This window comes from Lupinus angustifolius, chromosome LG08, assembly GCF_001865875.1.
Source record: "Lupinus angustifolius cultivar Tanjil chromosome LG08, LupAngTanjil_v1.0, whole genome shotgun sequence".
In the NCBI taxonomy this organism is placed as follows: Eukaryota; Viridiplantae; Streptophyta; class Magnoliopsida; order Fabales; family Fabaceae; genus Lupinus; species Lupinus angustifolius.
Window position 1 is genome coordinate 21,613,336 of NC_032016.1, and position 71,589 is coordinate 21,684,924.

The 71,589-nt window shown below is 33.4% G+C and overlaps 9 protein-coding genes across 14 annotated transcripts; 7 read left to right on the forward strand and 2 right to left on the reverse strand.

Moving 5' to 3' along the window:
* LOC109355154 (aspartate aminotransferase, mitochondrial-like) lies at positions 1,222-11,273 on the forward strand (the record flags this gene model as incomplete). Its single annotated transcript, XM_019598127.1, is given in 12 exon segments — positions 1,222-1,323; positions 1,764-1,849; positions 8,422-8,500; positions 8,502-8,629; positions 8,892-8,997; positions 9,251-9,355; positions 9,448-9,550; positions 9,553-9,619; positions 10,094-10,253; positions 10,651-10,746; positions 10,984-11,064; positions 11,181-11,273. Coding segments are annotated over 12 exon segments (1,128 nt in total), but the record flags the coding sequence as incomplete, so codon positions are not given.
* LOC109355153 (trihelix transcription factor ASIL2-like) lies at positions 19,147-22,265 on the forward strand. 2 transcript variants are annotated; one of them, XM_019598125.1, is made up of 2 exons: positions 19,147-20,215; positions 21,980-22,265. In XM_019598125.1, the coding sequence occupies exons 1-2, from the start codon at positions 19,297-19,299 to the stop codon at positions 22,081-22,083; spliced, it is 1,023 nt and encodes a 340-aa protein (XP_019453670.1). In that variant the 5' UTR covers positions 19,147-19,296; the 3' UTR covers positions 22,084-22,265. The 2 variants fall into 2 exon arrangements, with proteins under 2 accessions (XP_019453670.1, XP_019453671.1); XM_019598126.1 differs by having other exon boundaries at positions 19,151-20,215; positions 21,966-22,264.
* LOC109355151 (pentatricopeptide repeat-containing protein At5g04780-like) lies at positions 24,133-28,337 on the forward strand. Its single transcript, XM_019598123.1, has 3 exons — positions 24,133-27,630; positions 27,717-27,912; positions 27,987-28,337. The coding sequence occupies exon 1, from the start codon at positions 24,229-24,231 to the stop codon at positions 26,986-26,988; it is 2,760 nt and encodes a 919-aa protein (XP_019453668.1). The 5' UTR covers positions 24,133-24,228; the 3' UTR covers positions 26,989-27,630; positions 27,717-27,912; positions 27,987-28,337.
* On the forward strand, positions 30,188-31,808 carry LOC109353762 (senescence-specific cysteine protease SAG39-like). The gene is made up of 2 exons (XM_019596129.1): positions 30,188-30,962; positions 31,035-31,808. Exons 1-2 carry the CDS (start codon positions 30,524-30,526, stop codon positions 31,625-31,627), a joined length of 1,032 nt encoding a protein of 343 aa, XP_019451674.1. The 5' UTR covers positions 30,188-30,523; the 3' UTR covers positions 31,628-31,808.
* On the reverse strand, positions 32,697-36,857 carry LOC109355155 (ketol-acid reductoisomerase, chloroplastic). The gene is made up of 10 exons (XM_019598128.1): positions 36,497-36,857; positions 36,285-36,377; positions 35,749-35,814; positions 35,447-35,587; positions 34,779-35,006; positions 34,548-34,665; positions 34,328-34,467; positions 34,044-34,211; positions 33,811-33,966; positions 32,697-33,287 (listed from the first exon to the last, which is right to left on the reverse strand). The coding sequence occupies exons 1-10, from the start codon at positions 36,770-36,772 to the stop codon at positions 32,919-32,921; spliced, it is 1,755 nt and encodes a 584-aa protein (XP_019453673.1). The 5' UTR covers positions 36,773-36,857; the 3' UTR covers positions 32,697-32,918.
* LOC109355160 (transcription factor bHLH30-like) lies at positions 47,645-49,628 on the forward strand. Its single transcript, XM_019598137.1, has 2 exons — positions 47,645-48,126; positions 48,988-49,628. Exons 1-2 carry the CDS (start codon positions 47,815-47,817, stop codon positions 49,456-49,458), a joined length of 783 nt encoding a protein of 260 aa, XP_019453682.1. The 5' UTR covers positions 47,645-47,814; the 3' UTR covers positions 49,459-49,628.
* LOC109355158 lies at positions 50,989-55,050 on the forward strand. The gene is made up of 8 exons (XM_019598134.1): positions 50,989-51,309; positions 51,867-51,979; positions 52,097-52,146; positions 52,370-52,603; positions 52,764-52,916; positions 53,782-53,877; positions 53,964-53,984; positions 54,720-55,050. The coding sequence occupies exons 1-8, from the start codon at positions 51,023-51,025 to the stop codon at positions 54,885-54,887; spliced, it is 1,122 nt and encodes a 373-aa protein (XP_019453679.1). The 5' UTR covers positions 50,989-51,022; the 3' UTR covers positions 54,888-55,050.
* On the forward strand, positions 56,239-58,941 carry LOC109355159. The gene is made up of 4 exons (XM_019598136.1): positions 56,239-56,445; positions 57,011-57,202; positions 57,870-58,401; positions 58,772-58,941. The coding sequence occupies exons 2-4, from the start codon at positions 57,107-57,109 to the stop codon at positions 58,939-58,941; spliced, it is 798 nt and encodes a 265-aa protein (XP_019453681.1). The 5' UTR covers positions 56,239-56,445; positions 57,011-57,106.
* On the reverse strand, positions 62,098-69,172 carry LOC109355156 (transcription factor GTE4-like). 5 transcript variants are annotated; one of them, XM_019598129.1, is made up of 6 exons: positions 68,918-69,171; positions 65,634-68,682; positions 65,499-65,544; positions 65,293-65,406; positions 65,096-65,171; positions 62,634-63,246 (listed from the first exon to the last, which is right to left on the reverse strand). In XM_019598129.1, exons 2-5 carry the CDS (start codon positions 68,601-68,603, stop codon positions 65,113-65,115), a joined length of 3,189 nt encoding a protein of 1,062 aa, XP_019453674.1. In that variant the 5' UTR covers positions 68,604-68,682; positions 68,918-69,171; the 3' UTR covers positions 62,634-63,246; positions 65,096-65,112. The 5 variants fall into 5 exon arrangements, with proteins under 5 accessions (XP_019453676.1, XP_019453674.1, XP_019453677.1 ...); XM_019598132.1 differs by having other exon boundaries at positions 65,634-67,477; positions 67,646-69,170; XM_019598133.1 differs by having other exon boundaries at positions 65,634-67,275; positions 67,654-69,169.

Genomic DNA, 71,589 nt, shown 5'->3' on the forward strand with positions numbered 1-71,589 from the left:
CTCACCACAAAAATAAACGACATAGAGAAAATCATGAATACACTAATATTTTTTGACATTATGGCTATTTACTTATTAATTATCAAATAAAAACTAATATAGATGAATTATATATGATATACTGATACTTTAAAATTTTAAATATTTAGTACACTATTCTTATATAAATTTTATACTTATCCACAAAACAACATTTTCCATATATAAGTAAAGAATAATTATACTTATATTCTCTGAACTTCAGTGAAATTATATAAATAACCTTTCTTTTTTAAATCTATACAAACCATTCTAATTATATATATATATATATATATCTATATATATATATTACACTAATTATCCTTTTAAGAGAGAAAAATGTGATTTCTTAAACAAAAAAACAGTGATGAATGTAATTAAGTTAAACAAAATATGATATATTATGAAGACAAGTCAAAATAGTATAAAAGTCAATATTTATTCATTGTTTTTGGTTCGTTACAAAATGAATAAATAATTATAAAGAGATGTTTAAATCATTGTTATATTATATTGTACTAGCCAAAATAATGAATAGATATGAAATCTTATATTATTTGGATTTGTCTTTACAACATATCATATTTTGTTTAACTTAATTATACTATCAACATTTTTTGTTTAAGAAATTATATTTATCTCTCATACATGGTTAATCAGTGTAATGTATGTATATAATTATGGGTAATTTGTGTAAGTTAAAAAATGGACAAATGATTTATATAATTTTACTAAAATATATGAGTTGTCAGTATAATTTACCCATAAATAAATTATTAGAATAGACAACCATGACAAAAACATGTGAATACATCATTTAGGGATGGCAATAAGTACTCGGGCTCGTGGGTGCCCGCAAAAAATTCTCACAACGGGTCGGGTTTGAGTCCGTATTTTTGGATCCATCAAGATTTTAAGACCCTTGTTGGATGGGTCTGAGCTAGGACAATGAGGTGTCCAGACATACAGTACCTGAACTCACTATTCTTTCCTAAATATATATATATATATACCTATATAGTTGATCCGTAATATTATATTGTTAATTCATAAATGTGATTGTTGTGATGTTATATTGTTAAGTAATAATGTGATATTATGTTATTAGTTGATATGCATAATGCAATAGTTTATTGATTGAACAAATTTTTCTATATCAATTTTAAATCATAATGTTGAAATAGTTAATTTAAAATGTGATCGTGGTTCATAAACATTGATCAGGCACGGAAGGATCCCATTCTCGGAGTTACCGAAGCTTTCCTTGCCGATCAGAGTCCAAGCAAAGTGAATGTCGGAGTGGTGAGTTGTCACTCGATCTTATTTTACCATTTTATTCTAAAAATGAGGTTAAATTAGTCTATAGAAAATGATAGTTAAGTGTTCCGACCACATGTATATGAGTACTATTTTATTCCCTCTCTGGAAGGAATTTTGTTTATTTTCCAATTTTGGGGTCCTGATTTTCGAATTTTATTAGCTAAGGAAAGCGACTTTGAATAAATCTCCAATTTTATTAGCTAAGGAAAGCGACTTTGAATAAATCTCGAATTTTATTAGCTAAGGAAAGCGACTTTGAATAAATCTCCAATTTTATTAGCTAAGGAAAGCGACTTTGAATAAATCTCGAATTATACACTTATTAATTCTTGTTATACGGCATTGGAACGATAATTTTGTGATTTTTCACGGTGCATGATTGTGTAAATTCATTTTCCTTACTTTATTTTATTTTCGAAAAGGGTGCATATCGTGATGATAATGGAAAGCCTGTAGTTCTGGATTGTGTTAGAGAAGCAGAGAAGAGGATTGCAGGAAGCCAATTCATGTAAGTGAAATATACATTTTATTATAATAATGGTTGGCCCGTGAGGGTATATGATAAATGTGTAGACTCATAACTGATGGAGTCTAAATATTTTGTTTAAGAATATAACTTATATCTCTACATAACAAATATTGCGCTATGTTGCAGCCCAGTATATTGGCACCGTGATTCTGTGTCATAATGTGATTTGGTGTTATACTACAACAAATTACACCACTATTATGGTATAATATGATTGTCATGATCACTGCAATTATAATATTGTGGATACATTATGTAATACAGTCTACAGTGTTAATCATTACCTATGTCTAACATATTTAAAAAAGTCAAGGCCTATGTTACCTATTTGATTAATAAGTCTATTCTTCTATAAGGATTTAAATAGTTGAATATGCCTGATTTTAAATAGATGGATTTAATAATAACAATTAAATTATATTTTTATATTGAAATTTAATATATAATATTTATAGAAGTTAAAGTTGTATCATATAATAAAGTTAAATATATAAGTGAGTTTATCATGTCTTGTAGGGGATTTAAACATATTTTTAAAAGCCTTATGCTGACTTATTATATGCCCCCCGTAACCTAGTGTATTTCCATGCCCATATATTAAGGGTGAGTGAGGTTCGATTCTACTTGGTCTCCCGATTTCGTCTAATTATGATTGAATTCGAATATGGTCAGATATCATTGAGTATAGGGCTGAGTTCAATTTTAAAAATTATATCCGATCAATATCTATGACCGAGTGAGAGACAAACATAACTTGACCCGTCTCATGGTCACTTATTATTTACATTTGCTCATATATGTTCAATTGTATACAAAATAATGATATCTCTTTGGTCAAAGTAGAGAATCCATTTTGTTGTAACAATATATCTATTAATATAATTTCATATTTTTAATCATGATTTTTCAATTATTTTTGTTAGTTGTTTTAAGACACTTTTGTATAAATGATGTATTGTCATAATGTGTATATTATTGATTTTCTAATTTTTTCATTATATATATTGTATATGTAAACTATTAACAAAATATTAAACATATCATTTTATATGTCAAGTTACATACTTATATAACAATAATAATAAGTAATATGAAGACGTATATATTATATTTAATTGGTTCTAAGGTTGAATTCGAATTCAATAACTAATGTAGTCGACATTTGGGATAAGGTAGCTTTTTTTATCTAAAATTGAGTTTGGATTCAAAAAATATTCTAATTAACATTTAAAATAGAATAAGGGACAAACTTTACCCGAGTTATGCTCCCTACTATAGACAACCTTATCTTCCTTTGTAGTTGTCTCCAATCCATCTCATTTAAGGTTGAAACAAATTGGAACAATCATAATATAGTTTGACTAAAACAATAAATATCTCATTTAATTGTCATACTAAATGTTTAAATATTTAGAAAAATATTATTGGGTCGATATAAAAATATATAAAACCTTTGATAAAAAGGACTTAAGTGATACCTAACTTTTATTGCCTCTGTTATCAAAAATAATTTTGAGGATGAAATCTACTATCTACATAAGAATGCAATAGACTGGTGCTATTACCATAAAAGATATCTTAAAATTTTGACACTTGACATTTTTAAGGTTAAAATTGTCATTCAAACATAATACTTTTTTGCATTCATTTCAAATTTTGAAACTTGGAGTAGTTTCCTTCCCATTATTATTTTATATGATTTTTTCAGACTCCATTCTCTCTCCAATTTCAATCAGCATTCCTTCTCCTTATTCCTCATTCATTTTTTCATGTCCTTTCTCCCTCTTCATTTTCATTCTCAACCTTCTTTCGCATCTGTTTTTTTTTCCAGACTTCTTTCTTCATCCTTCGTTCTTCACCTTTCCTTCTTCATCCTTCGTTCTTCACCTTTCCTTCTTCATCATAAGCACAGTTTCTTCAATCGCATGTATTATCTCTCTCACTCAACATTCTTTATCATCACATTTTGAGTATGTATGTTATTTTTGTGTTATTGAGAATATTTTTAGTAGATAAAAATTATTTGTTGTTTTTGTAGTAACTTTTACTAAAAAGATAACATTTTTATCTGAAAAGTTAATATTTAGTTTCATTTGATTCTGTTGCAGCAATATCCCAAGGCATGCAACATTTTCTTACTAAATATTTTTTAATAGTTTAATTGCTCTCCTTTAATTACTATGTCCTATTCAACAAACACAATATGACACCTAGATGGAAAACTTGACTCTACTTTGTGGAGAAAGTGTTTTGTAGATAATATCTTGTATAAAATTAGCCCCATTGGAGTCAATTATATTCATCAGGAAAGCCAACTTTATTTTATTCATGATTCAAACATTGTGTGAATCCTCACTTTTGAAGATTTACTAGAAAGGTAAATTTGTTTTGAAGCAACTTTTGAAATTTTTATTTGAATGATTGTTATGGAACAATGGATTGCAATGTCTAACAACTGAAATTATTACCTTGTGCATTTTTATCAATCAAGCTTACTTTGTGTATTTTTATTTGAAAATATGCATGCTTAATATCTAACTTATTTGGTAAAAATGAATCATTTTCAGCATTTTTTATCAATCAAGCTTACTTTGTGCATTTTTAGTTAGACATTACATTTTAATTATCTAAGTACTGAACTTTATTTACTGAATTTCTATGAGTCCTTTTTCGTGCGCATATGCCCCAAGTTTCTATCTTTTCATCTAACTTTCACTCAACATGTTACTTTTTTCCTTATTCTTCTTTAACAGTAAGGTTTAGAAGTAAAAGAAGAGTGACAAAGTGTTATACATAGAAGCTCAAGAGACATAGGAGAAAAATCACCTACCAATGGACCAACTTCAATGGGTGCATCAAAGAGCAAGACACTTTATATTTTTGAAATTGAAGAAGTAGTAGTCCATCCTCCAGTCGCCACACGCCAAAACTATCATCATTGGTACTATCACCGAGCCGTCATAACACTCAGGTTAGTCATTTTGATATAACTATCTTATCATTTTAGAAAAATGATATATCACTTTTAAAATCAACCCATATCATCACTGACACTTTTTCACTAGAAGGTGTGAAAAGAAGATATATGTATATAAATATTTCAGCAATTTAACTTGCTTCAACTTTGCATGCATCTCTATAATTCATTATGGTGGCAACTGTTGTTATTGTTTCGTTTTTCCCTTTATATGTCCCATAATTTGTTTTTTTATTACTCATTTTGTTATAACTATCTTATCATTTTAGATAAAAATGATTTATCTCTTATAAAATCAACTCATAACTTTAAAAGATGACATAATGAGCAGCAATCTAAAATAAAACATAATCATTCAAGAGATATGCTAAAAAAATTCTTATAAATTCATATGCTACTTATAAACGTAATCCCAAAAAAATATAGTGCATAAATAAGTCATTATATTTATATAGAGAATATAGTTGTGATATATTATCCTATACAATTTGAATTTTATTTGTTACGAGTTATTTTAGAGAAATTTTTTGTTGTTTATTAAATGCAAATGGTCAATTAATAATAAATCAAACAATTCATGGAAAGATAGTAATTGCAAATAGTAGATTTATGTTGATGTTTAGTTTAACATCCATGTGAGATTCTTGTGATTAATGAGTGATATATTATCGATAAAGTTGAGTTGTAGTTGTCAATGTATTAGGAGATGTAGGACTTGGATGTTTTTATATCACAAAATAAATTATTTTTTGTTATTGACTTTGGACACAATGGTGAAAATAAGATACGAAATAATGCAAGAATGATTAATAAAGTAAAAGAATCTTTACTTACTAACTAATTTAGAGTGAGTTAGAATAATAAGTTTTAACTGTGTGATATTAAAATTGATGTTAAACCTCACAAAAAATCAATGTAATGTTAATGATCTCAAGTATGTGTTCAAGTTATAAGTGCTTATGTTTTAAACAAAACATGTCTGATAGGGATTTTAATGGATATTCTTGGGCATAACGTATGTCAATGTTTTATATACTAAAGTTGTTATGAGTGTATTTTTATTTATTTTGGAAATAAAAATGTAAAAAAAGTACGCGCATTGAATAAAATAGATATATCAATCACAAGTGCTTCAATTGATTTATTTTTAATTATTATTTTGAAAATAAAACTTAAAAAATTATGCATTTTGTACAAGACATCACTACAATGATGAAAAATTTGTGCAATCTACAACCATACTTGCATCAACAATTGACATTGTTGACAAATCAGTAAATATGTTCCGAGTAAAATTTGATGTGACAAATCATATATATTCTTCGGATGTCTTATTCTATAACTTATTTTATATTGTGTTTCAAAAAAATTTCATAATAATTATTTAATATAACACATTTTCATTTGTTAACAATTCTACTTGAACAATAAAATACATAAAAATCATATTTTATGAGATAACTCATTAACATTTCTATTAACAAATTATTCTGACACTTTTTAATTAAATTTATACAAAATACATTACCACCCGTACGAATGCACGGGTATCCTACTAGTAATTAAATGAAAATAGAATACTTGCATTGTTAGTTGAGGAAGAAAAACTAATGTAATTTGCAAACCTCTTGGTTAGATCCTGCCCCATCATGCCTTTTCTCATGGGTCGGACTACACTCCATTAATGAGGAGGGGAATGTAATTTTTCCTTTAGTTTTAAGGGTAAATTTGTCTTATTATAATAAACATAAGGATATAAATGTAATTGTAAATGACATTTTCTTTGTTTTTTGGCATCACTTCCCTCTCAAATACTGGAGATGAGTCTCATTCTTTTCTCATGTGCTTCCACTAATATTAGTGCGCTTTGGTCTTCTCTTGTTCCTTATTGGTTGAAGTGAATTTTATCAGAGCAAGAGCAAAAATCAGGTAAGAGTGTATATTTATGTATTGTTAGTGTAAATATTTATATAAAATTATTATATAATCTATCATTTATTTAGATTTTTTTGAAAAGTCAATGATAATTAATTATGAATGACGGATGATGTAGTGACAGTATAACTGTATATTTTTTTCTCATAATGTAATTGTAATGAGAATAAAGTATCTTCTCATACCAGGAGATAAGTTATATCCTCTCGTCAATAAAAGTATGACATGTCTACTATTTTTTTTTTAGTTTTTAAAAATATTTTGTAGAAAAACAATTAGATATGATATATGTCATAATTTTAGTTGTTAGAGGAAATAACTTATCTCTTCATAGTATGAGATACTTTATTCTCAATCGTAATATTATTTGTTATACTAAAAATATAAATGCCCATAGTTTTTAAAATTTTGGCATATAATGTTGGGTTTAATGTGAATTTTAAATGCATCATTTTTTATAAAAAAAATAGGAGTGAAGAAGAAATTTGGGAAACTATTATTAAAATAAATGGAGATGAAATGTCCGTAATTCTATTTCCATTGAATTAGAAAATGACACTTAATTAAAAATAAAAGTTATAAAAACATAAACTAATATTTTTATATTATATATTCAACTTTGATGGATTAGAGGCATAAAAATATGATTTTTTTGGATATGGGATACCAGATCTTTATGTCATTAGAATGATTAAATGAAATCTTGATAATTTCATTTTAAATTTTGGGTTATTCTCTAAGTGTAATATTCTTATAATTATTCTTAAGATTAATTATTAAAAGAAATATGTTTACACGCATCAGAGGTACTACCTCTCTAGCTTCTTAATGGCTATTTTTAAAGGTTATATCTCATCAATTAAGAAATATAATTAATTTATTTATTATATTAAATTTATATCTTGATTTTATATTTATTATATTAAATTTCTGCTGCTCTGCAGTGATTAACCCTAGACTAAATTTTTTCTATTTTTCTGTCCCAAGTTTTGCCTAATAATAAACATTTTATTTAATTTTTCATTAATTGTTATATTAAACATTTAAGTATATAGAAAAGTATTATTTGGTTGGTATAAAGATATATAAAACCTTTGATAAAAAGGACTTAAATGATACCCCACTTTTGCTGAATTAGCTTTTATTGCCTTTGTTATCAAAAATAATTTTGAGGTTGAAATAATTAAATGAAGATTGAATTATCAAGGTTTGTTAGAAACTTAGAATAAAATGTTCCATCAGATTTTAGGCGGATGGGGATCCTCTGTCCCAAAAAATTCCTGTTCTCATGTACCAAGCTAATGAAATTTTATAGAATAGCGTACAAATATTAATTTATGTTATTTAAATTTTATTTTTAATCAAATAAAATTCTCTGATTGGATGGGGACACCAAATGGGACAGGTGATCCCTATCCATTTTAGACCTACCTTATGTTGTATCTTGCATGTTATTACGTGACACTTAGATCCTAACTTGCACAAGCTTCCGAGAAACCAGATAATAATATTCTTCAGAAATATGTTTTAATATACTTTTACAATTTACACTATACAATTCCAACTTTAGCTATCATTTTCTTATACTAATTAATTAATCTTGTTCCATTACTGTGCACTAATGCAACTTTTTTACCAGGGAGTATCTTCCTATGGGTGGAAGCATAAAGATGGTAGAAGAGTCACTGAAGCTGGCATATGGAGAGAACTCTGAATTCAATCAAAGATAAAAAAATAGCTGCAGTGCAGGCTTTGTCTGGGACTGGTGCATGTCGACTTTTTGCTGCATTTCAACAGCGTTTTCATCCTAACACCCAAATCTATATACCAGTACCTACCTGGGCCAAGTGAGTATTTAATACAAATCTTCCTTTACATATTTAATGCGGGTGAGTCTCGGCACGATGGTAAGGTCCAAGCTTCTGACCTTATTGTCATAGCTTCAAATCCTAAAAACAGTCTCTCCACTTGTAGGTAAAGGCGGCATATATTTAGCCTTTCTATACCCGGCTATTACATTTGTGTGCCATGAGATTATGATATTTACTTTTAAAATTTCTATTTGCTTCATCTTGGTGTAATATTTATTTCTTATGTGTGGTTTTATAGCCACCATAGCATTTGGAGAGATGCTGGAGTTCCTCTAAAGACATTCCGTTACTATTATCCAGAGTCTAGAGGAATGGATTTTGCAGGACTGATGGAGGACATAAAGGTATGTTTCTCTCATTCCTAACACTTTTCCGAATTGCTTTTGGGTCTGTTTGTGAGTTTGGTTTTGGAGGGGAAGGGAAGGCTTGAGAGTCACCTCACAAGTGTATTTCACGACTCTCAAACTTTTCTCTTCCCTTCGTTTCCCTCTAAGAAACAACTCGTAAATGGACATTAACAGGTCATTTTTTTATCTTTATGTTCGCAATTTTTTGGGGTACTCCTCTTACCTCTTTAAATTGGTATTTCATATTCAGAATGCTCCAGATGGCTCATTCTTTCTGCTCCATGCTTGTGCTCACAATCCTACTGGAGTAGATCCTACTGAAGAACAATGGAGAGAGATCTCTTCCTTGATCAAGGTAATCAATTTATGATAATGGTATATAAAATCGGGGTTTCGATATTCTTGTTTCGGTTCTTGACTCTGGTTCATTGTTGTGATTATTTCCAGTCAAAAGTCCACTTTCCTTTCTTTCACATGGCATATCAAGGTTTCGCCAGCGGCAATCTAGAGCAAGATGCAAAGGCCATAAGCATCTTTCTTGAGGATGGCCATTAATAGGACTTGCTCAGTCATATGCAAAGAATATGGGACTGTATGGCCAAAGAGTAGGATGCCTCAGGTAACTTTATACTCTTAATAACCTTGTCCAGTGGCATTTTCTTTTGGTTTGAGGAAGTGAGAATGTAAGATATATTGGACCTTGATGTTTTTCTTGATACAATGATGTAGAAAACCTGCATTTCAGTTAAAGTATGATACTGATTATATCATGTTAAAATTATCTGTAACTTTGTACTTCATTATCTGAATTTCAACATTCTGAAAGTGAATGTTATGATTATCTATATCTGCAATTCATTGGCTTCAATTTATCTCTACATGGAGCAATGAAATTACAAAAGAGAATCAAATTAATGGAAATAATTAAAACACAAGGAGAACTGAAAGAAGTTTGTGGATATTTGATATTTATTCTAAAAGCCTGTGTATAAAAAATAGGAAAATTTCAAGTTTCAAATCTGCTTTACAGAACTTCTGATCTAGAAATTACATTCTACAAAGAAAAACACTCATACTTTTAAGTTCAATGCAGTGTGCTTTGTGAAGATGCGAAACAAGCCGTGGCTGTAAAAAGCCAGTTGCAGCTAATTTCCAGACCCATGTACAGTAACCCACCTCTTCATGGGGCGCTTATTGTTTCAACCGTCCTTGGTGATCCCGAGTTGAAGAAGTTATGGCTTGAAGAAGTTAAGGTAAAGTGCCACTATTTCTTACGAGTCCCTTCCCCGACTTGCTCTCCACTTCTCTCTCAGCCTTTTCTTTTCCCCTTAAGAACTTCATTGTAAAAACACCATGTGTAATGCTGCAATTGCTTTGATGGAGAAGTAGGATATGTCAAGTATATGTTACTTATTCCAATGTTGATGACTGAGAATATCCTTTTGTTCATGACTCATGAGACAATAGGGCTCTAATTGGAATAAAATGTTTCAAACCACACAATTTCAGCATGCAGTCACATGTCATCAACACAACTGTCACCTGCCTTCAAGAATTCTCACCTTCTAATTACAGTCTTAAATACAAATTTCAAGTTGGTTTAAAATTATAACAATATGAAGATGAACTTACATGATAGTATCTTTAAAGGGTATGGCCGACCGCATCATTGGAATGCGTACCACATTGCGAGAGAACCTAGAAAAGCGAGGGTCACCTTTGCCATGGCAGCACATCACCGATCAGGTACAGTTGAACTTTTCTGAATGCCAAATGTTTCTTAGTGAATTCTATGTTGCACATCTTTTTTCAGGGTATGGTATGCAGCGTAAGTTGTCCAACACTTCTTCGGCCATTGATCATTTTAAACATTTAATGAATGCTTGACAACTTACTATGCCTACCAGGCTACCATAGAAATTCCCCTGTTTCAACTACTCTGTTTTTCTTGGTTGATTTCTCTCATTAGTATTTATTTTGCAGATTGGCATGTTCTGCTATAGTGGAATGACACCGGAACAGGTTGATCGTTTGACAAGCGAGTATCATATTTACTCGTATAAGGTAATAAATGTAATCTTCAGTTTTCATTACGGCCATTTTCTGTAGCGTGTTCTTGAGAGATGGGATTTGGGATTAAGGGAGTTTATTGTTTACTTGCATATATGTGATTATTGCAGTATGGCAGGTATTAATTCAGGCAATGTTGAATACATAGCTGATGCTATCCATGAGGTTACAAAGTCAGCCTAGATTACTCAGTTAGATAAGATTCTCCAAATAAGTTGGTATTAGATGGATTCATTGAATAGGAGTACCACTTGTTCTCATAATATTTTTATCTCTTAATTAATAAAGTTTTCACTCCTTATAAAAAAAATGTTTTTGCTAGATAGTGATACTGTTGAGAGTTTGATCTTGCATATTGAAGAACACTATGATACTATATCTCCAAAAATTATGTACTCCTTCATTTATAAGCAATGTGCTTTGCATCACTTCATTTTAAAAAATAATAATTTTAGTACACTGAAATTAGAAGGTCTCGGCCCTGCATATTTTAAATTTTGTGAGAAAACCAAAATAAATAAATAAAAAGATTAAATGGTTGGTTGCTTCACTCCATCCAACTTTTAAAGTTAAAATATTATTAAGAGTCTCACCTCGGATATTATACCAAACTTATTATAATATTAAGTTACAAGACTCTCCAAACTAAAAGACTTGTATCTTGGGGTGAACTCTTTTTTTATGTTTTATGTACCAACATATACCCTCTCCATTTTTATATGATCATGGTGAATTTGGTAAGTTTATTTTCATATCTCTGTTTATGTACATGTTATTGGAATAACAACTTCGTCCAAGGAGCCATATTGATATATGGTGTGGATGGATTTTCTCTACATAATCCTCTAGTCTATTCTAGTACTTTGTGCTACGAAATTTTAAACAGGGAAATTACTTTCACAAACGTGTCTGATATTAATTAAGCAATCAAAACTGAATGGGATTTTAAATTGACTAAAGTCACTACATAAGAGGTAATCTACACTTAATGTCAACCAATCAAATCATTTTGTGTATGACATTTTAGGTAGTTATTATAAGTCATAATTTTTAAAGATGGGACAATACCTAATTAATTAAGAATACTTTTTATACATTGTCATTATATTATTTATGAGAAAAAATGTATGCATTGACTATATATGAGTTCTATTACTGCATTATCACTGTTTATATTTAATTATTGTTGACTATTCAAAAGAAGTAATCCAAATAATTATATAGTAATTTTTAAGATAAATCTTATAGATAATACACTCATTATTTATTATTCACAAATGACTTTTATTTAAATGTATCAATGCATTTATATTATCAATCCACAGCCATTTTTCTCTCAAAGTACTCAACGTCCCTACCAATTAGTCTAAAGTCATAACTCTTATCACACAATCATGAGCAAAAGAATTTATATTTTTCTTGATCAACCTTTTGGATTGAATCCTTTCTTCTAGTCAAAATCATGTGACTCATTTCAGAGAACAGTGCCATACACGTGTTGGCAAGCTCGTGTATGGTGGAAACCATATATATAAATAGTTAGAAACCAATAAATGACATTTCATCTTTATTGATTTATTATACGACCCTACTAAAAGCTATAAAAATTTTTTGGTGAAAGAGCTATATTTGTTGTCAAACTAGAAACTGAAAGATGAAATAAAGGATAAAAGTAAGTAAAACTGAATAGTTTGTAGTAACGCATATAGGGGTAGAAGCATCAATCTTGTGCTTGCACCAAAAAATTTATAATATAGTAATCTTATGGTTGATACCACCACCTTGAATGATAGTAACCCAATTATGGAGGAGACCAAGGTCCATGCAGAAGCCCAAATCGTTTAGTGACTATGTGGAAGAATTCTAATTTTAATTATTGCTTGCAGTGTTTTTATTTCCCTTGGACTAAATGTGTTAAGCCCATTTTTTACTACTTTGTTTAAACCTAAAAATAGTTGTTGAAGCTATATAAGAACTGTAGCTGCTAATGAAAAGGGCATGAAAAATATTATTCAGTAGAATTTATCTTCTTAGAATCTAATATTTCTGTTATTATCATTATCAACACAAGTTATTCCCTATCAATTGGTGCTTTCATTCTTGATCTATGCCTCCCAAAGCCACCACCAAGGACATTGATGAAAACCTCATGCAACTTTTTGCAGAAAAACTTCAAGAAAACAAAGAGCAACAGGATGCAAGGCATGAAGCTATTGTTGATGCTCTTCGTGCCATTACGGAAAAATTGGCAGGTATGAATGTTCCCCCTTCTTTACCCCCTCAGCCTCCAGATCTACCTCATATGACTTCTTCTTCTCACATCACCAACTCTAACCCTAACCCCCCTTTCCACAATTCTCCCATCCCACATAATTATCCCTCACATACCCCTCCCCGCATACCTTCCTCATACCCACCCTTTTCCCAAACACCAGTACCTCCATTTTTTAACCCCCATCAACCATTCCCACGCCCCCATGCCCCTATTGCCTACCCAACCTACACCACCTAGACCCCCTAAACTTCAACTCATGCCATTTGATGGAGCCGAATCACTCGATTGGTTGTTCCAAGCAGAGCAATTTTTCCTACTCTACCAAGTACCTCCAGACCAGAGGCTACATATTGTTTCCTTTTACATGAAAGGTGAGGCACTAAGCTGGTTTAAATGGGCTTTCTACAACTCCACCATCACTGATTGGGAGAGCTTCACACAGACCTTGGAAATCCGTTTTGGCCCATCAACATACCAAAATCATCAAGCGGAGTTGTTCAAACTCTGCCAAACAGGAACAGTCGCTGAGTACCAGAAACAATTTGAAAAAATTTGCATTCGATTCTGAGGTTTATCCCCAGAAGTTATTCTTAATTGTTTTTTGTCAGGGTTGTTACCAGAAGTCAGGCGTGAATTAGCTATTTTACGTCCAACATTGATTGCAGAGGCATTGGGTTTAGCAAAACTGGTTGAAGCTAAGATCGAAGATTCTAAACCTTCCTACCCACGACCTATTCGGTTTAATAACAATTCCCCACCAGCCCAGCGCATTAACTCAAGTCTCACCAACAGTTCTAACAACACATTCTCCACTATGCCGATCAAGCGGCTCACCAATGCACAAATGCAGGATCGGAGAGCCCAAGGGCTATGCTATAATTGTGACGAAAAATACTTGGCTGAACATAAATGCCAAGGACGACAGTTTTTGGTGCTACAAGTGGAGGACGGTTCAACCACAATGGAAGATTTGTTAATCTCTCTAGAACCAGTTGACGAGGAATCTATTCCTCATACTGATGAGCTTATCCATTTTCAGTTATCGGAACAGGCTCTTGAAGGGCAACCATCCCCAAAAACCCTTCGATTCACAGGGTCTATTGTTGGGCATGTTGTTACTGTGTTGGTTGACACGGGAAGTTCCCATAATGTCATGCAACCAAAGATTGCACAGTACTTACAGCTCAACATCTCACCCACACCTCAATTTCCAGTAATGGTTGGTAACAGTGCTCATATCTACTATGCTGGTTTGTGCCCTGAAACTCCTATTCTATTGCAAAACAGACTTTTTCATATACCATTTTACTTATTACCAATTAAAGGTGTCGATGTAGTATTGGGGATTGAATGGTTAAGGACATTAGGGCCAGTCATATCTGATTTTGCTATTCCTTCCATGATTTTGCTACTCTTACCTTAAAAGGGGATTCTACTTCTACTATCCAACCGTCTACTTTCCATCAATTATCTAGACTCCTACACATGGATGCAATCGCACCTTTTCACACCATTGAGTTTTCAACCCTAGACCAAAACACTACAGCCCCCTCAACCCCAACTACACCACACCACCCAAAAATCCAAAAACTCATAACTCAGTTTGACAAAATTTTCCAACCACCGGATGAACTGCCCCCACAGCGAGCTCATGACCACAACATTCCTCTTATTCCCAACTCAACACCAATATCCGATAAACCTTACAAATATCCCCACTCCCAGAAGGAGATAATGTCTAGCATGCTCAAGGAGATGCTGCAAGAGGGCATTGTTACTCCCAGCATAAGCCCTTTTTCCTCCCCAGTACTTTTAGTATAAAAAAAGATGGCAGTTGGCGTTTTTGTGTTGATTATCGTGCTCTGAATGCAATCACAGTGCGTGACCGCTTCCCTATCCCAACAATTGATGAGTTGTTGGATGAATTAGGAGGCGCAACGATCTATTCTAAGATCGACCTCAGATCCGGATATCATCAGATCAGGGTTCATCCGGAAGATACTTTTAAAATAGCCTTCCGAACATTTGATGGGCATTATGAGTTTTTAGTTATGCCGTTTGGGCTAACTAACGCCCCATCAACATTTCAGGCAGCAATGAACGATCTGCTACGGCCTTACTTACGTCGTTTTGTGCTTGTATTTTTTGACGACATTTTGATTTATAGTTCTGGGTTGGATGATCATTTATTACATCTACAAATTGTTTTAGACCTATTGAGTTCTAATCAGTTTTATACTAAGTTATCTAAGTGCAATTTTGGCGTGGCAACTGTTTCTTACTTAGGCCACATTATATCACAAAATGGTGTCCAACCAGATCCAGAAAAAATAGTGGCAGTGGTAAATTGGCCACCATCTCGATCTCTCACGGCACTCAAAGGTTTTTTGGGTCTCACCGGTTTCTACAGAAAATTTGTAAAGTCCTACGCCACACTCGCCGCTCCTCTCACCGATTTACTAAAACAGCAGAGTTTTACATGGAATACTGATGCCGATACGACTTTTACAAATTTAAAGCATACAATGACTACCACCCCAGTCTTGCGTCTTCCAGATTTCTCCATCGTCTTTGACATAGATACTGACGCATCAGCCACTCTCTCAAGGTGGTCATCCACTAGCCTTCTTCAGTAAGAAGATGTCTTCTCGAATGCAGCATGCTTCAGCATATGTCCGAGAAATGTTTGTTGTTACCGAGTCTGTTAAAAAGTGGCGTCAGTATCTTATTGGCAGAAGATTTAACATTTATACAGACCAACAAAGTTTGAAATATTTAATGACCCAAAGTTTTCATACCACAGAACAACAGAAATGGGCTACAAAACTAATTGGTTTTGAATATGATATCAAATACAGAACGGGTACCTCAAACAGGGTGGTCGATGCTCTCTCTCGGTGTGAACACACTGAACCTCTATTCGCTGCTATCTCCACTCCATGTCCCAAGATTCTGGACAGCCTCCGACAATATTACACTCGGCCAGAAGGGGTGGAACTCATGCACAAACATGAAACAGATCAACAATGGCATTCTAAATTTTGGTTTTCATATGGTTTGCTCTTTTTCAACAATAAGATTTTTATACCTGACATTGATGACTTGCGATACAAATTGATGCAGGAATTTCATGAAACACCTATGGCCGGTCATTCAGGGTGGAAACCGACACTTTGCTGACTTACAGCCTCCTTCTACTAGGTCGGGGTTGCAAAAGATGTCAAGTCCTACATCCGTTATTGTCCCACCTGTCAATACAACAAATACATGCCAAAAAAGTATCAAGGCTTACTACAACCATTAAAAAATTCCAGACAAAGTATGGGAGGATTTATCAATGGACTTTATCACACACTTACCTCTGTCTCATGGACATACTGTAATCTGGGTGATTGTGGACAGGTTGACGAAGTATGCTCATTACATTGCCTTACCAACACGGTTCACTGCTACGAACTTGGCTCACCGCTTCCTCGGTGACATCTGCAAGTTGCATGGCATTCCAAAAACCATTGTCTCAGACAGAGACCCGGTCTTCCTTAGCACTTTTTGGAAAGAAATTTTTAAACTTTTGGGCACAAAATTATGTTACAGCACTGCTTACCATCCACAGTCACATGGTCAAACAGAGGCGGTGAACCGCACACTCCAAACATATTTGCACTGCTTCACGGGTAACCACCCAAAAAAATGGTTTCAACACCTCCCTATGGCCGAATATTAGTACAACACAAGCTCTCATTCAGCCATTTCCATGTCCCCTTTTGAGGCGTTGTATGGTCGAACTCCTCCATTCATCCTTGATTTTGCCACTGGTTCACCAACTACTCCAAACATGGGTGTGTTCCTGCGGGATAGAGCATCATTATTAAGCACATTGAAACAGAACCTTCGACATGCCCAACAAAGAATGAAGGCTCAAGCAGATAGTGAGAGACAAGATATTACCTTTAAGGAGGACGACTGGGTTCTTTTGAGGCTTCATCCTTATCGGCAGCAATCAGTATTCCGCCGGTTGTCTCATAAGCTCAACCGCCGCTTTTACGATCCGTTTAAGGTGGTCAGCCGTGTTGGGCCTGTGGCATATGAGTTGGACCTCCCACCCACAAACCGGATTCATCCAGTGTTCCATGTCTCCCTCCTTAAGAGATTTTTTGGCGACCCTACAAGCAACATGACTCCAATACCACAAACATTATTGTCCGATGCAGACAGCATCCACACTCACGGTTAGGAAAATGTTGAAGTGGGAGGGATGAATGAGTTTGGAGACCCAAGGAGAGAAGAAGAGATGGAGCCACCTGACACCACAAATAGAGAAAACCGAAGTAAAAGTATTCAGCAGAGAAAAAAGTTTTTTGCTACAAAGTACAAAAATGAGAAGCCAATGTCACTTAACCCTCTTAATATTCAAACGGTTCAATCTCCACCATTGGATTTCACTCATGGATCTCAACCTTTGGGTGGACTACTTCCCCCACCCAATAAATTCCTCTGCCACGTGAAAAAGGGAAATTATTACCCTTGGAACAAAGCCAACCGTTACACCTCCACAAACCATCCAAGTGCAATGAACCCACTCCAAAGCCTCTCAACTTTAATGCACACACTGCCCCAAATCTGCTCCATCCTGCTGCAACACGGTCTCCAACACGGCTTCATGTAGAACCGTTGGATCTGGACATGGAAAAGGCGTCATCTCTCATCCAGCCGTCGATGCCTATTCAAGTGGGAGACAGCTGTGCTCCACCTAAGAGGTCCAAGCAATTCGAATCTAGCCCCACTGAACTGGGTGGCCCATATGATGCTCACACCAATAACCTTGAGGACAAGGTTAATCTGCAAGAGAAGGGCAATGATAGTAACCCAATTATGGAGGAGACCAAGAGGTCCAAGCAGAAGCCCAAATGGCTTAGTGACTATGTGGAAGAATTCTAATTTTAATTATTGCTTGTAGTGTTTTTATTTCCGTTGGGCTAAATGTGTTAAGCCCATTTTTTACTACTTTGTCTAAACCTAAAAATAGCTGTTGAAGCTATATAAGAAATGTAGCTGCTAATGAAAAGGGCATAAAAAGTATTATTCAGTAGAATTTATCTTCTTAAAATCTAATATTTCTGTTATTATCATTAGCAACAGAAGTTATTCCCTATCATTGAATCTCTTAGGTTTATATAATTGAGTTAAAATATTCAAATCATTATAATGCATGGATTTCATAAAGCAAACAGCTATAAAAAATATAAAGATTAATCGAAATATAAATCTACAATAATCTACAAATGGTTATAAGATAGCCCAACAACCAAATAAGTTTATTAATTTATCACTTTTACATTTGGCCCATGAAGATATAAGCTTGTCCTTTCTATAAAAGTTGAAAAGAAATAGTGAAATATGGACTCGTTAAAAACGCATATTCCATAGATTTTGTGAGTGAACTAATCGATCAAACCTTATGAAAACACACATTACAAGTATAAGGAACATGAACACATTTGCATATTCAACTTGAATTGAAACTATTTACAGAGATGATAAAACAATATTTTTGCATCATCATTACTTTTATTAACCTTTCATTATTCTCTCATCCAAATTTCACATTTCCTAACAATAGAAAATTTTAACTTAATTTGTCCTTTTCTCTTCTTCTTTCTCCTTATCTCTGATACATTTTCTTCATAACTCCCAAACGCATCTTTATAAAATTAAGATATGTTCGAGCTGTGTGTAATAACTTTTGGAGTAAAAAATCCATCCCAATCTTCAAATAGGCCCATGGGCCAACCAACCAATAAAAAAAAAGGCATAAAAAATAGAGAGAATGTGTTTGTATTTCCCGCACGGTAAACGACTATCGTCGTACCCCTTCGTAAAACAAACACAACATTTGATTCGGTGTTCCGTTCCTATCACTCCACTCCATTTTCTGAACTCAACCGCCGCTCATGCTTATGGATTCCCTCCTCGGTGCTCCTTCTCCGGCCACTCCCTCTCTGCCCCGTCCTCTGTCATCGACGCCGTTCCCCGGCCGTGAAGACTGCTGGACCGAGGATGCCACGTACACCCTCATCCACACCTGGGGCGATCACTACCTCAGCCTCAACCGGGGCAACCTCCGCCAGAAGCACTGGCAGGAGGTTGCCGACGCTGTCAACCACCGCCACGCCTCCGTTGCCGGAAACGGGAACGTCAACAAAAAGAAGAACGCGCGCCGAACGGATGTGCAGTGCAAGAACCGAATCGACACGCTCAAGAAGAAGTACAAGATCGAGAAAGCTAGGGTTTCTGATTCCGGTGGTAGTTACGAGAGTCCCTGGCCTTTCTTCTCTCGCCTTGACGACCTCATCGGAGACACTTTTCCGATCAAGAAGCCGTCGCCGCCGGCGAATTCCCGGTGTAAACCTTCTGCCGCGTCGAAGCCTGCTCCTCCGCCGGCGTGGATAACGTCTGTCCCTGTCGGTCCCCGATCCGGAACTCAGAAACGGCCGGCGGCGCTTTCGCCGGCGATCAGGGATGACTTCATCTCCCGTCGGAATTTTTCGGCTTTTGCGGCAGCTGCAGCCGCTGCTGCTGAAGCTGACAGTGATGATTCTGATGGTATAAAATCGAGTAATGGAACGAGGGGAAGGGGAGGGAGAGAAGAGAGTGAGAAAGATTTGGAATTTGGTTACAGAGAACTTGCTAATGCGATTGAAAGATTTGGTGAGATATATGAGAGAGTTGAATCAGCGAAGCAGAGACAAATGGTGGAGTTGGAGAAACAGAGGATGCAATTTGCTAAGGATTTGGAGTACCAAAGGATGCAGCTTTTCATGGAAACACAACTTCAGCTTCACAAAGTAAAACGCACCAAGCATTCTTCTGGTGAGGCCCTTTTCCAAATGTTGAATCTTGATAACATGCTTTTCAATCACACCTATGTTTAAATTTGGTTGTAATAAGTAGAACTTTTTTTTATTTTTGGTATTTCTTATCAATGTTTGAGTTAGTTTTTGTTTACGAATATTGTTTGAATCTAATCTGTTATATAAAAGTTGTTTGAAACTGATCTGCTTTAGAGTATTTGAAGGTAATTGTTTTATTTTTTGTGTTTTTTCTACATGCTTTGCCCATGGGATTGTGGTGGAAAGAGATTTATCTCATGTTTTTCATTCTCTTTTAAGAATGCTACATATTGGTTCCCAATCATTTGCTTTATGATTTAAAAAAGTATTGTTTGCTGAGGTTGATGTGGACCACTTATATGTGCTTCTCATAATCTCATTTGGATTTGACTGGTAGGAAGATCAACTTGTGTTGTGAAACTTAATTCTCTCAGCACTTTTAGAATACTGTTTCCAAATAGATTTCTTGTTTTCTTATTTACTATCTTGTACTTGGGTTCTATTTTATTTTTGCCTTTCCAAACTGTAGCAATGGCTAATTCTGGTCTTTGTTACCTGGTTAACTACATTTTTCAAAACTGTTGATAAATCTCATTGTTACACATAAGCTCATTATCCACAGTGTAGTTCTTTAAGTTAGTTAAAATCTAAGACACATGCTATCTGGTCTTGGTCCTATAGGTATGCTATTTTCATAAAATGAAGAGCTCGGTTATATAAGAAATTGGAATATGGTAATCCTACTTGTTCAGTGTGTCTTCCTAGTTGTCTATGGTCAATCATTGACACTGTGCCATAAGTTTTGTCATTTTGATTTCGGAACCAAAATTGACTGAGCTCAATTTTAATGACACAAAAACTGTAACAACTTTTGCTATGGATGAAAGTATGATGTAATAAAAGTGTCTCTGTTAGCTTCTTGAAAAGAATGGTAGCTGTCATTTCAATAACTCAAAGAATTAAGGCACAAGACTCAGTAGAAAATACAGACACATAACTGACGTAAAGGGCAACCAACCTAATGCATGAGGCGTAGGTTCCAAAGTCTGGATGTAAGACACATAACCAGTATAAGAAAATAAGGAAATTTTATTATTTGACTATTGAGGGTGAGTTTTTCCATTGACACCATTTTTGTCAGTTGTGATCACAACATCCATCTCCACGTTGCCACCATTGCATGGATCCCGTGAATTTTTTCCAACATAATTCCATGCATAACTGAGTAAGCGCCAAAGGGCAGATATTTTTGTTTTATGTTGTTGGGAAGTAAATCTCACACTATCATTCTTCCAGTGTGGGTTAAATACATGTTGGGTTATTCCTTTTATTGTCAACTGGTTTCGAGATGCAACATTAACATGATATCAGAGGGAGTCCAACTCCTCTCTGACTGTCATGATCCAAAAGGTGCACTTTCATCATGGGTCAAAAGTTTGCCCCAATAGACTTTTGTGGAAGGGTATGTTAGGAACTGCATCCTACATTGTTTGCCTCATTGTTCCATGTGTGATTTAAATATTTGTTAGATTATTCTCATCATTGTCAATTGGTTTTGAGATATAACCTTAGTAAGGGGAGGAGATGAATGCTTTGACCGGTACAAACATGAATTGGACATGAAAGAAATTGCAAACCAAACTTTGTTAGTTGATGTGTTGAGTTGCTATTTGCAAACCTAATTTTGTATTATTCTTGCTCATGCCTATATTTTCTTTTTCCTCAAACAGACAGTTACTCATAGCAAGCGGTAATGGCGAATCCTATTGGGAAGAATATATAGGTTTTATCTTTGGACATGGAAGCATATATAGGGCCACTCTTTTTTGGAATGAAAATAATAATTAGGAAAAGCATTTCACATTGAGGTTCAGGTCTGGTTGTATTTATAATGTAATTTCTTGTTTTTGTGAAGTAAATTTACTTTATGTTTAGTCACCTTGAGGGAACATGAAGATCCATGAATGAAGAGTTTGTGGATGGCTTTCTCAATTGGAACTCTCATTTTACTAAATTAACTTAGACTTTTAATGATATGTTTTAAATTTGTGCACTAGTTTGCTTCTTCAGTTCTTTGTTCCTAATTCTTTTGTTAAATTCAACTGGAAGAGCACGTTACTATATATTATAGCGTATTCATTAGCCAATAAATGAATCTATCTAGTCTCTAGAAAATCCTGAAACCACTTAAAGAAATAAAGTGATATGGACATATTAACTGCTTGATTATCTGGATGAAAATAGAATCAATTTATTAACAGATAATTTATTTGAAGAAACATAAGAGTTCATTTGATCCATGTTGATGTTTAATCCATGTTGTATGTGGGGGAAGTGTCTCGTTGGAAGAGATGATTTTTGTGCCGTAAAGGAAATGGTTAGTGTGAGAAACATGGGTCATGATCTTACGCACCCTCTTTTTTATTAATTTTCCCTCTCTTCAGTTTTTTATTTTGTCTAAGGGTCTCTCATTCTGGATAAATAACTAATTCATTTCAAGACATGATTATTCTTTCCAATAAATGTCAGTTCTAGAAATCGAACCCTTAAACTTTTGATCATTCTTAGGATTTGACAGGGATTTAGATCAACAACTTGTTGGTTTCTCTCTCTTTAATTGAACTAAATAAATAAATGTGTATATATAATAGTAAAACTGAACCAAATGGGAATTTAGTAATTTGGAGTTGAATAGTATGGGCAAAACGGCAAAGGCCCGTTTTAAAAAAGCCCGTTGGACCAGGCTATATATTATATTTTATACTATTCACAGACAATGTATGATATATTTTCGGACATATTCTCCATGGGGTCACATCTGTTGTCCTACAAAGTATATCATTTCATGTGTTTGTGATTAGCTACAAAAATGTATTTAAATTAAAATATTAATAATTAATTATTTTTCTGATCAATCAAAAACAATGACATATAAAATGATACACTGTTTTGTGACAGCCTTCCCCTACTTAAAGTATGTGAGATGAAATGATAAGTATACAGACCATATAAATAGTTGAACACTGATTGTAATACTAATTGGTTTTCAAATAAAAACTTATCATTCAAAAATAATTGTTTTTGTAATAGGTATATAGACCATATAAATAGTTGGAGATTATATTGTTACTTTTTATTTATTTATCTTTTTAGTTGTCAGGGCTTGCTGCTTATATCTGAGTTCAGTGGATTGGGGTACCTTTTTAATGATTTATTTTTATTATGATAACAAACCTCATCCCAAATGTCATTAGTGTATTTTAGCAAAGAAAATAATATATCCCATAAGAAAATGATATATATGAAAAAATGAAACATTATTTATCAATAATTGATTTATAAATAATATATATTAATTTGATGTAGTAGAAGTAGATATGGCAAAATGGGACGCCCGACTCGTTTAGCCCGCACCAGCATTGGTGAATGGACAAAATTCAATACCCTACCCGTTTTAAAATGGGCTAACGGGCGACCCACAAATATTGTTGAATAATTAAAAAAATCATATAATAAATGAAATTAAATAAAGTAGTTGAAGATAAAAAAATTAACAAATTTTTTAATATATTTTATATGAAGTTTAACAAATCACATTAGATTACAATTTTTGTAGGGTTAAAAGTCACATTACATCATAATTTATTTAAAGTTTTCTTACTTTTTCCTTAAATTATGTTTATGGGTTGGCCACGTGTCCAACAGAAATACCCACAAACTTAATTGACAAAACGGGCAAATAAACAAATTTTGTATTCCCTGCCTGCAAAAAAATACGGGCTATGCCAGCACGCCTGCAAGCAACCCGTTTTGCCATATATAATTAGAAGTTATCAGTACTATTTATAAACTAATGATACGTAATAAAAATCATTCGCCCCTTATTTTTCAGATAAATTATAAGGGAGAAAAGTGAGGTAGGCCATGCGAAAATTGAACCAACCTTTGCTGCACTAATAAACGTAAGGAACAACGTACGTAAGTGTAATTACGATGTCAATGTTCAGAACTACATTGAGGTTTTGGTACATCAACTTTTCGCCACACCCTATTCTCCAACGTTTTTTCCAAACCTCTTCTCTTGTTTCAACCTCACACAATTTCACAAAACCTCCCATACACTACTCCAAGCTCTTATCTCAATGTGCTGCTTCTAAGTCCCTCATTTCAGGCATGGAACTACATGCCCATCTCATCAAGTTTGGATTTTTCAATGACCCAAGTCTTATGAACCACTTGGTTACTATGTATTCCAAGTCTCAACATTTCGGGTATGCCCGCAAACTGGTTGATCAAAGTACTGAACCAGATTTGGTTGTTTCTTGGTCTGCTTTGATATCTAGCTATGTGCAGAATAGGCTTGTGGAGGAAGCCTTGTTGGCATTTAGTGACATGTCCGTGTTGGGTGTTAAGTGCAATGAGTATACTTTCCCGTGTGTTCTTAAGGCGTGTTCGATCAAGAAGGATTTGAGCACGGGGAAGAAAATTCATGGGATGACTTTGGTCACCGGGTTTGATTCTGATGGGTTTGTTTCTAATGCGTTGGTTGTTATGTATTCCAAATGCGGGCAACTTAGTGAGTCTAGGAAATTGTTTGGCGCAAATGTGGAGCGAAATGTTGTTTCATGGAATGCCTTGTTTTCTTGTTATTTGCAGAGTGATTTCCATGTTGAAGCTGTGAATTTGTTTACAGAAATGGTTCAGAGTGGAATGAGGCCTAATGAGTTTAGCCTTTCCATCATATTGAATGCCTGCGCAGGATTGCGGGATGGCGGTCTAGGAAGGATGGTTCATGGGATTTTGCTAAAGCTGGGACATGATTTAGATCAATTTTCTGTGAATGCGTTAGTTGATATGTATTCAAAAGGAGGGGAAATTGATGATGCAGTTGCTGTTTTTCGAGAAATTACACACCCTGATATTGTTTCTTGGAATGCAATTATTGCCGGTTGTGTTCTTCATGACCGTAATGATTTGGCTTTGATGCTGTTGGATGAGATGAAAATATCAGGCACTTGTCCCAATATGTTTACCTTATCAAGTGCTCTGAAGGCCTGCGCTGCAATGAGGTCCAAGGAGTTGGGTAGGCAGTTACATTCTAGTTTGATAAAGATGGATACTCATTCAGATTTGTTTGTTGAAGTTGGACTAGTAGATATGTATTCCAAATGTGAAATGATGGATGATGCAAGAAGAGCTTTTGGTTTGATGAGAAATAAGGACATTATCGCATGGAATGCCTTGATCTCGGGTTACTCAGACCGTGGTGATGACTTAGAAGCTGTCTCACTTTTTTCTGAAATGTACAATGAAGGTATAGATTTTAACCAAACTACTTTGTCAACAGTTCTTAAATCTGTGGCTAGCTTGCAGGCAATTAAAGTATGCAAGCAAATTCACACAGTTTCTATCAAATCTGGAATTTATTCCGATTTCTATGTCATAAACAGTCTTCTTGACACATATGGAAAATGTAGCGATATAGATGATGCTTCAAAAATATTTGAAGAACGCACATGGGAAGATTTGGTGGCTTACACATCCATGATAACAGCATATTTCCAATATGGGGATGGGGAGGAGGCTTTAAAACTGTATTTGAAAATGCAAGATGCAGATATCAAACCAGATCCATTTGTCTGTAGCTCTCTTTTAAATGCTTGTGCAAATTTGTCTGCATATGAGCAAGGGAAACAATTACATGTTCATGCTATTAAGTTTGGATTTATGTCTGATATTTTTGCCAGCAATTCTCTGGTTAACATGTATGCAAAATGTGGAAGCATAGAGGACGCTGGCCGTGCCTTTCACGAGATACCTACTAGAGGAATAGTCTCATGGTCTGCAATGATTGGAGGGTTAGCTCAGCATGGCCATGGTAAAGAGGCTCTTCAGTTGTTCAATCAAATGATAAACGATGGTGTGCAACCCAATCATATTACTTTAGTTAGTGTTCTTTGTGCATGTAATCATGCTGGTTTGGTAAATGAGGGAAAACAATATTTTGAAACCATGGAGGAAAAGTTTGGAATTAAACCCACACAAGAGCATTATGCCTGCATGATTGATCTCCTTGGACGATCAGGGAAATTGAATGAAGCAATGGAGCTTGTAAATTCCATTCCATTTGAAGCTAATGGCTCAGTTTGGGGGGCACTTCTTGGAGCTGCAAGGATCCATAAAGATATAGAACTTGGTCAGAAAGCTGCAGAGATGCTCTTTGCTCTTGAGCCAGAGAAATCTGGTACCCACGTTCTTCTTGCGAACATTTATGCATCGGCAGGGATGTGGGAAAATGTTTCAAAGGTTAGAAAGCTTATGAGAGACAGCAATGTGAAGAAAGAGCCTGGAATGAGTTGGCTTGAGATCAAAGACAAGGTATACACCTTCATTGTTGGAGATAGAAGTCATTATAGAAGTGATGAAATATATGCTAAACTGGATCAGTTGAGTGGCCTTCTAAGTAAAGCTGGATATATTCCCCTCATAGAGATGGATATACATAATGTGAATCAAAGTGAAAAGGAGCAGCTCCTATATCACCATAGTGAGAAACTTGCTGTAGCCTTCGCACTAATTGCTACACCACCTGGAGCCCCAATAAGGGTGAAGAAGAACCTACGAGTGTGTGTTGACTGCCATGCCTTTTTCAAATTTGTATGTAAAATTGTTTCAAGGGAAATTATTGTCAGAGATATTAATAGATTCCACCATTTTAAAGATGGATCTTGTTCCTGTGGCGATTATTGGTAATGTAATCAAGATGGCTCATTTTTCCATTTTCACAAGATACATTGTTTCGTTATCTTCACTACTGCAGTAGTGCAGTTGTTTCATAACTGAAATGGGTCCACCAAATGAAACACAGACAGATGGTATTTACGCTAGTTTCACATTGAAGAAACTTAAGGGAAAGGAAAGAGTTACTCAATACATTTGACTGAGATCTGGAAGCTTGGACATTACCTAAAATTTTGTTTATCAGTTCATGCCACGGTTATCACTAGAATCAGGCCTTCGAATTGTTGCTTCCTTATTGATTAGTGGCCAGACTTTCATGTTTAATTCTGCTGCTGACATGGAGTTTGCTCAGGCATGATTCCCGTTTCTGCTGAACTGGTCACAGCTGATATTTTCGAGCATGTTGGGTGGTGGAGGACAGCAGTTCATTATTTGATTAAGGACATGTTTCTTCGAGCATGTTTCCTCACTAACTTTATCTTTTAATGCTGTAGTGCTGTTAATTATGATTGTATTATTAGTCAAACTTATTAGGCGGAAGTGGAAAACTTGTACAGTTTTGGGGTCCTACCAATTTTTGCCAGAAGAAGATATAATAAATGATCAACATTTTCACCCTGATTCTTTAAGCAGCTCTTTGACTGGATAAATGAAGTAAGCATTAAATTCTATTCCTTTTCAAATTCGGTGAAGATTGTATGCAGTGTTTCATGATGTTTTTAGTTGTTTTTCCTGCACAGGAGCAAGCTAAACAATCAAACCAATAACTCAAGTATCATGCCAACACTCTTTTCTTGAGGCTGAGTGACAGTAATTTCTTTCAATGATCTGGACCTGCTTAACCTTGTTATTTAAGTCCTTTTAACACCTTTCTCTACTTAAGATATACAATGAACAAATCACAGTTTTGTTAGATCAAATCAAAGAAACATGCAGGTAAGTCTATCCCATTGTAGTTTTTTTACTCATGCTTGTTTTGTACTGGAACTGATCCTTTGTTGTTTATCCAGATTACTGAAGGTTATCTTGTGTGCATGTTGAAAATATGACAGAGGAGCATGTGTCTACAATGAAGGAAAACTCAACTTTTAGTAAAGGTCTGTTTCATCTTACTTACTGCACAGACATTGTATTAGTGCAAGGTGTTTTCTTTATTTTATGCCCTAACTTTGAGTATCCTCTTAAGCTGCAATATCCAACAGCATGATGAGCCTTTTGTGAAACAAGTCTTGGCCAATATTCTGCATCAGGTCATTTTACAAGTTCTGAAACGTGTATTTCTCAATGAAAATATTTATGTAGTATCTGTTGTCTGAAAACTGAATGATTATGTCATATGATTATGTGAATACATTTAAATTTTACAATATAAATGTGAAGTTGATGCACTCTTCTTATGATATGGGTATGGACAAGTAATATAATTTTGATGAGTGAAATGCTCTTATTGCATTATATAGTGTTAACTTCATGGACAAATGGTACAAGTCAAAACAAATAATGGATTTGATTAAAACTAAAAACTTGCAGCAATTGGAAATTTTAAGAAATCTAGTCATCCTGAATGTTTGTATATAGATATTATTCCCATATTGTTTTGGCATATATATGACTAAGGGAGTTTGATGCAAGTTCATGTTTGCAGAAAACATGAGATGTATAAGATCTAAAACAAGTAGAATCAATCTTCCCAATTTAGCTGGGTCAGAATGATTAAGAGCTGGCAATATTAATAATAGAACACTCTCATTAAGTTGGAATGTTTTATTATAACTATAATAGTTTTATCAACTAGAGTTCCAAATACTAGGACTTTGGGTTGTGAGAAAATAAATAAACATAAAATGTTTGATGTTAAAAAGATAAAATAAATATATTAATAAAAAATTTGTTAAGAGGGTGAGTTTAGGCAAACAATAAAGTTATTTCTCTTACGATAATAGTGATATAAATTGAAATCTTGGAAATAGTTTCTTCATTTATGAGAGTAAGGTTGCGTATATTTATTTTCGTAAATTCCAATGAAAGCATTGTGCATTGGACTGATTACCATTTCTATTCCTGATTATAGTAAAACAGTTTTGCTAATTTTGAGGATAAAAAGCGTTTTAGTTTTTAAAAATTGATTTTTTTTACATATAAAGTGTTTTTTTTTTGTAAATTAAGCACAAGCTTGCACTCTATATTAGATCACTTGTTCATAAATAATTATAAGCTATATACTTTCTATATTTGTATTTATTGATATAATGTTAAATGTTTAACTATCAAAACTTAACTACAAGTTTAATATGATATTTTTATTTGGATAGCCAATCATGTTCACCTAGGTCCAATTTACCTATAAAAAATTGTAAAAAAAGAAAAACCATCCATTATATCCAAATTTAGGTTGGAGCCGAAGCCTATCGGGTTAGCATATAGTAGAAATAGAGAGTAATTTGGTTCGATTATACGTTATTATACTCCCTAGTTATTATTGATTAAAATTAACATTTGTCTCTATTGGTTGATGTGGGTTTTTGCCTCGTCACTCTTCGATTTTTCCTTTGGGAGGAAATAATAATCCAAAATAGCTAAGCACATATAACGTATAAATTTTTTATATATTTTGTAATACTACTGCTTTACAAATAAGTAAAATTAAATTAATCATTACCTTCTGTAAATTAGTCAAGTACTTTTTATTGATGCATAAAATGCTTTAGATATGTCTTTTAAACAAGGCATAAGTTCCATAAGTTTGCAATTAACATTAGTTAACTAGGTTATGCCGCCAAATTAAACAACTAGAAATATTATATATCTACTTCTATTATGTTGTTGGGTTTGGGCTCGCTTCCTAGGTAGAGAAAGATCCAATTGGACAAAACTTACTTGTCTTAACCTAATAGATATGGATCAGATATGTCAAGTGTGCGAAGACAATTTATGTAAAAAGAAGCAATTGAAAAATATATCATACTTTTTTTATTATAACTAATGGTTATTCTCTCAAATAGTAAAAAATTAATTTATTTCGTTACATGTGATTGTCCCTCCAATAAGTGTCGCTCCCAGAGATCATTATAACCTTAACTATTATACCAACTTCTTACCATACCACTCTCTCTTTGCTGACAATGAAAAACAATCATCTCAATAACAAAATTAACTTATATTAAAAGAACAAATTATTAGAATTTTTATTAAGTGCCTGTTTATTATCGTTGGCAAATAGAATTCTACATAATAAGCGTATTGATGTAACTTATACTAACACCATACGTATCTGATTCTCTACGTTATGCTTGACAAGTAATTTGTCCACAATACACGACCATCTTAATCAGCAAATTCTCCAAGGTACGTAGAAGAGAAATCAGTTTCATGATTTGAAATGAAAACTTCAGAAAAAAATAGCTTACAATTCAACATGAACTACCCTATAAATACCACAAGTATTCTTGGGTAATATCACAACACATATTTCTCACAGTTCAGTAAGCATTAAGCAACCTGAAGCATTTGTTCCACTTATCATTCTAGCTACTAACTAGTAACTACAATGGTTGCCAAAAACCAATTCCATCATATTTCATTACCCTTTCTTTTATGCTTAGGATTCTTGGCTTTTCAAGTCACATCTCGCACTCTCCAACACGCCTCCATGTATGAGAAGCATGAACAATGGATGATTCGCTATGGCAAAGTCTATAAGGACGCCGAAGAAAGGGAGAAGCGCTTCAGTATATTCAATGAAAATGTGAATTACATAGAAGCTTTCAATAATGCTGGGAACAAACCTTACAAGCTAGGCATTAATCAATTTGCAGACCTTACAAATGAAGAGTTCAATGCATACAAAAATGGATTCAAAGGGTATATGAGCTCCTCAATCACAAGGACAAACAATTTTAAGTATGAAAATGTGACTGCAGTACCATCCACAGTGGATTGGAGACAACAAGGAGCAGTGACACCGGTCAAGGACCAAGGCCAGTGTGGTAAGTGTACAATGATTCATTGAATGAATATGTTACATGTGAAAGATTTAATATCTTGAATTTACCTTGTAGGATGTTGCTGGGCATTTTCTGCTGTTGCAGCAACTGAAGGAATCAATAAGTTGAGAACTGGAAATTTGATCTCTTTGTCTGAACAAGAGCTTGTTGATTGTGATACAAAGGGTGTTGACCAAGGTTGTGAGGGTGGTCTCATGGATGATGCCTTCAAATTCATCATAAAAAACCATGGACTAGACACTGAAGCCAATTACCCATATCAAGGTGTTGATGGAACATGCAATGCAGATGAAGCAGCCAACCATGCAGCTACCATTACCGGGTATGAAGATGTCCCTGCCAACGACGAGCAAGCGCTGCAAAAAGCTGTGGCTAATCAACCCATTTCTGTAGCCATTGATGCTAGTGGCTCTGATTTTCAGTTTTACCAAGGTGGTGTCTTTACTGGTAGCTGTGGCACTCAGTTGGACCATGGTGTCACCGCCGTGGGTTATGGTGTTAGTGCTGATGGACTGAACTATTGGTTGGTTAAGAACTCATGGGGAACCCAGTGGGGTGAAGAAGGATACATTAAGATGCAAAGGAATGTGGCTGCTAATGAAGGACTTTGTGGCATTGCTATGCAAGCATCTTACCCTACTGCATAATTATAAAATTTGCATACCATATTCCTAAACTATATACAGATATATTTTTATGTCTCAATTCCTGCTACCACTTGTGTATCCTTTACATGAATTAGTGTACTTATCAATCACAATATAATGAAAAATTTGCCATAGTTATGACATTAAGGAACATTGCCATTTCTCTTTTCTTTGTCATATTCTTTTATTTCTTTCTCCCTCCATGATGGTAGATAACTCGATAAGGCTTACATGACATTGGAAAATAATTATTTTTCTTTACCATGTAAAAGTTGTTGTTTTCTTTGGTATCTTAGATATATATATATATATAATATGTTGACACATATTTTTTCTAAAATATAGGATACAATATGGTCAAGGATACGTGTATAAAATACTAAAAAACATATAAAATATGATAAAATTATAAGTGTAAATCAGAATATCCAAAGTAAAAAATATAATGGAAATTGAAAATCATTATTTCCAAAATTTCAAGTACCAAAACTAGAAAATATAATAGAATATCTCCTAAAATTGCTTATTGTCTAGTCCTAGAAACAAAAATAGTATCAATTTCATCTCCTCTTTGACAGTGATGTGGATCGGATAGTCGGCATGATGCACCGGCTATCGGAGGGTCAATGTAGTGTGACGATATGTTAGTATTAGTCTTTGTGGTCTTTAAATAAGTTGGTGTTTATTGAAAATGAATCTATTTTATCATATTTTATTAAAAACGAATCTAGTACATTTCTTTTGATATTTATTTATTTTATTTTTTAATTTTGGATACTCTACGGACACATATCCTTTGCAAATCTGAGCATATCCATACCAGATACGTGTCGGACTCGGACACACAAGGGTGTTCAACTAGAATCTGTACTGTAGAGCTAACAAATCAGGGTAAGGAGCGTCATTCTTCTTTTAGGTGATTAGGTACTTACTTTTGATTTTTTACAACCCAATGCATGAAATATTCATTTAGTGAAATATGAGAATAATAGATGTACATATGGTTCACCCAAATAAATATGATATATATGAAGTCCACATGTTATAATTCATCGATCAAACAAGTCTATCAATCAAAGGCAACCTAATATTTATTATCATGATTGATTAACTCAATCGTTTAAGACATTAAGAAACATTCCTCATCCGTAAAATCTTAAGTGCAATAAAGTGATAATACAAACTCACAAACTAGCAATCAACCACGGAACAAAACTCTGACTAACAGGACAACTTCCACTGTAAGCATTTTTAAAAGAAAATGGCAGAGAAGCGCTAATTGCTTCAATTCCTAATTACCAGACCCACGCAACTCAGGGCGGACAAAGTCTGCATCTGCTGGCACTGAGATATCCACTGTAGGTCTAAGTTCAGCACAAACTTGAATGGCTCCGTGTACTGGGTCGGACAAGAAGTTGCTGATTAGGTCGCGATTGATAGGTGCACCACTGTCCACTGCCACCAAGGCCTGTTGGGTTAGGATGTAATCGAATCGGGGAGCCCATTTCCTTGATCCCAGCCTTGCTGTGGTTGAACAATTATCAACCATGAAAGAAACACCACGAGCATGCATGAAAGGATTCAAAGAATCAACAGACTCGATGACACTCTCATTAATGATTTCAGAGTAGGAATGCCCCTTCTTCCTCAGGACTTCAATCTGGAAATTTTGTAATCATAAATTAAAAGGAAAAACAAAAAGGACAATGCATTGTAATTCCACCCCAGAAAGCATAAACAAAAAAGAAAAATAAATATGAAAATTGTAGAAATTGGTGTTAAGGAGGAGAAAGAGGAAAATATATTATAGAGCTCTTAAAAATATTCTCTAGTGTATATTAACATTGTGTTATGACGTGATATTCTAACAATTTCCCTCAAGCTGAAGCTTTACTAAAGTTTTAGGCTTGTTAAAAAGGACCACTTCAAAAAAAAGTAGCAAAAAATATAGTGGGTTAAATAAAACATGGCCATTATACCAAAACTCCTAATAAGCTAAAAGGTGGCTTAGTGCATGAGACTCTCACATAGTGGGGTCTGGGGAAGGTGGTAAATGTATGTATCCTTATCATCACAAGCGAACCCATGACCTCGGATTCACAAGGCAAGCAACCTTACTGGTATGCTAGGACTCACCCTCCCAATAAGGAAAGAAAAAATGCTAACAGAATAAGTACACATACCTGGGCCATCATCAATGCCACAAAGACACCAGCAGTAAATGGATATAGTGGGCCTAGATCACCTGCTGGCCTTGTAGATCTGACACGTTCACCAACCTTCCACATGCGAGTTTGATCAATGTTACCCATTGGAAAAGCAGGTAGGCCTTCTTTCTCCTGAAAAAGCACAAATATAATTTAAAGTCAAATGCATAAAGGCCAACTGCTCTCAATGGGAAATAAATAGCACTTACATAAAAACGACGCCCAGCCAAAACAACACTACGAATCTCACTACCACTAGCTACATCCTCGTAGCACTCATACAAAATTTCCATGGAAGGATAATATGAAGCACTATATGCCTTCTCAAATTCCTTTTTCTCATCTTCAGATAAAGCATTGTATACAGCCAACATGCCCTAATCAGACAACAAATAGCAAAGGTTATGTCACAACTCAGAAGCAGAAATTCACATACTCAGGGAAAAAATGCAAGAGACAAGAATTTAACACTAAACTATGAAAATGGGAACACCTTAGTTGAAATGGTTTTAGATATAACTCCTGTTATAGACTCAACAGTGTTCTTGTAAGCCAGATCTTCACTCATTCCATTTTCAGTATACCTCCTAAATAAGGACTCCACAATTCCATGGACAGCACCAAGTAAAATACCTATAAGCCATAAATAAAACCAGAAGTTAGACAATAAGTTTACGAGGACAGCTTCAAGGCACTGCAGAAGATATTACTACCTCTCTCCCCAAAGATATCACTCTTGTACTCCTGCTCTAATGTAGTTGCGAATGTGAAAGGAGAACCAAGGGCAACAGACCATCCCAAAGCAACATCAGTAGCCCTGCCATCCACATCCTGCATGCAAAGATACTCATCTCAGCCACAGCAAATAAAATAATCATATCGATTATGGGAAAGGGGACCACAAAGGGTGGAAAGAAGGAGAGGGAGAGAGAAAGCATGATCACCTGGTGGACAGCAAAACTTGCATTAATTCCAGCACCATTTACCTCTTGACCTTGGACATAGAGCCTCCTAACAGATGGACCCATGCCTTTTGGACATACAGCAATTACACTGAAGTGTTTTGGAAAATCAAGTTCACTAGATTGTAAATGCCCAAGAAGGAATCCATGGGAGAGCCCGAGTACACTGTTTGGCTTCATGTGGGAAAATATTTTTTCATAATTATCTGCCTGCATGACAAAGAAAAAAATAAAAAGTAATTAAATGGTGGCGAGAGAGACACACAAAAATATCATAAATTGCAAATCACGGCAGCGTGTCACAAAATCTATGAAGAATACAAATTATAAGTTGTCTTAGGCAGGAAAATGTTTGAAGCTTGAACATTGTTAAAGACTAATATTGCATCACCAAAACATTATTCAAGCTTGAACATTATCCCACAGCACAATCTTTACTTTCCTCATTGTCTACCACCACCTTATCTAAATGTTTGATATGAAGTGAGCAAAAACTTACACCACCCAGCTCAGCGAACGGAAGATATGAGATATAGAACTTTATCAACATAAAAGAACAACTGGAAGTGGAATGTAAAAAACATATAGAACAATATATGTAGTACCAAATGATCTGAAAATTTCTGGAGCACTGGCTTGTATTAACTAACCTGTGCAGCATCAGAAATTAATAGCAACACAAGATCACTGCCCGAGATAGTTTCCCAAATGTCACCAAGAGTTCCATTCTCCTCACTAAAACCAGCTGCCCGAGCTTCATTAAAGGAATGAGAACCTTTCCTGAGTCCAATCTGTGTTATTATTAAAAGACAAACATTTTAATATAACTAAGATTTGGGAAGTATGATCATTCAATCAAAGGTTAAAAATAAGTTACTCAATGATTAGAACTTATATAAGTATACATTAACACAAGATAATGAACCAGCAATGTGATGAAATCTGGAATCACCTTAACCACAATATCAGACTTCGCTTCGGCAAGTGAGTCACGTAGATTCTGGGCCTGAGCAGGTCCCTGGCGAAGGTAGTGCAAAGTTAGCAATCATATCAAAATCATGGAGTGTGTTATTATCAGAAGAAAAACAAGTGAACTTTGTCTTCAATAACCAGACTAAAAGGGATGAGTTGATGGCTATAAATGTTCAAATTAGGATGAAACATCCAACATTCCACTTTAATACTCTAACCGAAAAAACTTCCCTTACACAAAAACACTTACACATATATTTCACAATATGCTAGTCAACTAACAATATGAACTTAGTACACCTTACTTGGGTGCATTTAAGCAGTAATTATTGACACATAATTAATGATTTAATTCTTGTTCAACAAAATCTATGTATAAAGATATTACTAGCTGCACCCAAGTAGAGTTCATTTCAATTTTAAAAATTATCATAATTCAGAATCATAAGTTTCCATTTCAAAAATTACTCTATAGAGAGAAAAACTCTCTCTACTTCACAAGCTTTTCATGTTTACCTGGGATCCCCATCCAATAACACCAATCTGCTTAATCCCCTTGAATGCCTCTGGTAACAAATGGAACAAATCCCTCCCTCCTTTTACGATGTACTACATATAACATATCAACCAAAAAAAATTTAGTTTCTCATAGTAAATTGAGAAAACCACAAAATTAAATAACATCAAATTTTTCCAAAAATCTCAAAACAGCATATTTATATACGTACCTCATCGTGTCCAGCGAGGCTAACCTTCTCCTTCTTGAACACAGAGGTCTCGAAATCAAGCTCAACAGGAGAAGCAACCGGTGCCGCCGAAACCATGCGAGCGCCGAGAGCGCCAGCGGCGGTGTTGCCAGTTATGCATCGGCGAACCCTAGCGGAACCAAGGTTGAGCTTGGAAAATGAGAGATTGGTAGAGGCGAAGTTTCTGGAAGGAGTATTGGCTAGGTTTATGGAGATGGCAGAGATTGCAGAGGAGCAGGAAGAAGGAGTAGCCGCCATTTTCGGAATATGAGGAACAAGTTTGAGAGACTGAGTCCGAGTTTATATTGTGAGCTCAGGTGGAAAGGCTAACGTGCGCCGTGATGGTAGAATCGCCTCTCTAGGTTTTGAGGTTTGAATCTCTACCATACACGTGTATTTCACGTTATTTCATATGAGCGAGGAAAATTAAATTCATCTTGCACAAACTCTCAAACATTGTCCTATGTTTGATTTTATATTTATATTAAATGTTTATAGACGGTTAGTATATTATTTACATTTTTGTATTAATTTTTTAAAAGTTAATAATTATTGAAAATAAATGATAGATAATATATTGAAAGTATAAAAATTTATATATTATCAATATATTTTAGCAAACACTTGTTATAATAAGATTAAGAGTAAACTATACTGACACTCCTTGAGTTTTAATGAAATTATATAAACTACTCCTCATTTTTTTGGACCTATATGAACCCCTTAGTTTTTTATATTTTCGTTACACTGACGACTCTACATGAGTGTTGGGAAATCTTCATCCATGAGTTACAACATTCCTCCATGGGCTAAGTGAAATAAACATATAAATGGGTTTGACACCACTTCTTGACCCAAAACCTTAAGTATTAGGTCTTTATTCACATTGGGAATACTCAACATTTCCCCTTCTCAAGTGTGAATTCCCCTCTGAGTACTAGATACACCAAAACTCAACTCTATTTACTTGTATCGCTGTTGGCTTATTCTTTCATCAATGGAACACACCGCCTTGACCTCTTTCGACACAAGGATCCCTCATGGATCTATCGACCACTTGTCGCTTCAATACTCTGTTGAGTCGTCGAACCATCGGTTCTGATACCACTTGTTGGGAGATCTTCATCCATGGGCTACAACATTCCTCCATGGGCTAAGTGAAAGAAGCATATAAATGGGTTTGACACCACATCTTGACCCAAAACCTTAAGGTATTATGTCTATGGGTCCATCCACTTATATGTTCTCTAACTCATCCATTTTTGTCCAATTGAGGACTTCTTCATTCACACTTGGAATACCCAACACTGAGAAATAAGTGTAATCTTTTAAACAAAAAATATAATAAATGCAATTAAGTTAAACAAAACATGATATATTGTTGAGACAAATCCAAATGATATAAAAGTCAATGTATCTTCATTATTTTTTGTTACAAAATGCATCAACATTTCTAAAGAGATATTGTTTAAATCGCTCTTATATTTTATCGTAACGAACCAAAAATAATAAATAAGTATTGATTCATATATTATTTGGACTTGTCTCTACAATATACTATATTTTTTGGTTAACTTAATTACATTTATCACATTTTTTGTTTAAAAGATTAAACTCATTTCTCGTGCAGGGTGGTTAGTATAATGAAAGTATAAAATTATGGAGATTTGCGTAGGTATAAAAAAGTGAAGAGTGATTTATATAATTTTGCTAAAATCAAAAGGGTTTCAGTGTAATTTATTTTAAGATCAATAATATGTGATGAATATTAAAAATTTATTGTCATATTTAAAAAAAAAAATTACATGTAACTAAAACATCACATTCCTGTGAGTTGTTACAATAAAGTTAGTTTTTAAAAAGTTGGGAAATATTACAAAAGCGTTTCTTAAAAATAATTAAAAAATATTTATTTGTAAAAATGATTTTTTTAATAGAAGTGAGTCTAAAATTTTCTATTGAAACAGTGGTTTTTGAAAATATGGTATTTTGAAAATGTTTTTTTGTTTCAATTATAAAATCAAATAGATTAGAGGTTCATTCAATTTAAATATTGGTGGATTGAATAATTTAAAATGTAATTTAATAAATGTCTATGGATTGAAGGATAATTTTTTATGAATTATCATTCTTTAAAATCTACTAGCAAGTTACTCATGTATTAGCACGAAGCGATATTTTTTGCCGCATGATTTAGAACACACATATTGCATGTGTATTCATATGGTTAAGAACACATATACTTGTGCATTCGTATGGTTAAAAACATTCATGTTATCATGCATTCATATTGTTAACCATGTGATATAGTGACTATGTATTCCTCAGGTCACAGGTTCGAGTCGCGGAAGGCTCCCATAGGAGGGAAATAAAATATTCGAGGAGTATTTAAGCTGAATGGTTGGCACGCTCAGTATATGTATGGGTCTGTGAGGTCGCATGACATAATTGAGGTGTTACACGAAGCCGGTCTGACGCGCCACCAACAACTCACTACCGTAACACTTGCAATCTCACATACTCCTTTTGTCGACACGACAAGAATAGACATACAATATGGTTGTCAGGTCTAACACAAGTTGTAAGTTAACTATGCGTAGAGTACGGCCCTGCTGAAGCTGCCTAACACGAAAAAGCAGCCCATAATAAGCCAGGATGGTTGGGCATGCCAACAGTACTCTTTAGAGTCACGTCATTCACCTCAACTATTATAAATAGGGGTATCCCCAAGAGGAAATATCATTCATTAGAACTTATCACATATCATTATTACTTTCTACTTACTTTTTGCCTATCATTTATTGCTCACAAACATTACCTCTACAGTTTTCTTGATTCGATCGTTGGAAAACCTTTTTACGTACCTCCATTGGCAGGTCCAGGTAAACCTCCGTCCAGATTCTAGAAGAACCATTGCTCGAATATTCAAAGAAGTCTTACCTGGACCTCTAGTCCGATCAAACCGTTCATTCATAAAAGAACACATAAGGAAAATAAATGACAATTTCGAATATGAATTTTATAATGAAAATATGAAACCAAAACATGATATTGTATGATTTTTTTGAAAATATATATTTTAAAAGTTGCAGAAAATAAAATGATTTTTTCAATTTCGAATTTGATTTTTTAATGAAAATAGGGAAATCAAATTGTGAAGTGTAATATTAAAATAGTGAAAAATTAAAATCCAAAGAATCTGAACTGTGATATAAAAATTCAGTAGAAAAAGTATCACAAATATATGATAGAGTGAAAAATACAATAATTTGTAGAGTAATAGTAAACATTAAATAATAGATAGATTAATGCAAATATTGAGTAATGTGAAATTGTATAGTTTTTTTAATTTAAATTAAATAACTACACAAGGGAAGGTAGAATGTTTATATTAAGAATTTGTTACCAAAAGTGTCATAATATTTGATAATAAAAGTATTAATTGGTTGTATAGTTAGTTGGATGATAATATATTCTTAGTTATTTATAATTAATTAGAATATAAAATAGTATTCATCACATCTCTCATAATTAAAACTTTGAAAGAAAATAATAGACTATTAATACACGATATAATTGGTATGCTAAAACCCAAAACTTCATAAGACTTGGGTATCTTATTATACATTTTTTGTTGAATTCATACTCTTTAGCCTTAACCAACCAGAGTATTAAAATCGGGGTTGACTTGAGCTTACCCGAATAGATTCGAGCTACTCCTTTCTTTTTATTTTTTAGGATATTTGGCTTGATAATAAGCCTTATATGAAAATTATTTTACAACATAATGGTACTATAATAAAATTAGATAATAAATATTGGTGTTATAAATTATGAACAAAAAATAAATTAACATTTATAACATAAATATTTATAAATTACAATAATGTTACAAAATGAATCATTATATAATTCACCCTATTTTTCATAATATCACTTTAAGCACTAAAATAAAATAGATCAAATCATATAGATTCTATTTTTCATTTCTCAATCGTGTAGTTAATTAAATTAACTTTCCGATAAAAACATAATAAATGATAACAAGTTTTGTAATAAAACTAAAAAAATAACATAATTATTTACTATAAAGAACTCCACACAACCAAATTTAACTCATAAGCATACAACGGATCTTCAAACATAAACTAAAGAATAATGATCATATATTATAATGATGATTATACTTTAACTTATAGAGTTTCATCTGAACATGAGTCTATATAATCATTGTTATAAATTGAATGATATATTGATAGGAAATAAATTGGGTTGAAAATGATAATAGCAAATATTAGATTCTAAGAAGGAAAAATCTACTGAATAATACTTTTCATATCATTTCAACAGCAGCCACAGTTCTTATATAGCTTCAACAGCTATTTTTAGGTTTAGACAAGGAATAAAAATGGGCTTAACAACACTTAGCCCAAGGAAAATAAAAACACTGCAGAAATAATTAAAATTAGAGTTCTTCCACTTAGTCACTAAGCCATTTGGGCTTCTGCCTGGGCCTCTTGGTCTCCTCTATAACTGGGTTACTATCATATATTTTTTTATAGCGTCTAAAAATTTATATAGTAAATAATAATAACTTTATAACGAAACTAAAAATAACATAATTATTTACCATAAAGAACTTCACACAACCAAATTTAACTCATGAGCATACAAAAGATCTTCAAACATAAATTAAAGAATAATGATCATATATTATGATGGTGATTATACATTTATACTTTAACTTATAGAGTTTGATTTGAACTTGAATCTATATTATCATTGTTATGAACTGAATGATATATTTTTTATAATGTCTAAATGTTTATATATTAGAGTGAAGTCATTGATTATATTGTGTTGGAAGTGATAGTCCAATATGAATGAAAGATTTAAAAAATGTATTATGTTATAAATCATATGAATAGACTTAACATCATATCTTAACTTACACTTATGAGTTTAGTTGCATTGGGCATAACAAATGTGTCAAAAAAAGTATATCAAATGATATTCATAAAATTGTATGTATGCTTTTTATCCTGGTCCAGTTTAGCATGAACCTTATGTGGATTAACTCAAACTCACCCATATAACCGGTATTTACAGCTCTATTCTTAGGAAGACAAATTAATATGCAAAATTCCTCACAAAGTCATTTTTAATAATTACTCCTTTCGTGTATTTTATGCGATCATTTGGATCTTTATTTTTATCAGATTTATCATGTCCGAGTTGGACATCAAAGTAACAGAAGAAATTGTATAGGTTATAATTATTTAATTTTACATAGTTTTATATAATTGAATGTCATTATCTATGCTACTATATAACGACAAAACTTATATAAGAGATATATATAGGTAATTGAATATGTGTATTTTCTATATCCTAACTTTATCCTTATTACAGTATAAATGTAAAATATACCTAAAACATTCAGTTAATTGAACATGTATAATTTCATTTAATTACACTTATATATTTAAACGATAGTAATTGAAAGATAATATGATATATTCTTTTTTGCAACATATACAATGAAATTAATTTTACAAAAAATGACTCAAGAGGTTGTATATGATTACTTTAGGTTACTTTTTAAATGGAGAATTATTATGTTATTTGAAACACTAAAAAATAAACAACTTAACATCTTTACACTTTATTCTCCATATCTGAAGATTATCTCATGTTCATCATTGATCCAATTATTTTCATATAAGGAAGATCAAATTTTTGAGTAAGTATCAAAATACAATTAAATCAAAGACTAAATGTTTATTTTTTCTTAGAAGATACTTTTTTCTAATAAGTTATATCATATAGAGACTCTACACTCAATCCGAAACTATAACCAAAATTATAATATCATGTATAATTAAATATAAAAATAAAATTATAATATCATGTATACCCAATACAAAAAATGTGATACAATTTTTTAAAATTAAAATATATAAAAATTAAATATTCAGTACTAGAAAATAAAAATCATTAATGTGCATTATATTATGAGCTTGTGGCCCATATGTTAAGCAAACATGGTTGTGAGTTATTCTTGAAAGCATTTCCTCCTAAACACATATGGTATGTCCTTATTTTCATGTTCCTCTATATAATATTTATGTTCTATTAGTATAGATATTTATACATAGATAATATATTATTTGTCACTTATCTGTATTTTGTGAAGAGTCGCTAATGATAAAATATTAATGTCTTGTATGGGAAGAGTGAAAAGTCGCAAGTGATGCATCAAGTCTTGAACCAACATTTTAAGACATTAGTTCTATGCGTCTTTCCTATTTATAAACTATTTCACTCATTCACGCATATCCAATATGAGAGTTCACACTTGAATTATTCAACAAATTTAATAATGATTAAACTCAAACAATGTTAATGCATACATTTTTTAATAGCCTATATCAATCCAATAAAATTTTGTCACCCAAAACAAAAAAGAAAAATCACTTAATTTCCTTTTGTTACTAACTATTAGTGTTTGCCCCCAAACTTGCAAAATCACCCTAATGTCATTACCATTATGCTCTATATCTCGATTCATTAGGAGTTGCAGTAATAACTCGACTGCTTATTCTCATTACCATTGTCATCACATTTTACCATTTGTTCCTTGTTAGGAAGACCATATGTTCTATGTTGTTGAATGTGCTTTGTTTGCTCAAGCTTTAATACATATAGACAAGTTTAAATGATGCACCATGCACCGAATTGAGAAGTTTTCATCTCAAGTACATGGAAGATGTTGGAGATGATTATGCAACTCTTGCAGGTGAGGGAAAAATCCAAAATAAATGGCATTAAAATAACATGCCCTTTTTTATTATGTGGCAAAACTTTATTGAGTTGGTACATAGAGATACATAAATGAGAACAAATAATTTATGTTCTTTCCGGCAAAGAGCAAAGCATAATAGTCGTTTAATGCCTAATAGCGGATGTTTACTCTCGTCCAATTTTCATATCAATGATTAGTACTCACAGTATATATTTGCATGTAATGACATGCCATCTAATATCTATACATTATTAGTCGTGTAAAATTTATATAGAATCGGTAATCATCTAACATTTATTTGTAGTTTTTTAAGAGTTAATGTTGATAAAACATAAATAATGAATAATGCAATGACAATGTATAAAACTCATACATTGTCAGTATATATGTTGCTAGACCTACTTTACCAACTAGGGATACCAACTGGTCTAAGACATATGGTCTTTACTTATGCCCATATTCACACATATTTGTAGGTATCTCTACGGGTAGTAGGTATGTGTATACCCAACATGTTTTCAAAATTAATTATATATTTTTATATTTTATAATAATTAATATATAAGCACTTATTATATCATTAATAATATATATATATATTTATATGATAAATTTACTTGTACAGTTTAATTAATAAATTTATTATAAAACAATAATAAAATAGACAATGTATTATTTGTATGAGTACTACCAAGGATACTCCTCCCAAGTGTCACTTCAAGAAATTGAACCATCGACATTGGGGATCTAGTGATACTTTATACCACTGGACTAATACATTATATAAGAAAGTAATAAAAATTATATAATATATAAAATATTTAATTAAAAAGTAAAATTTTAAATGTTTAGATATTGAGAATGAATATTATGATATTCATCTTTATCTATAAATTATTATAATAGTTATTATTGTATATATTTTTATGGATATCCATATGGTTCTTTTTGCTATCCCTATCACCAACCCAAGGTGGGAAAGTGGTCCATATCAATATTTTCAAGCAAAAGGTTGATAAATAGTTTGATCTGATTTATGGGATTGGCCATTTTTGTGTGGAAATAGTCAAATAAATATATAAGACATTCGGCCCAAAAGATTAGGGTAAAGCCCAATCCCCTACCTCATGTTGTTAAGGTCCTCCATACATTTTGCATCTCATGCATACATTCGTGGTGTTACCTATTTGCCCTCTCCAATCACGTGCCACTAAGGAACTTATAGGATGGCCTCCATGACTATTCAAAAAAAAAATGTATCAATCCAAGTGGATTATTTAAAAGAAAAAAGTTGTTGTGTCACTATCAGTTACATGGAAAATGGATTATTATTTTAATTTCAATATTGGGAATAGCTAATTAGAGAAAAAAGTGATTAGCTGGATCTTTAGCCTAAAGGGCACCATACAAATTGGCTTTTGCCTAACTCCAAGCTCCAACACGTTCTCCCATTAAGCATCTTACTAGAAATAAAAACTAAACATGATTTTTAGTCTGTAAAAAAATTAAAAGGATTTATTGGATAGGAATTACAATTTCTAAAATTCAATCATAAAAAATACTAAAAGAATTAATTTAATTTACATTTAATATATTTCCAGTTTCTAATTTTCTACAAACTAATTTTATCAAACACAAAAGTTTTAGTCACTAAAATTATTCCCACTCTAAAATTTATATATTCTATGCACTTTGTGGACCGAGAAGAAACATAAAAGCAAATTTTGGCAATATGAAAACCAAATTGAGAGATCATGGTGGATCCTGGTTACTGTTAATGCAGCTCTATATCTCTTATATGAATATTTAATTAATAGCTCTCATGACTCATTAAGATTCCCTTCAAGTTTTGCTAAAATAGGCATTTGTCATTATCCATTAACCATATGGTAGGTGGGTAGACATAGCTCCATACCACCGGACATGGATATCACAAGGAAAATAATAAGTTATGAATTTTTGAAAAAAATTATGAGATATGATAAGAGTAAATAAAAAGAAGTAAGAGACTCTCACCTAATACAATTTGAGGATGATATATATATATAAGCTTATTCAATAAGAGTATAAGTTGATTTTAAGATTTGAACTATGATATCATAAATAAACAATAATATTATAGTTATATCGAGACTTGTCATCTGAATATATTATAAGTATGATATGAAATATAAACTTATATGAGATTAACAAAAAAAATAAGACATGTCTTAATTGGAAATAAATGAGAATTGTCTTAAAATCCATACAATTGTAATAAATATTTATATTTATTTAATTATTTTTTATTTATGACAATATAAAAACTAAAAAATAATGGATAAAAACTTGTAAAGTATAACTTAATTTTTGGTACTACCACGTGTAGTTCTTATCTTTTTTGATTAAAGAACTAATTCATTTTGAGGTTCGTGACTACTCTTCTAAACAAATGTTGCTCTCAGGAATCAAACCATCGACCTTCGGGATCTAGTAAGTCTTATACTGTTAGACCAACACTTTATTAATAAAATATAATTTAATTTGAAATGTGTTAAAAATATTACGACATATCTAATGAGGAAAGTGTATGAATTAAGAATGTAATTTTTGTTTATAATGTCGGTTTATTGTTCTTAATTCAAGCACTAACAATTATCAGTTTTTTTAATTAAAATAGTATGCATAAATTATGAATAATATATTGGACTATATAAGAAAACATTATACAAGGCATCTATATATATTAAATTGATGTCATATTCAAACAGGAGACTATTATAAAATGTACCTAGTTTTTCAGACAAATATTGTTAAGTTCCAAAACGGCTAATTTGGGATACATCAATTCCAACAACCGTATCCACTAGTGATTCGTCAGCACCCCAGGAACCTATCCACTATTCACTATTTTATTGGGAACAAAATGTCTTATTATTTTTTTTTTTTTTGTAGATTTCATTCCAATTAGAAAATAATATTTAATTAAAATAAAAAATTATATAATTTTAAATTAATATTTTTTATATTATTTATTGCAATTTAATTAAATAGAAATATAAATATTTAGGACATAAGATCTTTACTTCACATTTTGTGTACATATACTTAAGTATTTTTATTAAGACAGTCTCTTATACATAAAGAGTAAGTACGATTTTCTAAAGAAGATTGATTATGATTATTACTTCCTCACTATTTTACATACACTTATATTTTAATCTATTAATTAAAATCCGAAATTATGTTTTCAATTTTATTATGCGAATTTTAATATTTTTCAAATTTATCATTATTTACAAATGCTATATTTATGATTGATAGTAACTGAATAAAATCTTTATGATAAAGGAAATATCTTTTTTCTTTTTAAGCAACTTTAAACTTGTAAGTTTTCTAATTATTTCTTTTATTGTCACTAAAGTTTAACCAAAAAATGTGTTCGTAAATAAACTTCTATGGATTTTCACCAATTTTTATTAGGTACAGGATACTTGTAGTTAATAAAATAAATTACCATAAAATAATATTAATTAAAAAAAGATACCAAGAGGTGCTTTCGAACTCAAACACAAATACTTAAGTTAGCAGTTCTGCTAGAACCAGTTCTATATACACTACTAAGTCACTAACATTAAAACTTTGGTAGCTATTATTTATTTATTAAAAAATAATAATATCTCCACAAGTACTAGTGTTAGTGTACTACTATCATGAAACTAATTCCCCAACTAGCATAGATTATAATTATATGTTTTAATTAACTGTGTAGTAATTGACATTCCCCCTTTTATCCTAAAAATAAATTCACTGTCTTTAAAAAACAATGTATTTCAGTAGCTCAATTGATGAACTCTAATCTTTGCACATACATATAACATTATAAAATACTTTAATGATTCAAAATGACTCATAATAATATCATATAATTTGAGTATTAAGATTTGATATTTGATTCTATGAGATAGGATTCTGATTTGGATCTGGTCTAGATGTTGAAATCTAACATATATATTTGAATTTATAAATGTGGAAAAAAGTACTGGACCCATACCCTATATCTTGTTTGTACATGAATATCTCCAATATAAAAGGTGTGTATCCTTAATCATAGTACTGTCTGAATCTTTCCCTTCATTTCCCCATACTCAGTATAGCCACCATCACTATCACTCACTACTTCTGATAGAGATACTCAACTCACAACCTTCACTACATCTTTCACAAGGGAACTCTGCCACAACTTATACATAGTTTATTAAAATAGCTTAGAGGGCGACTTCTCGGGTAGAGAAAGTTAGATGTATTCAGTCTTATCTTTTATGAAAGTAAATCTATTAAAATGGTTTATGATCAGTATAATTTGTTATAAGTTATTTTATTAAGGTTATTTGATAGAGAATTACATTTTAAGCAACTCTTAAAAAAAAAAATCAAAAACAACTACCATTTCATCATTCCAAGGTGGTTTTCTCTTCTGTCTTTTACTGCACAGTGTCATTTTCATTTTTCATCAATGGAAATGGAAGCTTTTGAGTGGGGATCTGGCATTAATGGAGATGGGTCTTATAAGAGAGTTATCAATGAAGGGTTTCAGGTGAATAACCATGGTGTAATGGGAAGTGGGTATGGTTCATCTTTGTCTTTGGTTTTGGATAGGGAGAAAAAGGAACTTGTGGAAGCACCTGTGAAATTAGAACGAAAGGGTGTATCCACTGAGAGAAGCATTGAAGCATTGAAGAATCATAGTGAGGCAGAGAGGAATAGGAGATCAAGGATTAATGCACATCTTGATACACTTCGTGCTGTGATTCCTGGTGCTATCAAGGTTAGTTTAATATATTTGTTTAAGCTTTTTTAATAAGAAAAAAGTGATTTTTTTGATAAAAAAAATAAAAAAACTGTAATTCAGGACTAAAATGTTTCTCACCAAAACCTTAATTTAGAATCACTTTTTTTAAGCCTAAACAAATGACCCATTATGGCTGTTTTGTTTCTGTGCATATAGCCTCATGTAAATAATTTGAGTGAGTTGTGATTATTGCTTAACTAAGCTATTTATTTGGTTGAATTGGGTCATAAAAAAGAATGGTAGATCAAAGGATGTATGGTGATCTATATTTTACTTTCCCTTATTTGTCAATTATAATTTGAGGGATTTTTTGTATTCCTCATTCTATGGGTAAAGGATTAATCCATTTTGGTGTGTGTGACTCTTTGTCCCAACAAGTGTCGCTCTCGGTAATCAAACCATTGACCTTCTGGTCTTTTATGGACTTGACCAATGCCTTGTTGGTACAATTTGAGGGATTTGGTACACTATACATCTGCACTAAAGCTTTAACTGGAAGTGATAGTTTCTGGACAAATAAATTCATTAACATTCTCTTGTTTCCATTAAAATATGTTGGAACCTTGATAGTTTGCAGCATGAACTATGCTTAAATGATCATCTCTAGTGGATCCATTAGTAAAGCCATTTATGTTTTGCATTGTTGCTTTTAATTGATTTACATTTTAATGTTCAAGGACACAATTTCAGAAAAGGAATAAGAGGATATCAACTATCCAACAAAGTCATGCTCATTTGAATTATGAAACTCAGATGTCAGTTATAAATAAGCATGTTAAATTATTCATTCATCGCTTGAAAATCTGAGTTTTTATTTTCATGCTTTTGAACATATAGATGGATAAAGCATCCTTACTTGCTGAGGTTATTGGACACTTGAAAGAGCTGAAAAGGAATGCAGGACAAGCTTGTGAAGGTTTAATGATACCGAAGGACGTTGACGAAATAAGAGTCGAAGAACATGAGGGTGGTTTGAATGGTTTTCGATATTCAATTAAGGCATCTCTATGTTGTGAATATAAACCTGGACTATTGTCAGATATAAGACAAGCACTAGATGCGCTTCATCTTATGATAATGAAGGCAGATATTGCAACCTTGGGAGACAGGATGAAGAATGTCTTTGTGATAATTAGCTGCGAAGAGCAGAATTTTGAAGATGCCGAATACCGTCAATTTCTTGCTGGCTCTGTTCACCAAGCTCTTAGGTCTGTACTAAATAGATTTTCTGTTTCACAGGACTTCTTAGGAACCAGAAAGAGAAGGAGAATTTCTATATTTTCATCATCTCTAGAAGATTTATTGTAAGCTCCCATCTTGAGTAATCTGAATCTCCATATCCATAGCATCTTCACATTTGATGATAGTAGTAATTTCATGTACCATGTAAGCTCTTGTATATATTTTGAAATGTTGTGCTTCCACTTTGTAATTTGGGTATGTACTTATTTTAAGATAATCACATAAAAAAAATACCTGGCATCCTATCTGGGTTGAAAAAATATTTAAGAGCTTTGATAGATTTTTTCATAATTGATCATGGCATCTTTTAATCTTTTGGTCCACACAAGATGTAGTCTTCTATGATATTGTACCTTGTGTACAGAAGAGATTCTGTTGCCATGAATTCACTTCACCTGTGCATATTAAGCAATCAATTGTAAGCTGTTATTTTGAAAGTAGTTTAGTAATTTGACCAGTGTTTAACAATGCTTTGTACTTAAATCCTTTACATTTTCTTATCCAAAGTCCTAAATTTTGACTACAGAAGAATCAGAAGACTATGATTTTAAAAACAATAAACTTTTTATTTTGTACTTTGTAACTAGATTCAAACATTAATACATCAGTAAATAACAACCCCACCATGCTTTTTAATTTTATTCATAGGTTGAATATATATGCTAATTGTTTAGAGTTACATCAGAAGAAATTCTATTTCTAACTCCTTTATTATGTTGGGTGGGTAAATTAATTTTAAACTAGAGAGATAAGTTGATCCAACACTTTTGGTTGAAGATGATATATGCAACTTGTGAATACTAACTAAACGTGCATAGAAATAATATAGTTGAGCATTTGGGAAAGTTTAAGTAAACTTCACTATACATAATACATAAAACCTTCAAAAGAATATGTATATGTTTCAGTGTTTGGATAGGAAAAATATTACCTAAAAAATATACTTGAACTTGATAAAGAACTTAGAAAATGGAATAACTCACTAGGAATGTGTGACTACCAACCAGGGAAGAAGACTTTATATGTGCATTAGCATTACAAAATCTAATGCACAAAATTTTAAATTATCAAATTAGTCTTTTCCAATACAAAGTTAATTAATTTTTTGGAGAAATAAATGAATGTTCGTGTATGAGTTTTATATATGTTATTGTATCATACATCATTAATATTTAATTATCATACACTCTTAAAAAAATATAAATAAATAGTGAACAATGTATTAACTGTGTATAAATCTTTACACTATAAATATATAGATATTATACACTTATTTTATAGTGATTAACATTTTCATGAAATTATTTATGAGTTATGACATATTTCTTAGACAATGAGATTAAAGTGAAATATATATTTATAAACTAATCATTAATAAATAAATTTTATTATTATCACACATATTATTTTTATATTTATAAGAGTATTATGATTGTTTTTTCATTATTTATTGAAGTAAGATTGTAAGAATGAGGATAAAATAAAGTGCAGAAGATATGATATTTTATTATGGAAAACCCAAGTGGGTAGATGTTATAGGCAAGTGAGATTGTGTGGCTATGCATGAAGATGTTTTGTTTTGTTCCCAGTTGCACTGTTCCACACAACAACAACACAACACAACAACACAATGGCTCTGTCATCATCACCTCTTCAGAACCTCTCATCACTAATATTCGCAAATAGCAATGCCCCCATTATGGCAATGCCACCAACAACCGCCTCAAGACACCGCAACTGGGCGGTTCACGTGGCGGCGCCCGACACAACCACCACCGTAACTAGTTATGAATATGGAAACCTGGCGCGACCAAAGTGGACCGGAGAGACCCATCTCTCTCGTTTTGTTAGAGCTATTATTTCCTTTAAGCCTTTATACTCTGTTCTTAAATTTGGTGCTAGACAAGTTCTCATAAGGTTAATGCATGCCCCTCTCACACTTTGTTTGTTTCTCATAAAAGTGATTCTCCATAAGTGATCTGGGTAGAAATGTTTGCTCTTAGAAACTGGAAAGATAGTTTCTTTTCAAAGCTGAGTATAAGTTTTTTTCCTTTCAGATAAAGATTTAAGTAAAAGTTCAACCAATCAAACATATGAATATCATAAATGAATGTGTGTTTTAAGAAAAAGACCTAAACATGGACCCTAACATTTGTTTAGGAATTGTGGTGTGTTGAAGAAATGAGGTTTTGTCAAGTATGTCTTTGTTAGAACAACTGTATCTCTTGCACAAATTTTTTAAAGTAGTTAAGACGATCAAATTATTGATTTACAGATTATAGAATGGATAGTAGATTAATAATCTTTGAACATATTGTTTCAATTAGTTATTAGTCTGTTAAGTGTTAAGCATAGTTATGTTGTTAACCAATAAAGCAGCCAAATGGTATAAAATACATGGTATAGATTTTAATGTGGAAATAATCATTTTCTTTATTGGAGTGTGAATGTGGTTTTTGAATGTGGATGTGCAGTACAGCTGAAAAGAACAACATACCTTGGAGGGAAATGGCAAAAGAGGTTTTAGAGTCAGAAGTGTATAAGGAGTTAGACAGCATTCAAAACAACTCTGTAGTATATCCAGATTGTAATTTTCTGACCTTTTAGTTTTTAGTGTTACCCTTCAACTTCATTCTGTCGTTTGAATCTTTACGTTTGGATTTCCTTGTGTAATGATGGAGTGATTGTTTAATTCTCTGTACAGATTATTTGAATCCTTTCCATGCATATGACGAAGGCAATCTTACATGGCAAGTAAGTTGTAATTCTGAAAAATTATGGGATTTTCCAATGTATTTTGTGATTTCTCCTTCTTTTGTGCTTACGAATTTGTTTAAACCCTAGGTACCTCCTTGATTGGTTCTTTAGTTAAACAGACTATCTTGATATATGGAAGTTTTTTAGTAATTATTGTTGACCACCTTAATGCAACATCGAAGAAATTGTTATAAAATCTAGCTTCTATCTTCTTTGATAGGCTGCAGCAGAAGCAGAGCCGGCTACGATGTCAATGGTAAAACGAGCAATTCCATATGCTCCTTCGGTTGATGAAGCAAATCAAGTACTGCGTGGCAATTGGCTCAATGCAATTGAACAACACCATATACAGCATTCAGGAGCATCCATGATTGGTGACATTCTAGATATTGGATGCTCTGTAGGTATAAGCACAAGATATCTTGCAGAGAAGTTCCCTACAGCCAAAGTCACCGTGAGTCTTTTTAATGGATGAAAGTTGTTTTCTCAACATCATGTAATGATGGAGAGTCTACATAATATAAAAGCATTCTCGGTCAACTTTAATTTACCAAGAATAAAATAAGCCATATGCTTCGCATGGATGTGCATTCTGATTGAAATGTTTGTTCCAGGGGCTAGATCTGTCACCTTATTTTCTATCTGTGGCTCAACTTAAGGAAAAGAGAGGAGCGCCTAGAAAATTTCCTATAAAATGGTTACATGCAAAAGGGGAAGACACCGGCTTGCCTTCTAAATCATTCGACCTTGTGTCTATTGCTTATGTGGTATGACTTTTTCCTGATTTCGTCCTCCTTACAAGTTTCAGAGAATGTGCTATCTTTCTACGTGCATGTCATCCTAATCTAGTCACCAAAAAACATAGAATAGTCCTTCTGCACACTTGTCATGAAAATTTCTTGATATGCAATATGATGACTTTAAGGCCTTTAGGCATATGAATTTTTCTGATTCATATCATTGAAACACTGAATCCTGTCTGCAATTTAAAACCATCTCTAAAGACTACTACTTTTCAATGTTATGGAATCAAATCTGTTGAGGATTCTAATTTCATATCACAATCTACCCGGATAATCTTTTTATTGTGAGCATAGCAATATGCAAACATGTATTTTGCTTCCCAAGTGGTAGTATCTTTCAAAACAGTTTTGGATTTGTAGCTATGTTCCAGGAAAGGTAATGTATGAGGAACATGTGCGTTTTAACTATGCAAGTGCACATATAACATGTATGTTCTTAGCAATGCGAATGTATGCGTAACATGTGTTTTTTTAACCATGCGAATGCACGAGTCACATGTGTGTTCTTTACAATATGAATGCACGGGTAACATGTGTGTTTTTTAACCATGTGAATGCACGAATAACAAATGTATTCTTAACCATGTGAATGTACATATAATATGTGTGTTCTTAATCATGTGGCAAAAAAAAATACTGCCCGTGCTAATGCATGGGTAACTTGCTAGTAAAATGTAAAAAACTAGGTAAAAATGCATAAATGGATATGCACTTCAGATCATATTGTTCTCCGTGACAGTTAATAAATGCATAAATGGATTTCTCTGATGATATTTTTTATAATACTTTTAGTGGATTAATAATCTCTGGACTTCCTACTTTCATGCAGTTTCATGAATGTCCTGAAAGAGCTATAGCAGACTTAGTAAGGGAATCATTCCGTCTCCTTCGCCCTGGTGGCACACTTGCTTTAACAGATAATTCGGTACATGATATCATGATTATAACTTTTTTGTTTATGTTTTATGCTCCTATCACAAACACTCATTATTATTGCAATTTTTTCTGCAGCCAAAGTCCAAGATCGTTCAGGTATAGTCCAGCTTCAGTGCTTGATAGTATTTGACAATCAATAAAATATTTTGATATACCTTTTTCGTTTTTTGTGATAAACTTGCGAGTATTAACATATAAAAAACGTAGAAATTAGTCCAAGAGCTGTAGGTCAAGTGGTAATAGGACACATTGGGATCGAATCCCATGCCACTTTACCTGTACTCTATCATAGACTCTCACTCCTCTTACTAGGTCTTTGAAGGGTGAAGGGTCTACAACCCACAACACCATTTCTTTGTTGAGAATGATCCACCATGCGTATACTATTTAAAAAAATCCTCATCTTCGCACATCATGTACTTTTTTCTTTTGTAATTCACACATCATTAACTTAATATTGAGGAATTCAACTCCAAATTTTTATTAACTTCCGAGTTCTTAGTGAGCTTACATTTATTGTTAGTAATTACATTATATTTCATGAAAGAAGAATATTAAGTAGAAAATTTTATGCTGCCAATTTTGTGCATCCAGAACTGTATTATGGATTACATGTCTTTTCCGTGATCTGGTTAACTAAGTTTCAGTGATTACATTTGCACCGGAGAATTAAATTATTACCAACCAGAAGCATAGTTGTCATCATGTTGTAGATTGTGTAGCCAGTTACAGAACTCTCAATATAGATCCAATAAAACGGCTTTGTATGTCTTCGCTATCCACATGGGAACAGAACATCATCAAATTTATCTCTTTTGTTTTGTGTTGTAGGAATTGTCTCCTGTCTTGTTTACATTAATGAAGAGCACGGAACCGTTTCTTGACGAGTACTACTTGACTGACATGGATAAAACACTGGGGGAAGCTGGTTTTGTGAACATAAGATCAATTCTTACAGACCCAAGGCACATGACAATGACAGCAACTGTGCCTCAATGAGACATTTTTTTGAGCTTGGCTTCAAGCTAGTTAATTAGTCCTTCACTTATGCATCTGTTGTATTGGCTGATAGACAAAAAACATTTGATAAGGATAAACATCAATTTTTGGAATATCAAAATTCCTCCCAAGATTAAACCTTTTGTGTAGATGTTGTTGCAAAGTTGTGTTCTTGTTTGGCATCTCTGCAAGAATGAATGTGGCAATGTCACTTAAGCCTGTCCTTTGTGTGGAAAACATAGTAAAGTGAGACATTTTTGGATCTATTTATACAATGCCACTACGCTATTTTACATGGCTTATCTACCTTTTGATGCAAAATTTGTCTCATTTCTAAGCGACTTCATTTAAAGAGTGGTGGATTCAACTTGTAGAGTCACTGAGATATTTCTATCTTTGTGAACATCCTTGAAATTTATGCTTCTATTTTGTGGTGCCACTAGAAACGTAAAAACAATAATCTTTTATTTTTAATCTGAACAATAAGATTTTTAACAACTGGCAAATGTTTCTATTTTGTGGTGAACACAGGACACTATAATTATCCAGTCATTAGAAATGTTAGTATTTTGTTTATACTACCGAAGGTTTCCCCACACTTTTTTTCATTTCATATGATCAAAACAGCAGAATGAAAGATTCAAGCTTGAAGAGTCAATTTTGTCCTTTTCATGCAAGACTAATTCTCTTCATAGCTCACAAAATATCATTCAAAATTAGCCAACATGCTTGGGAATATCAATATGTGGTTGTTTTAGTTGCACTATGGGATATTGATAATAGAAATTTTTTCTCTCCTTCTTAGGAAGCTACTTTATGTCAATTATTTATGCATTATTAACTTGTTGCTATAAATAGTAAATAGGACTAAGAAGAAAAAGACAATAGTTCAGGCTCGATTATGGATAAGCAAGGGAGAGTAGGATGATCTAAGAAGTTTGATAAAAGGCATTTTCAGCCTCAAAATGTATGACCAACATATAATAGAAACAGAAAGTTTTTTGTTTATTTTCTCAGAGTTTAATGATTCAAGATACATTTTATATAATGTAAATATCATTAAATTTTATGCCATAAAATCTTATTTTTTCCTTAGAATGCGCATATGAATATCAAATAGAAAAAATGTATGCACTACCAATTCATCATCTATAATTCATTTTCAATCATTAATAATTCTAAATGGTAGATGATGTAATGTCTACTTATAAATTTTTATATCAACAGTTTATAAATATTACATTCAAATATTAAATACTAGTAATTCATAACACCGAGAGAAAAATTCATGATAAGTACTTCATATTTTATAGTAAAGATACATATAGCATTCGTGTGCATCAAGGTAGGGCCAAAAGAGGCTGAATCTATGATGCTTACGTTTTCATCTTCCTCGTACACTTCTTCACAAGTCACAATTCGTTATCTTCTAGAGTTTATGAAAGGTGTTCTCTTTTCGTGTTCAATTCTACTTTCTTTCTTTGTCCCTTTATAAAGACAAGGAATTTGGATATGTCATGATGATGGCTTCTCTTTTCTCTGCTTCCTTGAACAACAAGTAAGCTCTAACTCTTTTTTTATCCAACCAGTTTTTTCTCTGATTCTATATTCCAATGGGTTTTTGTTTTTTGATGAAAAGTTCCTTTCTCTGCTAATATAATAATTTCAAACCCTCATGCTCAATCATCCTGATAATTCTGTTAAATACTAAATAAGAAAAAATATCCAATGTTTTGTATATTTCTAAGACACTATGCATGTACTTTTTCATTTAATTATTTCTTTATAGGAGAATTTGGTAGAATTACATGGCAAAACTCTTGGTATTACTATATTGAACTATCTGTTGCTGTTTTTGGCATATAGTCATATACTCTGTCTTTTTTGTGTTTAATTTATTTGGTGTAGGTATTTTGAGGCAATTTATAGAGCCTTGTTTCAATTTGATCAAGGAAAGTTGAAAGCACATGTTGTTTATGTTGAAAATGATCTTTTTTGCAACAGAATAGTTTTGAAGGGTCTACTTTGGTTTTCAAGTTAGAGTTATAAACCGGTCTTGTGTTGCAAATTACTGCAATCGATTAAGATTGTTTGCTGAAAATTTTCTTTCTGGTTTCTTGCAGATAATCGACCATTAGAACCAAGTTTAGACAGGAGATATTGTAAACTTATTCAAGTTATACAGTATTGGGACAAATTACTACTTCAGAAAGAATATTATGATTAGTATGGATTTAAAAGGCATAACTTGGGTGGGAAATCTATACCACAAATTTGAGAATATGTGCCTGGAGACAGAAGACATGATTTACCAGGTATGACTTTGTTGTTATTTAACCTCATCTTATGAATAAACATTGATTTTGGTTTCAAACATGCAAAAACAACTACAATTACATAATGCATGTGCCATATGCCATTGGTTGTTATGCAAATGCAACTATGCTCTTACATGAGTTATGATATCGTTCGATCCATGTAACTATTAAGGGCATAATTGTAATAGTAGTTAGTTAATGGGAGGGAAAGTTAGTTAGTGTTGGGACTCTTGTATAAGTAACTTGTTAAGCAAGTTACTTGACACTTTTGACAATTCTTCATACAAATCTTCTTGTATCTTCTTTACAATTCATTACTAATTCAATAAGAATAGTTCAGATTCTTTTCTTCCTTGCAAGAACCTCTACTGCTTATTTCTTTGCAGCTTTCGGATTTGTGATTGAATTCCCAGCTTCCACAACAACCATATCAGTAATCAATCTTACCTAGTGAGATTAAGGCCTGATTGATTGTTTTTGCTGTTGTTGTTGTTGTTTTTGTTCGTGTCTACCATAACCTTTCTGAAAGCCTTCTCCTGTACGAACTCAATTTTTAAACAGTAATTGGTTAAACTGTTCTTGGGACTGATAGTCTCAACCCGTGCCATTAATTCAGTCTGAACAGCCACTATATTCCTTATATTTGGTTGTTCTTTTGGAATAGGATACAGTTAAATACATTGAGAATCAGATGCAGGGTGTTGGGGAAAGTGTTAAGAAGTTATATGCAGACGTTACGCGAGATTTACTACTTCCATCTTCATGTGACTTTGATGATAAGGTAGCCTCTGAATTGCCTACAGATCAAAGTTCTGATGTTGGGTTCTGTAAGATGACTGATGAGTTCACATCATCTTCCGGAGACTCTGTCAAAGGGAACAATTTTATTTCATGTTCAAGACAGTGTGTTCAGAGCATGGACATCGAATCAGATTTGGATATGGACCAACATCAAACGAAGAAAAAAATGGCTGCAACCAAGATATTTGATGAAATCACTTTGGCAGAAACAAGTAGTTGCAATACATCACAATCTTGTAAGCTCTCAAATGAAAATCAAAATCAAAATGGTGCAAGTATTGAACAAAATGCAAGTATTGAACAATTCCCCAATGATCCGGTATTAGTTAAATCTGTTGAAGAGAAACAGATGAATACAAGTTCTTCCTCTGGTGTACTATTTGGAGAGCCAGATGGTGAGTATTTCAGTATCTCTTGGTTATAGTTTCATTTTCATATTTGTCATTCTACACTTTTGACTTATGATTGGTTTTTTAATAAGTGTATTGTTTCTATGGTAGATTTTTCTATGGATAGAACAATAGATTCTGATGATTGTTATAGCATGGTGGTTCTATCTTATCAAGGTATTAATTCAGATCATTCCGAAGTAGTTACTAAACAGATATACTAATTCAAATCACTTTGAAAAACATACCCCTTCTGATGGAACCAAGATGTGGTTGTTGTTGTATATTGTTTTGATGTAATGGTATTAATTATTTAAGAAATTTTCAGATGCAAGGAGTTCAGATTTCACAAAGATTGATACTTTTCTAAAACAAGAACATAAAACCAGGCAAGAAGATAAACTAAAGCTTGAGGAAACTTGTGTTATGGTGACTGGAGGTGAGCTTCAATTTGTTCATAAGCAAAGTGGTAATGTAAATACTTACAAGGTACATAACCCTCTCAAATTTTCTCCTCTATTTGGTATGTGTTCACCTCTGACTTAATATTGAAAAAGTAAAGAGAGATTGTGTGGAGAATCAAATGAAATTGTTGCTTCCTAGTATATCTGAATCATGACTATAAGTGGTTCTTCAGTCTAGTTAATCAGGGGAGTAGAGCTTGGCTTTTCATGCATTTATGTGCCATATGATCTGGGTTGCCCGAGTTATAACAAAAATAATTCAGGAGTCATTTTTATAGGAAATTTTGGATCACAACACATGCGAGGTTTAAACATAATTATGAAAATTATTGTATATGTATCAAAAGTCTTATTTCTATTTTCATGATGGACAAAATTGAAAATAAGAAATCAAGTAACATCACTTTTCATGTAAGAGTATGTGCTTCATATAAATAAATGGGTCATGGTCCCGAATTGTAGACAATCCAACAATAACATGAACCACAACGTGAGAGTTTATTCAGTTCATCACATTAGAGGAGAAACTAAGGCTAAAGTTGATTTACAATTGGAAGGTCAAAGAGCCCAAATATTTTACTATGAACATGCATTTGCATACAAGACAAAGTACATGAAATTTGTGAATACATGAGTAGGAATGGTATAAAGTTCATTTTCCATATTATATTTGAATATATAATGGTATGCTTCCACCCAGGTTCTAATTTTACATATTTGTTCGTGATGATTTGACATGAAAAATATTAGTTACATGTGTATTTTGTATTTTAGTGTATAAAGTCCCGCACACTAAAGTCTAATGAAAGAGTTGTTGGACCTTACTTTCCATTTTAGTTCCCATGAGGGTTCCATTTCTGTTATTGTGGTCTAAATTTCAGTTGCTGTTTTGATTCTTGTAAGTCTTGGCATTAGGAGGGGTCATAACCGTACCACTTAATTTTCTTTTAATGTTGTTCGAAACAAGAAACATTTCATCTTTTTGGTCATATTTTCGTGCTTCTTCCTCAATTCTTAGACGAATTATCAACTTTCTAAAGAAAAATTGTTTCCTTTTTAAAATAATGGAGTACCAAGATTCCAGTACATGAAAAGATCTCAATTTCCTACACTATATGAAAGGTCATCTTTGTTGACTTGGGATTCCTAGTCCTAGCTCTCTCATTGAGATTATTGAATAGTTTGCCTAAAATTTATATCCGAATATTATTAAAACAAGAAGCACTCCAGCTAAATCAAAACTATATTTGATACTCAAGCCTAGCTAAAGTTGCATGGTTTTCACTGAGGTCCCAACAATATCTTTTTGGCCAAAAGATGAAAGGGAAGCATATGCTGTGGTAATAGATTGTGAGAGTTAACAATTTAGTAAGAAAAACTTTCTTTATTGACAATAATTTATCTTTTTGTAAGTTATGTTGATAGATTTTTATCTACTCATATAATTATGTTTGAGGAGAAATGAACCTAGACCAAAAATGGAGTCGATGTTATTCTAGTTTAACAAGCAGAGATTTAGACTATAAGAATATGAGTGGAAATTTACTTGAAGAATAAGTTTTTTAAATTTACCCTCATTATACTCATCAATTATAGGAAAATCTAATAGTATAGATTTATCATTAATTCAAACCATTAGATTTCCGTAGAACTAATAGGTAGGATGTAGAGTAGAATAAGTTAATCCCTCCTCCAAATATATAACTATGTTAAATATAACTTTAAATTAATTCTTATTTGGGTCAAATAAGATCTGTCTTTTCATTATATCTATTTTTTTTTGTACAATATACACATTTCTAGTCACTTACTATTAACTAAGAACAATTTAGAATTATCCTTATTTAGAAAAACATAAAATAAAAATAACACAATAAAAAACAGAATAAAAATATTATTATTCACTTAACAACAACCTTAACCTTAAGACATAAATAAAAATGAAAAGTGTTGTTATTCTTCGGTCATGGAGAAAATTTATTAAGTTTGTACCAAAAACAACACTACTCTTCTTTCATGCACAGCTAATGGAGTATTGGGAACACATGTCTCATCATTTATATTATATGTACCATTAATTATGGTTGCTTCAAAAACATTTAAAAATTAAAATATTAATTTAAATACATTATTTTCAACCAGTCATAATTAATAACATATTGAATGATACAAATTTTAGGATAACATATATGCTCCTCGAGTATCACACTAACACCAAGCCAACCAAATACACTAATGTGTCTTCTTTGAGAGTGAGGATATTCTCTCCGAGAGTAGAGTGTTGTTTTTGTAAATAAAAGGATACGTGATTCATATCATCTTTTTATTATTTATTTTTTCTGTAGAGGATTCTGACTCTTCCTTTGATTATGCACTGATACGTGGCTTACCTAAAAGCTTTCACGTGTTATAAACCTAAAAGCCCCGAACACTTGTTTGAACCATAGTACTTGTTTCATTCCTGTGCATGCTAGCTGAGTCCACATGTCATTATCCATGCAAGCCTCAGTCACTGACCACCTCTTCAAACCACCATGCCCCCTATTCAATAACACACTATTTATTCTCTTCAGTTGTTCAAACACAAAGAAATATAACAGTGTGTTTAAGCTGGTTTTTTAGAGAAGGATTTAGGGGAAGAAGGCAGAAGATCAAGGGAAAGAGAAGGACTTGAAAGAGGAAAAGTTGAGTCAGAGAGTGCAATAAGAACAATGGAAAATAGAGGAGAGGCTAAAAGAGCAGCACCAAATCAGGTCTTTATTTACCCATGGCTCATTAATGTGTATGTTTACTTTAATTAATATTAAGACTGTGGTATGTGTGTGTGACTCAACCATTGGAGTGGAACTATTGTAGCAATAACATGATTGTGACCTTGATTATCATATAGGTTGGAAATACTGCAGGTCAAGTACAAGGCCAGCATGACAGTGGAGTTGAAAGGGAACAAAAATCATTGGAAAACATGAGAGAAAAAAGCTTTCCAGGAGGGCAAAGCCAACTCAGAGAGAGAATGGAAGGTGAGGTTGCCCAAATTGTAGGTCAAATACAAGGCCAGCAAGAAAATGCTGCTCAAAGGGAACAAGAACCAATTGAGAACGTAAGTAGGAAAACGGAAAGGGGAGTGGGGCAATGACTCCAACCATTGGTGAAACATTAGGCAATGCTGCTTAAACAATGAACAAGTCATTGGATACTACCACTGAGCCCGACTGAGGGAGGAAGCAGGTGAAACTGTGGCCGAGATTGGAGAAACCATGATTAAACCAACAAAGAAGGTAAAACAACAGGGTCAGGAGGGAAAAGGGGATGGGGTTTACTTCGATGAAACCATAGCAGAAATGGCAGAGACAACTAATGTGATTCTTGTTGGAGAGAAAGAAACAGAGTGGAGGAAGAGCATTGAATCTTGGCCCATATGTCCCTCGTCAAAAGGGACAGTTTAAATATGAATAGTAGTGAGTTGGTGGCTATGTGTTTGAGCGTATGTAGATATTCTTGGAGTTATAATATGAAAACCTTTCATGCAGATGTGTTAATTTTACTGTTATAATCTGGCCCGTTATTACTGTTATACCTGCTGCCACTAGTTCACTTTCATGATTTCGTCCCTGTCAACATTTGATCAAATTCCATTTAGTATCTCAGCTAGTTAATTTTAAATATGAAAATACATTCTAGCGCCCGGCAAATTATGAGAAATGGTTTAGCATATCATGCCTGTAACATTTGTATTTCTATATATCGAGCATGTGGATCAATCAGCTAAAAATGTTCAATCCAACTTAACCATTGGCTATAGCCATGTATATACATCATTGTTAATTACACGCAGAAAAGAGCTTTGTCACCCATAAAAGTCCTATCAGCTCTTGCAAAATTATTTCCCATAGAAGATACAAATATGATCCCACACAGCAAAATAAATTGTATAACTACATCGACAAGATAAGAACCGCCTAAAATTGTTATTTGGAAATTTGGATTCTCCCTTCAATTTTCACAGTTCTAAACTACAGGAAATGAGATATTTCAAGAACTAGGAGTTACAGATTATCTATGTATAAAACCAACAATACAGAATCTGCCAAAAACTTAAAAAAGAAAGTCATCAAAGGAACTTGATGCACAGAAGCCATTAGGGATGTACACATGCTACCAAAAACTAAATAAATTATCATCACATTCTACCAAATATTATACAGGAATTCCAGCCCAGGGTTCCAATTAGGCCCGAATAGCAATGGGGCAACGGTTCCAACAAATAGGAAGTAAAAATCCCACACTGCAGCATCAGCAGGATTACATCACTGGCGGGGGCTTCATAATGATTACTCTATGAACCAACTATGCAATTGTCACATCATCTACTCTAAACCAATGAAATCTGCTACATGAAATGTAAACAAATAATGAGGGGACAGTAAGCAGTAGTTCTAACACATTATATGACCAATGATGTCAGACAAGCAATTGCACCGTTCTCCAATTCTAAGTATAGTGTTAAATTTTGAAAAACTGTAACACTGAGCAATGTAAAATAATAATTAAAAGAACGAGGGCCTATTATAACAAAAGTGTATTGACAATTAGCTACCCAAGGAAAACAAACCACCATTTCGAAATCCAAGACACAAACTCATACGACAAAAAAAAACCATCAAAATTAGGAGATCTGACAAAGCACCAAATAAGGGCATGGCAATACAATCAAAAAGAAAATCACGTTTGAAAAATAATGTAATAATATACAGCTCCTACAAGTAGCTAGCAGTTCCAGGGACAACATATTTTTAGAAGTTTTTTTGTACTACCAAGGGTATCTCTCACTTTTTTTTGAGTAAAGAACTAATCCTTTTCAGGTTCGTAGGTGCCCCCTCCCTACAAGTGTCGCTTCCAGGAATTAAACCATCGACCTTGAGGATCCAATAGAGCCTTACACCACTAAACCAACGCCTTATTAATCATATTTTTAGAGGTTTCCAAGCTAAGGAACCAAACATAGCTTCGCAGATTAAGAATATTACAATTTAAACTCAACCGTACTTCTAATATTTCAACCAGAAGGGCTATAGGTATGTGTATCGACAATAGTGCAATCTTCTAGACAACTCTTCAAAATGTAAATAAGCAAAATATGTCTCGTAAAATTTCCGAATATATAAACAGCAACATGAAACCTACCTATGTGTTTTTTTTTGTTTCCCACATATATCCTCGCACTGGAAGCAATCATGTCCGAGTCGGAAACATCCACAGGTATGTAAAGCTAACTCTACCAGCGGGTATTTTTTCCATTCACAAGACTCAAACCCGAGACCTTACTTAAGGGGATCAAGCATGTATCACTTGAACTAACATCCGTTTAAAGTTATACTAGTGAGTCCTAAGTCCTGGTAAAACGTGAAGGCCGTGTTAGACGGTCAACAGTAAAATTTTGTCGAATCTCTGACATAAAAAGCAAAATGAATAACTCATCTATGCTCATGGTGCCTATAAACTAATTTTGGTATTGCACTTTTTCACTTAAACTCAACAAGTATGAAATAAGAACAAACTAAATTTGAAGTCCCTTCATATCTATTTCATTTAGACATAGAAGCTCCCAAGAGAAAAACAGACTATAGAACTACAGAGAAATGTAAATAAACCCATCCAAAAGTGCATTGTTCAGACACTCGTGCACACAACAAGAAAACACCATATCAAATGCTAAAAGAGTAAAAGATATGATCTCTATCTGTAACAAAAGCACCCTAATATCCCTCTCTAAAAGGTAAAGCTTGTGAACCCATAATACGTACATAAATTAATACATATTCTACAGCAAGGTTCTGGTATAAAATATATGTATGTCTGTTCACTAAAGTTAATGACATTATGCAATTGTGTAAACCCTTTCTTTCCTCTTACTGAGACCTTAGAAGAACCAAGTCTTCAGATGGGCAATAATCCCACTACTTGCCAACAAAGAAACACTAAGAGGAAGGAAGAGCAAACGACTAGGCATAGATTTTTAAAAATATCACCTGACTATTAATTATCTCAATTATTGACTGTGTTTGCAAAAATCCATTTACAAGTCAAGGGCACCAAAAACACACATGGCAAACCTCATCAATCATTCGTAAGCAACAAAACATTTTATAGTACAGTAAAAAAATAATGATGCAGAAGGCACACACAATAAGCAGTCACAGAGCATAGAGCGAGATAAATATTGCTTAACACTCTACCTTACATGGTATTATAATCAGGTCCTTTGCGGCCCTTCATCAGATCCAGATGTGGATGAGCTGTCACTATCAGAATCTGCAACGACACATACAAATCAGAAGGACATAATATTTGACTTCAACATTACAAAATCATGTATAATAACAACGGTCAACCGGTAAGATACATGCCAACTATATAAAATTAATCAAAGTACCACTTGAAGAAGATCCAGAGTCACTGCTTGAGCTGCTTGTACTACTTGACCTACTCCCATTATCTGCATGATTTCCCCCATGCACAGGCATGGATGGGTGATCATTTCTTTCATCTGCTAAAAAACAGGTAGAAAATATATTTCAATTAAAAGATATAGATAAATAGACCACTAGATGACCACAATTCCAATTCTCAAGAGTTTACCAGCTTGTGTTTCTCTTGGAACCTCTACCACAACTGGTGCCCGGCTCTACAGAGAGCAAAGAAAATTTGTGATTTAGCAATAATAGTTTCACAGAGCACAAACTGGCAATTACAAGTTAAAATTCAATAATTTACCTTCTGGATGGCATTCTGGACAGCAATTGCTCTAGCTCGAGCAAGTTCTGCCTTTCTCTTGTTTTTGCTCAAACTTTTCTTATAATTGGTCACAAATCTATCAAGCTCCCAGAGAGTCTCAGCATCCACGCTATCAATGTCAACTTCAATTTCATCATCGTGATGATGAAGTGCTGAATTCCTCTTCTTAATGATTTGCACAATAGCATCAAGCTTATCAGAAGGTAAACTCTGGAGGTTTGTACTTAGTTTTTGCTTTTCCTCAAATGTCATGTCCCGTTTATGAGGATCTTTTGCTTTTGGCTTCTTTGGAGCTGGGGTTCTACTTGATGGAGTAATGCTCATGGGTCTTGGAGTTTGTGTCATTGGTTCTGATCTATTCAAAATCCTTCTCATATCTAGAGGTGCAGGAGGAAAGGCAGAAACTTTTCTAGACAAGGGTGAAGGTGCAGTGGGTGTTGCCCCATATTCTATGCCATATCTCACCTCACGATTGTAATCAGACTCTATTATAACCCACCTCTCTTCAAATATCTTTGATAGCTGCTCTGCCATTACATGAACATCTTGTCCCTTAGGATTATATGTCATGGCATTACGAAAAGTGAGTCTCACATCCTCTGCAAACTCTTTGGGTGATTTGTACCAATTCTTGCTCAGTCTTGACTTCACAGTACCAAAGTCCATTGGATGTGTGATGATAGTAAAATAATCATGCAAACCAAGACCCTCAACATCAACAGGAGCGTTAAACACCCAGCCATGCTTGTGTTTCATCAACTTTTCAAGCAATGAACTACAGCTCTTGAAAAACTTAGATGCCATCCCAAGACCATGTCCCATTTCTCCCCCACCTTGCTTCTTCCAGTGCAATTTTGACTTCTTGTTACTCTCAACAGGTGGGAATTTATCTTTTGCAAGCAAGAACTCCGAATTACAATAAAACTGGTTTGCTTTAGGCGTTCTCTTCTCCCTCTCAACATTTTCATTGGCCCCATGACTATTCTCCAACATTGAAAAACTTAACTGCTGCAAAGGCCTTGTAGACTCTCGTGGAACACCAGCAGATGCCACCTCTGAGTGAGCACGAACTGCTCTACGTCCATTACCAGCTTCACCACCCATTGACACATTCAAAGTACCATACCTGCCAGCCTGCCCCTGTTTCAATTCAATCCTCCTGACCAAACTTCTCACAACGTTCAGCTCATCTTCAAGCTTCCATCGTAGCTCCTGCTTCTCCTGCTTTGACTTTGAGATCAAACTGATCTTCATCGGGTCAACCATCCATGGCTCCACAGTCCCATTCCCCGAAGGCAGGACCTGCATGCAAGGAACCATGTCCAGCCGATGGCTGTGGCTTGAATGTCCACCACCATCCTGCTGCAGCACCAAATCCCCGTTTCCTGAAGGCATGTCCTGAGAGCTAGGAATCATCTCCTGCTGATGGCTGGGGCTCGATGTTCCATCGTCATCCTGCCGCAATTCCACATCCCCATTTCCGAAAGTTTGGTCATGGGTCATAGGAACTGCATCCTGCCAATGGTAGGGGCTCGAAGGTCCACCATCATCCTGCTGACGGCTGCACAAGTCATCAGAAACCAGTACCACCATATGCTGAGCTGAATTCCCATCCTCCAATGTTGAATCTACTTGTGGCTGAGCTGAACTCCTATCCTCCAATATTGAATTCAATGCCGGTTCATCCGGATTCCCATCATTTAATGTTGAATTCACAACTGGCCAAGACAAACTCACATCCTCCAATGTTGAATAAACTTGTGGTTGGGCAGAATTACCATCCACCAACGTTGAATCCAATAGTGGCTGAACTGAATTCCCATCTTCCAATGTTGAGTCCATTTGTAGCATAGCCGAATTCTCATCACCCAATGTTGTATCTACCTCTGGCTGAGCCGAATTCCCATCCTCCAACATTGATTCTGTTTGTGGCTGAGCTGAACCCTCGTCATCTAAGGTTGAATTCACTGGAAGCTTTGCCAAGTATTCATCCTCCAATGTTGAGTCCATTTGTAGCTTAGCCGAATTCTCATCACCCAATGTTGTATCTACCTCTGGCTGAGCCGAATTCCCATCCTCCAACATTGATTCTGTTTGTGGCTGAGCTGAACCCTCGTCATCTAAGGTTGAATTCACTGGAAGCTTTGCCAAGTATTCATCCTCCAATGTTGAGTCCATTTGTAGCTTAGCCGAATTCTCATCACCCAATGTTGTATCTACCTCTGGCTGAGCCGAATTCCCATCCTCCAACATTGATTCTGTTTGTGGCTGAGCTGAACCCTCGTCATCTAAGGTTGAATTCACTGGAAGCTTTGCCAAGTATTCATCCTCCAATGTTGAGTCCATTTGTAGCTTAGCCGAATTCTCATCACCCAATGTTGTATCTACCTCTGGCTGAGCCGAATTCCCATCCTCCAACATTGATTCTGTTTGTGGCTGAGCTGAACCCTCGTCATCTAAGGTTGAATTCACTGGAAGCTTTGCCAAGTATTCATACTCTCTCGAATTCACTTGCTCCTGGGCCAATTTCTCATCCTCTCTTGAACACACCTGTGTCTGAGTCAAATCCTCACCCTCTCCTGAATTCACTTGTGGTTGAGCAGAATTCCTATCCTCTGCTGAACTCACTTGTGGCTGGGCCGAATTCCCATCCTCTGGCACTGCAACAGGAAGTATAATACCTGAAATGATATTGCTATTACTCTTGGCCTTATCAGAGTCACCACACTTTACAGTGCTATTGTTGTTAATCACAAAATTGGCGGTGGTGGTGGCGGCAATGGTGGCGCTGTCATTTTCAGCCAATGTGGTGGCGGCAGTAACTGTGTTCACGATGCTAGGATCTTTCTTGGTGCTTTTGAACTTTCTCCGGGTGTAAACCTTGCCCTCCAAGAACCTCTTCTTCTCTCTGTCTCCATCATCTCCTCCAACCATATGGCCCGAAGCCATACACAAACCCTAATTTCCAACACCAACCCAAAATCCCCAAAATCTTAGGGTTTTAAACACCCACGAATTAAATAATCACCTAATTCAAAAACAAAAAAACACGAAAGGATAAAAAACTGAAACCCTAGAATTTCTAGGGCTTCCTTCTAGAACCAAAAAAGTGAAAAACAACCCTAATAAATTCTATGCCTCACTCAAAACCTTCTTCTGAACACAGAGAGAGACAGAGAGAGAGAGGAAAATTAAGAACCAGACCCAGAAAAACGCATCGAGAGAGGGAGAAAGAAATTCTAGGGTTACGAAGTTTTGTTTACCTTCGTTGCGATCAGATCTCACTTCCTCTCTCCAGAACTTGTCGTCATACTTTCTCTCTCATCATCAAAACGGAGGTCGTTTTATGAGATTGTAATAAAAGGTAAACGGCAACGGTGGATTCGTGAGAACCGTTGATCATTTGACGCGTTTGGAGTGTACTACAGAGCGTGCCCGGGAAGCGTTATATTACCGAAAATTGGAACCCGTATTCACGATGGGATTGGTGCAGTGTCGTAAACGTACCAATTAGAATGGGGCTAGGGAGGGACGTGCGGGTCACGCGGAAAAAATAGGGTGAGGGGTATTGTGGCGGGGAGTTTCTTTACAAAATATTTGAAAAGTTTTCTTAAGCGGACGAGTTGCGCGTGCTTAGTACTCTCCTGTTTAGTGAGCTGCTGGTTCTACAAATTCTATGGGTATACGCACGCGCCGGTTGGGCGGTGAGAGCTTATTAGTGCGTTTTTACCAATTTTGATATTGAGTAAAGATCATCTTCATCAATATATAGGTAAGTAGTACCATATAATAACATATAAAAAGTAACATGTGATAATATTTTTATTTATTTGTTTATTATAAATCATATTTTTGTCATTTAAAATATGTGTATAAAAACAACTTAGCATCTCCATTAGTGTTGTTCCTTTCAATTATGGGTCAAAGCCGTATATAAGGCCGTTAGTTAAACATCTAGAGCCCAATTCTGCACTTGTGTAGTCTCTTTTTTATTTCACATCGGTCTTTTTATGTTGTCTTCTGAAATCAAGATAGTTATTCCTTTAGTAGGGTTTTTATTTTGTCTTTAAGCATTAAGAATGATATCCTTAATTGCAACACCATGGTGCAATTGTAGCACTGTTCTTAAGTGTTATACTGGTTGAGAATATTTAAATAATAATAAAGATTGAATAGCAAAAAAATGAAGTGTTATTAGATTTTAATGACAGAGTTGCATTATAGGAATAAAAAATAGAGAAAATTGCTTAATTTATTATACAATATAAACAATTATAAAATAAATTGTATGACTCTTTCAAAGATAATAAATAGGTTGCATAGCTCATGATTGAGAATGAAGTTAAGGTATTTGAGCCACTACTTTCATTAGTGTCTAATAATTAAACTTACTGTCCAAGAGTTATCCTCCCACAGAAAACATGTAATAACCATACTTACTTAGAGAAAGATTTTTTTTAGACGAAATCATGTAAAAACAATTAATAAAATCGTGACAACACATTAAATATTTTAATTTTAATTAAATTTAATTTTAAATGATAGCATAAAAAATCATAAAATATACTTACCTCTAAATATAATGTGCTACATGTATTTTCATATAAGTTTTTTTAAAACAGTGGAACCACCCAAAAAGTTTTGAAATAATTTGACTACCTAATTTTGAATGGAAAATTTAAAAAGTTGAGGGTGATCTTTTGTAGATCCTTTCATTTTTCACCATTATTACCTAAAATATAACCCTGATAATGAACAATTAACATTATAGCTCTTTGCGACCTATTATTTGTCTTCTAGTTCACCTCATCCTTTTTGTGTTCTTTACCCTTCCAATTTCTAAATATGCCTTTTGTTTGTATGGTTTGAGACACTATTGTTAAAACCGTATTGGTTATCAAACCGGTCAGGGTACTGGTATAGTTGTTCAACCAGTGGTTTAGTAATTAGGCCGCATGCTGGTTAAATCGGACATACCTACTTATATTTATATATACACAAACCTATACCAATTTTTTTCTCCAAATAGACAGATACTCAAATTTATAATCCATATTCATAATCTACTCAAAATTCACATAAACAAACAACTTTAAGTCTTTAACAAATTCAAAGTCTAAATTACAAAACATATATCAATCCAAGAGTATCACTTAGCAACCGCAAAATATAAATAAATGACACAAGTTCACAACTCACTCAACAAAACAAATAAATTTGGAGTTTTAACATTTAACATCAATGAGTCAAAGTTGTCTCATATTGATATTATATTTTTTCACCAAATCCTATTTTCAGACAGTACTCCAAGATTACAAGAATGTCACTGAGATTACACAAAAATGTTAAGAACCAAAAGGTGTAATCTAAGTATGCATTGGAAACATGTGTCTTGAAGTGTTGAAGAAGGGTTGGAAAGATGGATCACCTTGTAATGAGTTTATTAGTTTTTTTCAAAAAAAAAATATGTGTATAAACCGGTTAGTTTAGTCAAATACCGGCCGGTTATCGGTTTTGACTAATTTGATCGGTGACCGGTTTTGATACTTGACCGGTTCAACATCTGTACAGTACTAGTTTTCTGGCTGAATCGACCGGTACGATACGGTTTTTATATCATTAGTTTGTGACATGTTTCAATATAAATCTTTCCTTTGAATGTGTTTTTGGTAGATGAAAACTTAATCAATATTGATTTTAATCCCTATGTTTTTTGCTTAGTTTTTAGTCCTTATTTTAGCTGATATTTCTAATTTCAGTTATATGAATTACTCACATCACAAGTTATAGACTAAAACCAAAATTTTGAAATAAGCCCAAACCCAAAATAATAAATTATGTAAACTAAAATCAAAATTCATTATATCTTCATGGATCATAAACATACAATCCAAATATTTTGATGAAAAGAATTATGATGTCTATTAATTTTTAT

Bases quoted from the DNA above. Each gene is read 5' to 3' on its own strand.
- LOC109355153 (XM_019598125.1), top strand. From the start codon at position 19,297: ATGCTTATGGATTCCCTCCTCGGTGCTCCTTCTCCGGCCACTCCCTCT. The intron at 20,216-21,979 runs GTGAGGCCCTTT...AGTTACTCATAG, and splicing joins ACGCACCAAGCATTCTTCTG to CAAGCGGTAATGGCGAATCC.
- LOC109355151 (XM_019598123.1), top strand. From the start codon at position 24,229: ATGTCAATGTTCAGAACTACATTGAGGTTTTGGTACATCAACTTTTCG.
- LOC109353762 (XM_019596129.1), top strand. From the start codon at position 30,524: ATGGTTGCCAAAAACCAATTCCATCATATTTCATTACCCTTTCTTTTA. The intron at 30,963-31,034 runs GTAAGTGTACAA...TTTACCTTGTAG, and splicing joins CAAGGACCAAGGCCAGTGTG to GATGTTGCTGGGCATTTTCT.
- LOC109355155 (XM_019598128.1), bottom strand. From the start codon at position 36,772: ATGGCGGCTACTCCTTCTTCCTGCTCCTCTGCAATCTCTGCCATCTCC. The intron at 36,378-36,496 runs GTACGTATATAA...TGTTATATGTAG, and splicing joins GCCTCGCTGGACACGATGAG to TACATCGTAAAAGGAGGGAG. The intron at 35,815-36,284 runs GTAAACATGAAA...TACCTTCGCCAG, and splicing joins TTATTGGATGGGGATCCCAG to GGACCTGCTCAGGCCCAGAA.
- LOC109355160 (XM_019598137.1), top strand. From the start codon at position 47,815: ATGGAAATGGAAGCTTTTGAGTGGGGATCTGGCATTAATGGAGATGGG. The intron at 48,127-48,987 runs GTTAGTTTAATA...TTGAACATATAG, and splicing joins TGATTCCTGGTGCTATCAAG to ATGGATAAAGCATCCTTACT.
- LOC109355158 (XM_019598134.1), top strand. From the start codon at position 51,023: ATGGCTCTGTCATCATCACCTCTTCAGAACCTCTCATCACTAATATTC. The intron at 51,980-52,096 runs GTAATTTTCTGA...TTCTCTGTACAG, and splicing joins CTCTGTAGTATATCCAGATT to ATTATTTGAATCCTTTCCAT. The intron at 53,878-53,963 runs GTACATGATATC...TTTTTTCTGCAG, and splicing joins TTGCTTTAACAGATAATTCG to CCAAAGTCCAAGATCGTTCA.
- LOC109355159 (XM_019598136.1), top strand. From the start codon at position 57,107: ATGATTAGTATGGATTTAAAAGGCATAACTTGGGTGGGAAATCTATAC. The intron at 57,203-57,869 runs GTATGACTTTGT...CTTTTGGAATAG, and splicing joins CAGAAGACATGATTTACCAG to GATACAGTTAAATACATTGA. The intron at 58,402-58,771 runs GTGAGTATTTCA...TTCTAAAACAAG, and splicing joins ACTATTTGGAGAGCCAGATG to AACATAAAACCAGGCAAGAA.
- LOC109355156 (XM_019598131.1), bottom strand. From the start codon at position 68,603: ATGGCTTCGGGCCATATGGTTGGAGGAGATGATGGAGACAGAGAGAAG. The intron at 65,545-65,633 runs GTAAATTATTGA...TGCTCTCTGTAG, and splicing joins TCCAGAATGCCATCCAGAAG to AGCCGGGCACCAGTTGTGGT. The intron at 65,172-65,292 runs GTACTTTGATTA...GTGTCGTTGCAG, and splicing joins CTCTGGATCTTCTTCAAGTG to ATTCTGATAGTGACAGCTCA.